The 72,089-nt window shown below is 33.0% G+C and overlaps 1 protein-coding gene and 1 pseudogene across 2 annotated transcripts; both read left to right on the top strand.

Annotated features, from left to right (window-relative positions):
* The first annotated feature begins 4,009 nt into the window (after window positions 1–4,009).
* On the top strand, window positions 4,010–11,263 carry LOC146994081 (uncharacterized). Of its 2 annotated transcripts, none has more exons than XM_085826814.1 (2): window positions 4,010–5,823; window positions 10,922–11,263. In XM_085826814.1, the coding sequence occupies exon 1, from the start codon at window positions 4,134–4,136 to the stop codon at window positions 5,361–5,363; it is 1,230 nt and encodes a 409-aa protein (XP_085682940.1). In that variant the 5' UTR covers window positions 4,010–4,133; the 3' UTR covers window positions 5,364–5,823; window positions 10,922–11,263. The 2 variants fall into 2 exon arrangements, with proteins under 2 accessions (XP_085682940.1, XP_085682939.1); XM_085826813.1 differs by lacking the exon at window positions 4,010–5,823 and adding an exon at window positions 6,445–8,426.
* Window positions 11,264–34,082: 22,819 nt separating this feature from the next.
* LOC146994080 (uncharacterized) lies at window positions 34,083–44,089 on the top strand (annotated as a pseudogene).
* The last annotated feature ends 28,000 nt before the right edge of the window (window positions 44,090–72,089 follow it).

The raw sequence follows: 72,089 nt of genomic DNA, 5'->3' as shown, positions 1-72,089 counted from the left end.
TAAATGTTTTGTTTTCTGAACTCGGATTATGCAAACGTTATTTAGTTTCAACATAAAAGTTTGGCGTCCGTTTGACAGGACGTTTGTGTGATTTCGAGTAGTTTTGATTTAGGCGTTTTGTTAAAATGGAGTTGTTAAAGGCAAAACGTAAAAGTGAACGTACTTCGTTTACGTTAACTACGAAGATTGTGGAAGAAGAATTGCCTACTTGTACGGATCCTGAGAGATTGCAAGTGTTGTTGGGGCAACTAATTGACAAATTTGAACGCTTGGACAGTACTCAAAGCAGTGTTTTAGAACAAACCAAGGAAGCGGATTTCGAGAATGAATTTAATACGGCTGAAGGATACAGAGATTCCTTTATAGCTTTAAAGGTGAAACTTCAGAATAAAATTGGACAATTGAATTCGATGAATGTTACTACAGATATTGCTTCACTTTCGATTTCGGATCCTAAAGAAAATAAAAACAGGAAGTTCAAACTTCCTAAGCTTGAGCTGAAAAAATTTTCTGGAGATGCAAGAGAATTTTTAGGCTTTTGGAGCCAATTCTCCAAAATTCATGAAGATGCGGATATTGTGCCGGAAGATAAATTTTTGTACTTAGTGCAAAGTGCAGTACCTGGCTCAAAGGCAGCTCAACTTTTGAACAGTTTTCCTGTTACCGCCGCGAATTATCCTAAAGCTATCGAGCAGCTGAAAGAAAGATTTGGTAGAGAAGACCTTCTGGTGCAGATCTATGTAAGAGATTTGCTTGGGCTTGTTACAAAGAATGCTACAACAGGCAGAACGGCGTCGGACTTAGGAGTACTTTATGATAGTATAGAAGGTAAATTACGAGCGCTGGAAAGCTTAGGACGCACCAAGGAAAAGTTTGCTGATTTCTTAGGACCTTTAGTGGAGTCGTGCCTACCTGAGAATATTCTACGTGCCTGGGAGCGGAGTCGAACTTCTGAACAGGGACAGGAAAAGAGTTCTGAAAGAACGCTTGAAAAACTAATGTGTTTTTTAAGGCATGAAGTAGAATCGGAAGAAATGATTAGATTAGCACAATCAGGATTTACTCATTCTGTTAAGCGTCTTAATAAAAATGTTATTTCAGGTAATTCAGATTTAGCAACAGCTGCCGCGCTGGTAAGTACAAATGAAACCAGTAAAGGTAAGCATATTGTTTGTATATTTTGTGGTAAGCCTCATAGGAGTGCTAAGTGTTTTAAAGCTGAAAATATGAGCTTAAATGAAAAGAGGCAACTTGTACAAAAGAAAGGTGTTTGTTTTTCATGTTTAAGAATTGGCCATTTAAAAAACCAATGTAAAGCCAATATTAAATGCCCCATTTGCAGTTGTGATCATATAAAATTTATGTGTCCTCAGAATGTTAGTTCTGTAAAACAAAATGACTCTAAGTTGGATGTTTCCCTTTCTAATAACAGTAAGAGCGAGAAAGTTTATTTGCAAACTTTATGTGTTCTAATTAAAGTTAAAGATCGAGAGAGAAAAATTAGGATTCTCTTGGATTCGGGATCCCAACGATCATACGTTGGGGAGAAAATTATGAAGCGAATGAAGGCTGATCCTATTCGACAGGAGAAAGTAATTCATGGTTTGTTTGGGGGGAGGGAAACTGCGCCTGTAACCCATTCTGTTTTTGCTATTGACATAAGCAGTTTAGATAACACTTTTAGGTGTTTTGAAGCTTTTTCTGAAAAAAAGATATGTGGATTTGTTCCAACAATCAAGAATTCTCAGATTATAGAGGAATTGAAAAGCAGGAAAATTGAGGTCAGTGACACATTTTGCGAGGAAAGTGAAATTGATTTATTGATAGGTGCAGATGTCATTGGTAAACTGTTAACTGAGGAATACCTAGAATTACCCTCTGGTTTAACTGCAGTCAAAACAAAACTGGGTTGGACGGTTATGGGTAAAGAAAATGATACTGTCAGGGATAATGCCCTAATAAGTCTTTCCTTACATGTAAATAATGCTTCTTTGAAATCTTTATGGGAGCTTGAAGTTTTGGGTATTTCCGACCCGACAGAAAATAGTAAAACGAAAAATCTTCATTGTGACTATGAGATTGATTTTCAGAATAAATTATCTATTCGACCCGATGGTAGATATGAATTAGAATTACCCTGGAAATGCGAATCTACCAATTTATCAGATAATAAAAGCATTGCTTTGACACGTCATCAAAAAATGATAAAGAGGGCAAAAGAAAATAATTCTTTGAAGGAATATCAAGAAGTGTTTAAAGAGTGGGAAAATTTAAATATTATAGAAAAGGTTCCGGAAAAGGAATTAAACAATAAATGCCACTTTTTACCACACAGACCGGTTATTAAGATGAATAGTGAAAGCACTAAGGTAAGACCCGTTTTTGATGCTTCATCTTGTGAAAAGGGAAAACCATCTTTGAATCAGTGTTTATTGAAAGGACCTAATTTAATAGAATTAGCCCCTGATATTTTAGACAGAATGAGATTTTTTCCTATTGGTCTGAGTGCAGGCATAGAGAAAGCATTCTTGCAGTTAGGAATTTCTCCGAAGGATAGAGATTACTTGCGATTTTTCTATCCAAGTGATGAGGGAGAAATAGTGTATAGGCACTGCAGAGTAGTTTTTGGGGTTTCCTGCAGCCCTTATCTACTAGGTGCGTCTATTAAATATCTCTTAAATAATTGTCCATCTGACTTTTTAGATGTGGTTGACAAATTAAAAAATTCGTTCTATGTAGATAATTGTATTACGGGTGTTTACAATATTGAGGAACAAGAGGATTTAATTCAAAAGGCCAAAAGTCTTATGTCGAGAGGCAGATTTAATTTAAGGGGATGGGAGAGCAATGTTGCTTCCAAATATATTACAAAACATTCTGGGGACACACCTCTTTTAGGAATATTGTGGAATTTAGACAATGATACTTTAAGGTGTAATATGAATGTAAATATGATAACTTGTGATACTAAGGTAACTAAGAGACTGATTCTGTCTATTATACAATCAATTTTTGATCCAATTGGAATACTTGCACCAATAACTTTGCTTCCAAAACTTTTGTTACAAGAAACATGGAAGTTGAAATTTTCTTGGGACGAGGTATTGCCTCATGATTTTGTATGTAAATTTTTTGTGTGATTATCTGATATACTTTTGTTGAAAAATGTGGCAATACCCCGATTCATTGGAACCTTTGCAACAGTTGAATTGCATGTATTTGTCGATGCCTGCAAATATGCTTATGCAGGATGTATTTTCGCGAGAAGTGTTGATTCATGCAGTGTAAAAATTACTCTCTTAAGAGCAAAATCTAGAGTAGCTCCTATTAAGAATTTGACGATTCCTAGATTGGAATTAATGTCCTGTTGCATTGGATCCCGATTATTATATTCTGTTTGTAAAGCTCTTAATGATTTTGATATAAATGTAACTTTATGGTGTGATTCCACAGTCGCATTATGGTGGATCAGAAATCCTGGTAATTGGTCAAACTTTGTAAGCAATCGTGTTAAAGAAATTGCTAAGTTGACAAAACCTGAATCATGGAGGCATGTGCCTGGTAATATGAACCCAGCAGATGTGTTATCTCGAGGTTGCTCTGCTAAACAAATGATTAACTCGGAGTGGTTTAAGGGACCTCTCTGGCTAAGAGAAAGCCCTGAATTTTGGCCTACGAATATTGTTTGTCAGCCGAGCGAAGCTGACTTGGAAAAGAGGAAGGTAAAACTTATTAATGTTAACTTTTCAGAGGATACCATTCCTTGGTATGCAGAAAGAGTTTCTGATTATGAGAAAATTATTCGTGTATACGGTTGGGTGTTACGTTTTATTTCTAACAGTAGGAAGAAGTCAAATTTGTGTAAAGAATCTAAACTAACTGTTGCTGAAATCATAAATTCCTAAAAAGTTTTGATTCGGTTGGTTCAAAGCTCAAATTTCCCTGACATTGGAGCTCTTAATCCACTTGATGTATTCATTGATAATGAAAAAATTATCAGAGTTAAAACTAGAATATTGGAACGCAAAGACAATTCTGAATTTTTAAAACCAATTTTGTTACCGAGTAAATGTATCTTTACTACATTGTTAATTGAGTCAGTTCATAAGAAACATTATCATGCTGGAACTCAAATGCTTCAATCTATTTTAAGAGAAAGGTTCTGGATACTAAAACAACGTAAAAATGTGCGTAATGTGTTAAAAGGGTGTGTAATATGTCAACGATATAAAGCGAAACCGATGTCTTGCGAAGTGACTCCTCTTCCTGAAGATCGCGTAGGAGATTATAGGGCTTTTGAAATTTTGGGAGTAGATTTAGCTGGCCCATTGTTTTTGAAAAACGGTAAGAAGGTTTGGATGGCACTCTTCACATGCGCTGTGTACAGAGCAATCCATCTAGAACTGGTGACTTCGTTATCAACAGAATCTTTTCTTTTGGCTTTAAGACGATTCATAGCCAGACGTGGCAGACCACGAACCATTTATTCTGACAATGGGACTAACTTCCGAGGAACGTATAACGAAATGTCTAAACTTAACTGGGACATAATAGAGAATGAGGCAAAAATAAAGAGAATAGTATGGAAATTCAATCCACCAACAGCCTCCTGGTGGGGAGGTTGGTGGGAACGGCTAGTTCGCATGGTTAAAGAACTTTTAAGACGTTCTTTGGGAAAATCGGTTTTATCTTATGAAGAACTGGAAACCTTAATTTGCGACTGTGAGTCGGTAATTAATTATCGACCTTTAACATATATTTCGGAGAAATCTGAAGATGCTATCCGTTTAACTCCGTCAATGTTTTTAATTGAAAATTGTACTTCGAATGTAGCAGATATAGATAAAATTGACTCTCAGCATTTTTTTAGAAGAATTAAATACCGCACAAAACTTCTTAAAGATTTAAGGAACCGCTTCCGAAAAGAATATTTGGGGCAATTAATAATGAAACAACCACAAAATAAAGTAACCCGGTTGCCTAAAATTGGGGAGATAGTCTTAATAGGCGATGATTTCAAAAAACGCTTGTATTGGCCTTTTGGTAAAATTATAGAGAAAATTCCTGGTCAGGATGGCAAAGTTCGAACAGTTAAACTAAAAACTCAGAATGGGATTTTCATAAGGCCCGTTCAGCTTATTTATCCACTAGAGATACAACTAGATGAAAATTATTTAGTTGAAGAGCCTAACGTTAATGACGATAAGAAAAACGATCAGACTAACGTACAGCATATAAAACAGAAATTTACGTCGTCAGGACGGCTTGTTAAAAAGCCTAATGTACTAGACCATTTTAATAGGATAACATATGTTTTTGAGTCGTTTGCCACTGACTCAAAAAGGGGGGAGGATGTTGCATAATCGAGAAAATATTGTTAAGAATTTTATTATTACTATTTTTATTATTATTGTCTATTTTTCAAAAGTGTGTTTTTGTTTTATTACTGTGTGAAGTTGTAACTATATGTCTTTTCTTGTGTGGCAACAACGCTTCTGTAATTCTTCAATTTGAACTTTTGGATGTGTGCCAAGTTTGATGGCGTAATGCTCTGGTGAGAGCGTCGATTGATTGTGTAGATGAAACATGTTGTTTCAGAACGTTATTTCTTTAAAATATGTAAAATAAATGTTTTGTTTTCTGAACTCGGATTATGCAAACGTTATTTAGTTTCAACAACCAAGTTATGATCTAAGATTTTTCAATACTTGAATCATCCTTTTAAACATTTTTATAAAATGATTTTTTTTAATTTCAGGCATTGGCACAGTGAATGGCAGCTGAAAAATTTTGACTCTTGTTTCTGGAAGTGAAATGTTAGATGTAAGTAATGATGTTTGAGACCCTTATCACACGGCATTTGTTTCACATGAACAACTTGTTTCGGACAGTTTTTCTGCCTGGTTTACTATTGAAAGAAAGACATGCAATGTTTTCCTTCCTTTCTAAAAAAATTGCAAATTGTTCGTTTTCAATCAGTCAGCTATCAGCTTGTTTGTAATGGGGAACCAGTTTCCCATGTTAACCCCAAAGTGATCTATGATAATTGGCTGTTGTGACAAAGCAGAAAAATTGTGCCAAACAGTTATTCTTCCGAAACAAACTGATGTGTGATAGCATCCTTACTGTTAATAATACTGTGAAGCACTTAATTGTATGCTTTGCTAATGAATATGTACTAGGCAATTGTGGTTATTATGAAAGAGGTGAAATTTCAAATACAATTGTTTCAGTTACAATTATTACAGATATTATTTAATTTTGTAATAATGCTAATTAAAAATATGCATTAAGAAAATGCAAAAATTAGTGTATAAGCATACTAAGTAGTTCAGAGTAAGACTTGTACTTAATTTATAGTAGGCACTCATTGACACATATGATGACTCGTATAACGAAATCGTGACTTCTCGATATGGCTCGTACTAAGCAGACTCCCCGTAGTGAAGCGGTTCCACCCGACAAAGCTATGGATCCTGTTTCGGACAGCTCGAATACGACGGCCACTGATATGGACCAGGACGATGATCACGTTCTCACGGAACATGAAATTGCTATCCTACGACAGGAACTCAAGGGACAGGAAGTGCGACTAGAGGAGATTAAAGAAAACTACAAGCTCTTAGCGGCCAACAGACCAGTTACTGACCGTGATTACCACACAGATATTATGAAAAAGAATTTGGAAAACAAGATGAAGCTGATCGAAAAGCTGAGGGGTAAGTTAAACTTTGCTCTTTCTCATGCAAGCACTACACAGCCAATCACACAACAGAAACGCAAACCACATGATAACTCAAACAGTGATGACGATACGGAAGGATTCCAAAAACCACAAAAAACTGCTAAGGTACCCGTAAATGTTACACCCAACATTATACCCACCCACAACAGCTACACAGCACTCTCGCAACCAGACACTCATTCCACTCAACCCACACAACAAATTAATAGCTCACAATCACCAGATACAAGACTTCCCAACTACAGCACACCTACACCGATTATGGTCAAGCCGACAGATGGCGCCACACACAACCAGTACATCAAGAAACTCACTACACTTACTCAAGCTACATTCTACGCCAAAATAAGTGGTGAATATCTAAAATTACTACCTTCAACAACAGATGACCACAGACAACTCACCATAGACCTACAAAAACATAACATCGAACATTATATCATTACACCCAAGCACAAACGCCCAATTAAAGTAGTTATCCGAGGCCTACCCATTACCACTGACACACATGAAATCTCCACTGAACTCACAAACCTCGGATACACAGTACACAAAGTAGTTCAACTCACCAGATTCAAGACCAAACAACCTATGCCACTATTTCAGATACAACTCATGCAAACACCCAACATTGACAAAATCTACAGTGAAACACACCTAGGTATGTTCATCATTACAATCGAAAAATATATCAACAAAAACATTACACCACAATGCCACAATTGCCAACGTTTTAATCACTCATCAGACAATTGTTTCTTCCTACCTAGGTGTGTTAAATGCGCACAACAACATAAATCAACAGACTGCCCTACACAAGGCAAAATAGATAACCCCACATGCGCAAATTGCCACAAAAATCATCCAGCTTCATACCGCGGTTGCGAGAAATTCCCTAAAAACAGAAACACAAATAATTCACCAAATTACACTTTTACTCCAAGCAACAGCACCCCAAATATACCAACATCCACACAAGGCAGAACATACGCACAGGTTACTTCCAACAACACACAAGACACTAGAAATCAGATTACCAACACTACACCTAACGCGAACATTTTCACCGACATTTTCTCTACACTAAAAGAACTCAATAATATTTTCGGCCACAATAACATATTTAAATTCTTTTCTACTCTCAAAAATAACTTAGACCAATTAAAAGCAGCAGATACACCCATGGAGAAACTATTAATTCTATTTACCATATGTGAGGAAGCTAACATCTTTAACTAAATTTAAAAAAAAAAAAAAAAAACTCTTAAATTATATCTTTGATCTGTGAACATAATACACTTGCTTGCATGAGACCCCTCAGCTCTATTTCCAAATTCCAACTTTTTCTCCCATTGGACATTACCACCCACATGACCTAAAGATTTTCAAGACTTCTCTCCGCCCATCGACGCCGCCTTCTATACCTCAGCGCAACGACTTTCACCCTAGGAGTTAGCCTCCGAATACTTCTCCCCAAGTGCAGGTATCATCAAATCATCTTTCAACTGGACTTTATGTCATTCACATCGCTTATGGACATGCTATCATCACTCTGCCGAACAACACTTATGCCCACAATGTTCGAAAAGTGACGCAACTTCGATCGGAATAGGACTCTTCAGTCCAGGCGCCCGTTGAAAGGAACCTGCCGGTTCATGGATGATACACTGATATAAGTTTGGTAAGCCTTTATACTGTTTACATGTCTTCTATATTCAGATTTGAATCATCATCTGCCAACAAATTCAGTTAATCAGGCATTGTTGACCTTATTAGTTTCTTGCAGATGTGTGAACTTTGGAAACATTTTTAGATTTAGTGTAGTTTTTGTTTGCTTTTCAGGTTTTCACATAATATCAACTAGACACATTACCTCTTCATTTTAAAGGTCAGAGAGATAAAATAAAAAAAATTAATTAGTTAATATCAAACCTAAAATGTTCTTTTATTACACAACTATTATTTAAGCCATCCAAATGGGCGCAATATTTTTATAATACTTTTAATTTTCCAGTATATGTTATTGAAGCCATTCAAATCCCACTTGGGCATTTTCAAGCATATTAGTTGTTGAATATTATGTCTGACTGTAAACACAGGCAAAGTATGTATAATTATTATGTAATTTAACCTATCTTTCCTTCAAATATTTCTTTAAAATTACACGAGACAGGCATACATTTGACCTTTGATTAACAGACTTAGTGTAGTCGCCATGACGGATAAGAAAACAGATGAATAATAGACCACCCATAATCACCAACATATAATGCAAGGATTTGAGAATAAAGATTGCTTATTAGCATAATAGTGCACTCAATATTAGATATAAAAATTATAGAACTGAAAGATTTGTCATGTATCATCTTTGCTTATTATTATATATATTGAAAATAAACAGTTTGCTTCTGCAACAGAATAAATATCGAGTGTCTTGAAATGTTTTGTATACCTGGAGCTTTACAGTTCAGTACATTATACAAAGAGCAGTATATATAATGATTATCAGGTCTGCACAGAAATTTTTAATGGAAAATTCTTGTGTATAGATTTAGTTCATATTTTGTATCTTGTGTACAGATTTAGTTGATATTTTGCAAGACATGGCAATATTTCAGACTTTTAATTCTAATTATTGTGACAAAACAATCATTAGAAAATTATACACGTATGAAAATTATTAATATTACATGATGTAGCTTATATTAATAATTTTCATGCGTGTATATGTAATATTTTGGCAGGCACAGGAATGACCAAAGCTTGACAATATAACTACATCATAGGCCAGGCATTGTTATGGCTGGATAGAAGGTTGCAAAATGACGACAAAGAAGGATTTAGCTTTTTTTAGATCCCACATCTTTATTCAATTCTCCCAGCAGATCATTTTGCCTTTAGATGAAATTCTCAAAATTATATATTCAATATTGATTTAAACTAAGTAAGATTAAATTTAGACTTTACGTCATATCTGCTTTAACAAAGGAAAGAACAAGATGGGAACAAGCTGCAAGGTCTCGTAGCAGCGGTAGAAGAAAGCAGTCTGACGAAAAATGGCACGTATTCAGCATGTGTACTAGCGGTTATATAACATGCCAGAATGTTCTCGAAAGTACTGGTCTAGGATAAGATCCTGAAACTGCAGTAAGTTAATTATAGGTTGCATGCTCGCGCAGAGCAGAGCCGCTGTATTTTCTATATTTTACATGTATATAATACATATTCTTTGTGTCTTGGTGAATACATTCTACCTCGCTGGCAGGTAACAGAAACTGACGATCAAAAGATTGATGAATATTTAATAATTTTGATGAGATTATCTAGGAAAGTAAAATAGTTTAAAACGTATTAAACATGGTTTTCCAGAATGTTTCCTAGCATAGTTTTTAATCTCAGACTAAATGATACACATTATCTGGAAGTTCATATTCTTGTGTCATAAAGTATGCTTTATTGTAATTAGTCTTAGATTGTAAAGTTAAATTTATAAAAATATGATGAGTTAAAAATGTATTGCAGATATTAAACTAGATTTTTATATGCAATTTTGAAATTTTAGAGATCTTGCTTCATGTAATTATTTTTAATGTTTTTATTAAATTCTTAATTAATGCTATTATGCATGCATTAGAAAGTGAAATGAAATAATACTTAGGGATATCATTTGGCTGCATTCTGTTGTTTCTCAGTTAAACTATTCTGCATTCAAAAAATTACTCAAGGATTCTCACGACTACCAGCTGAAACAGTTCCAAAGTATTTCTGCAAAATATACGTAATTACTTAAGAATTGTATCTTTTTGATAATATTATTTAGCCTTTACAAGTTACTGCCAAATATTTTGGCAGTAATTTGTACTTGTTACAAAATAATTTGAATTATTTACAAAATAATTCAAATTATTTTGTAAATCAGAAATCTTCGAGGGGATTAGTGTGTCTTGCATAGTTACCCTGGTGCCACACTATAACACTGAAATTGATAGATGTATAATTGAATGTTTAATCAAAAATGTCTAATTCCTCTTTTATGATATTTCAATAATTGATACTACTGAAACAAGAAATATTGGTACATTAACATTTTCTTAATATTCATTGTGTATTTGTTATGATGCATGTATTAATGTCATTACAAGTTAGCATTTGATAATGTTTGTTTCAACAATTTAGGGTTTGATGAAGTGCCACAGAGATTATCACTTAAAGAAATCATGCAGGCCAACCACCAACACAAGATATTAAAAGAGCAATGAAAATGAAGATTTAACTATAAAGAAAAATCTGACTAATGTTATTACTCATAACACTTAATTGTTTCATATTATTGTAAATTTATGCAAGTTTTCCTGTATTCTGTTTATTTTGCAACTTATGTTATTGTAAATTCATGTATGTTTTCATTCTTGCTCTGTCATGCATTTCATACTAATCATTTGTTGTGCATATTAATTATGTGTATATTACATCATTGAATTACTGTATTTGAATTTTAATAAACCTTTTTACCATTCAGTAGTACTTTTCCATAAAACCCTGAACATTCTAAACATCCCATATCACTAATCCTCAATTCTAAATAATACTTGAGTTTACTTAATTCATGTATTAACGAATTTGAAAAATAATACAATAGTGACATATTTTGAGGTAAAATAAATAATGCTCAATTGGACATTTTAAAATGTTTTTCCTTTTAATAGAGGAACATTTTTTAAGGATTTAATTATTAGTATTTGAATATTGTATTAATATATGATTAATTAGTATATGAATATATTCTGTGTAATGAATAAGTAAGGCAGTGAACAAATTTTGAACAATAATTTCATATGAAGAAATATGATCTGCCTGGGTTAAAAAATTAATCTTTAAATCCTATTTATGAGATTATATAACTGAAATCTGTAGCCCAACAGCAGTTAAAGCAACCCACCTCCAAAAAAGAAGACATTTTAAATAGTTTCTTCCAAAACATGAAATGTTTAAACGTTACACGACACTAAATTTCTAGTGAATTTAAAATACTCATTTCATTCAATTCAGCTACTGGCCATTATATGAAATTTTCCTATATTATTAAAATGTTTCTCATGATTTTGCAAGGTGAAGACCACAAATGTTCTGCCCTCATAACTAATGATGATATAAGCATGAAGTAGACTTCAGTGTAAGGAATATGGAACTATATATTTTGCTCTTTGTTTATTAATTAGCTCACTTTTAAAAAATTCATATCATATAGTAAGTAGTATTCATAATTTTTCTCATTTTCTTAATATTTCATTGAAGTATTTAAATGTTAATTTAATTAGCAATACCTAATAATGTCAAATGCATATATTATTATACAGAATGGGATTCTGACCATAACACTCGGGCAAAGTGATATACATGTTAATTTTTCAACAAGTTTCTGCGTTATGCTTTTTACTCTCTACACAATGTTTAATTTTTAATTATTATTTTTTATTATTTGTAGGACCTTAGGTCCTACAATTAATAAAAAATAATAGTAATACCAGAAAGTGTGACTTTCTTATATTATCCAACAGGAGACCTATGTTCACATCTTATATTTTGAATTTACAGTTTTCTTTTGTAGATGACAGACACGATATATTCAAAAGAAATTAACATGCTGCTGGATATATGCATGTGTTTTTCATATTTACAGCTGTTGCATGTGATGTTATGTAATTGGGTAAAAAATGAAAGAATTAAGTTTATTGACACCAAAACAAATGCATACTTTGATATAAAGGCTGCATAAAAATGAAAATGGCTAAATTAAAATAGTGAATTGAGGTTGTAGAGTTCTCATTTATTTTTATTCACCAGCTATTTTATGATAATTAGCTTTTCTTTCTTCCTTTCCATTTTCCTGCCAGAATGCTAATTTTGAGTGTATTCAAATGAGGTGAATTCATTTCGTTACTTTTGATTTACTCCATAAATGCTGGCTGATTCTGTATGAACAAGCTGTGCACTCTGTTAATTTGTGCGAGTTCTATAAAAGGGTTTTTTTACACCTATTCCAAACCTCTGTTGTAATTTCCAAAACATAACGAGAAGTCGCTTAAGTTTTCCAGAGTTCTCACATAGTATATATTATCAAAGTGGGTGAAACTCGTATAAGGTGTAAGAAAGACCAAAAGGAGATTTATTAAATCAAGAAAAGTAATCGGTGGAAAAGGCATTTAATCTTAATAATGAAAAATCGAATTTTACACCAAATATTCAGACTTTTGTAACTGTTTTATATTTAATTAGCGAGAGTTAAAAATAAAAATTACCTTTATATTCATAACATAGGTTACATTCTGTTAATTTCCCATAAATAAACAAAGAATACATTGACAAAATCATTGTACTAAGCTATTTTGGTAAAATAAAATCTACTATTTTCATTGTACTTCAAATTTAGGTTGTTTTCATGAAATTATTTTATTAAACATTAACTTATACTTGATAATCAATCTTCAAGTTCGAAAATAAGTTAACTGTAATTGCATTTGTTTTATGATCAAATATTTTAATTTGGCATTTGAGCATTTCTAATGGCATTTCTTTTTCTGTTTGACATCTCTGTTCTGTTAAGGTTATAACCAGTTAAATTGTTACTGCGTCTCTGAAAAATCAACAGCATTCTTAAACACCATTTTAAAAATATTTCTGTGTGTAGTATTTTATCAGTAGAATTTTTCTTAAATAAATACAGAAGTTGTTATGAAAACATTTGAAAGTACATGTCTTGAAAGACAAACAGTATTCGTAGTGTTTAGTCAATTATGATATATTAACAGCTATCATAACTTTGCATGTATGTTGTATGCATTATATATATATATATGCATAAAGACCCAATTTTGGCAATAAGTAGAGCTGTTACAAAATAATCATGAAGTCTAATGAAACGTACTCGTCACACATACTGGGGGGGGGAATCAAATTTACGTACGTATTTGCCACTCTTAAAGAATTTTGGGGGGGAATTACAAATGTACCAATTTCTTATTAATATATAATCATTTGTTAATATTAAAGAAAAATTTATTTCTTAACTTAACTAAGCCAGCTAAGTCATAGACCGAAATATGTGTTTCTGCAGATATTCAGAACTTCCGGAACTACGAATACATTCACAGTTACAAAATATGTAAAATATATTTCTTTTAAATGCTTGGAATATTCGGAAAAATATCTAAATTCAAAGTAATGGTAAAATACATTTCACTTGCAGATTCTTTGTTATTTATTTGATTATATCACTATTAATAACAATGTTCACCCCCCCCCAGAATAAAAAATATATTGTTTATGTACTGAAGTCTTGGTTTGTTTCCCTTGACAAGTCAATTAATCTATCATCAATGACAATAGCTACCTTTTAAATACTTTTAATTTTGGCACTTAAAATGTTTGCATTTCAAAATAATATTTCTATGCAGCTTTTAAATAATTTTTAATGCAACAGAAATCTAAATAACTTCAAATGCTGGCTAAAATTCATTCCAATAATTCATTACTTTAAATTTCTGTTCCTTGCAGATGATACAGGAAAAACCTTTTCTAATAATATATTTCTAATTCTATCAGGAATTATTGATAAATAACCCGATGAAAAAATTGATACAGGCATAGATGGAGGAGATGTAAATAATTATTACGAAATAATGTGAAGCAGTGTTTGCATTCAAAATGTAAGATGTTATACTTATGAAATTCTGCACTTCACTTTGGAACTGTACGAATTTTCGCTCAGAAAAAGACTGAAATTCAGGATATATTAGTCACACTTTTAAGGAATAAAAACAATTCAGAATTTACCATACGTTACATTCGTACATACGCAAAGAAACATGGACATACGTAAAAAATATAGCAAGTGTTTGCAAATAACATTGAAGAAATTTTACAATTCCTTAATGCTGTTTATTTAATTCTTTGAAATAAGAAAATAAAAGCGCGAATATACGTTAACAAACTAAGCGGGAAAATCCAGTTTACATTACTGAGAATTATAACATGTAAACAAATTACATCTAAATAACGAATTATTAAGCACAATATATGTTAAGAATTATTAAATGCACTGTTAGACAAATTAAAATGAAACATATATTAGAAAAATAAGCAAGTGCAATCGCTATGAAGGTTAAAATAACTATTAAACAAAGTTCCACAACATTGCAGTTGTAAACATCACTCGACAGCCACGAATCACGAATAAGTTAGCGTAGGGTTGCTTTTAGTCGCCAATATTTCTCCCCGCGCCAAAGGTACACCATCAAGCATGCGCAGTAAGCGAAATTCGCTTAACACTGTTCAACTCAATGTGCGGTCTGCCATTACGCCCCCAGGACCCCATAATATTTACGAAAATTTTCTGCAACCCCATAAGCATTGCGCAAATCCGACACACGCGTGAGTGAAACTGCCAGTTTTTTCACTTGTACTTTAATATACTATTGCAGTTTTAGGTCATTAACTTTAATTTCTAATTTTAAGACAGAACAATGTGAAAATTTTAAATAAGTAACAGACGAAATGACAGCATCACGTGCAAAGGAAGGAAAATGAACATTTATATTATAAAAAGAATGCGTCGAAACGTTTTCGTTTTTTCTTTGTCTGTATTGTCTTATCTTTATCTATTTTCAGATACATTGTGTAAAAATATTTACTAATTGTAAAATTATTATATTTAGTTAAATATCAAAACTGCTAAAATTTTTGCGACACTCTGCTGCAGGTCCCGCGACTCCCAGGTTAAGAAACTCTGTGTTAAAGAATGGTTGAACGCTATTATAAATGAAAGAAAGAAATTGAAGAACGAAAGCGTCAGGAAGAAATCGAAGAGCACTGGCGAAAAGAAGAATATAAGAAACGAAAACGAAAGTATGAAATGGAATCTGAACTGCAAAAATTAAGCAGAACGTAGGTCTGCCAATTCCGCTGCCTATCAAAATGTTTGCAGAACGCAATTTAACCCAAAGATACAGCTTCGCTGTTTGATGCAAAAATTTAATCCCTACCTAAATGACAAATTTATATTCAGTTATGTTTGAGCGTTTGATCAGAAATACCGGAAAATATGTAGACCACTCATGACCACTTATGACATTGCTCAGTTAACGGCCAGAGAAACGGATGAAACTGCAAACGAATATAAAAAAGATCTTATTAAAATGGTACAAGATGGCACCAAAAAAATTTTGCCAAAATTTTCTTCCTCACAGTAAAAGTGTAGGAAATCTGTATGAGTTAAGAAGATTTTTAATGAATGGATAAATGGAGTTAAAGTAGATACTTTTGAGAAGTTGAGCTACCGTATTATAACTGATCAGGTAAAAGTAAATTATCTCAAGAAATAAGTTACAGCTAGCGGGCAAGCCCACCCAATGAGCGAGCTACGGCCAAAGCAAAATTTATACCTTCTATATACGCATGAAAACAGATCGTATAAAAACATTTTACTGCGAATGAAATCAGTTTATTCTTTTCAAGCAACAATCAAGTCGTAAACAATTTTTTGTTGCCAAGCCAGGAAACAAAAACTTTTGACACTTCAAGTATGCGTATGACGTCAGGTTTTAAATTTAATATAGATTAATATTAAAAATTTGTTAGTTTATCCCCATTAGATGATAAACGGTTTTTGTTAAATGACGGGGTAAATAGTTTAGCATTTGAACATTATGGTATAGATCAAATTTTCTAATATTTTAAGTTAATCTTCAGTGTCCTTTTATAATCATTTCATACCATATTTATTTTATGTCATTTACCAAATATTATTTTATATCATTTATCAAATGTCTTTTATGATACTAAACATTTCGTATTTTAATAAATTATTTGATTTAAAAGTTGTCTTTATTGTTTATGTCAAACTTATTGTATATAGCAGTTTTGTAGATATTCAGTCATACGGTAAATACAAGTAAGAAAACAGTTATCTTCCAAAGAGGTAATACTGTGATGGAAACATTTTATTATACAGTAATTTCTGTTTAAATAAAATCAAACACGTACTTGATATATGTTTTTAAGAACTCAATATAAATAACTAAGTTCACAAGTGATCACATGCCTAATAAATGCTTAAATCATCAAATTTAAAAATCTGATTTGCACACCACACGACTTCCTTGTACGGAATATTAAATTATACACACTTTTTCTTGCATTTCATTTAAACTTATTAGATTGAATTAAATCTACTTCGCCGACAGCGCATAAACCACAATAGAATAAATGCATTCTTTAAAATTCACTCTATTTGTTTAACATAGTGACACTCTGGTGCTAGGTTCACTTAACAGTATTAAATTTCGTTCATATTATAACTCAGAATGCACAAAATTTATATCATTTAAAGAATTATATAATCGTTGCCACATGTTCTTTTCAAATACTATAATAAAGCTAGAACGATGTATAAAAGAAATTAAGCAAACAAAACAAAAAAGAAACAGCTTTTCACAGACGATTGAATATTTCTCATTCAATTAATTCAGGTCTCACATCGCGAGAAGGCAAAAATACATAAAAACTCAAAATATCTCTATTAAAAATTACGAAGTAAACCTTCTCGAAAAATTTCCAGCAGGTATTAAGCATGATTTAATTCGCAATAATATATGAAGGCGTTATCTTTGTCGTCGCGAAGCTAAGTTTCTCTAGATTGGCAAGAAATCCACTATTCTGCTGCTTCAAATGTAAACAAGCAATGGCCGCCATCAAAAACATTATTAGGCTTAGCGGCACTTAAACAACTTTGAAATTGTTGATAAAAATATTGCATAGAGATTTACTAAAGGCATAAAAACCTTAACCGGAAGATAAGAACAACATAGTTCAATCCTTTTTAAAGCAAAAAATGTACAATTTACAAACATATAAGAGTAAAGAAACTGAGATCACTGAGCCGGGTAACAGAGTGGGTATATATATAAATATATTTATATACGTTTGGTGCCGCCGATTGCAACCAAAATACGAAGTGCACATATACATGTTATAGCAGTCCTATATACAAAATTTCAACGTTCTGAGGCTACTCGTTTTTGAGTTATGCGAGATACGTTCGTACAGACGCCACGAAAAATTCTCTTCAGAATTCATTTTAAAGCAGTTTTATAATTTTTTTGGAGAAAAAGAGTATTTTATTCTGTCTTTACGTACAGATATCATGCAAAAACATCGTTAAATTGCATTCGATAGTGGTCCAAATGGATATTTTCGTTGAAATATGCTGCCTGAAACTTTTCGCTATTACAATACTTCCTTTTTACTTTGTACAAGGAAGTAAAAATAGTACTCAATGTTATTTGAATTTTAATAAACTTATTATTTGGCTTAAAATTTATTTTTATTATCTGTATGAAACCCATTATATGTAGCAGTATTGTAGATATTCAACCTTCGGGTAAACACAAGTAAGAAAATAATTATTTTCCAAAGAGGTTATACTGTTAAGGAAACATTTTATTATATACTAATATCTTTACTTTATTTATTATATAATAAAGAAAATAACTGTATCAGTCACTTAAAACACCTACTTGATATATTGTTTTAAGAAAGTTGTGTAAGTTTACAAATTATCAGATAACTAATAAATGTCTAAATTACCAAATTAAAAAAAAGAATCTAAGCACTCACCTTTTATTCTGTAACAGCAACTACTCTACCCAGATCTACCTCCCGATAAGGTTCCCTATCAACCATTTTCAAAAACAAAAAAGAAACATCTCAGATAAGCCTCACTCCCAAGGCTGACCATTGCTTCTCGGGAGTTCCCTTTCAGGTCCCCTTCCTGAGCTCCCGGTCCAGAACTCTCATTTACCTCTACTGACAGACATGTCTTGATCTTCCACACATCGTTTATGTCAGACTAGGTAAAAGATTTCACACGGATCACGGACCATTACTTTGCTACTAGCTTCAACTACCGTGAGTGTACTAGTGGATTTACTTTGTTGGCCTAAGGCCAGTCACGGTAATTTTTTGAATTAGGGGGCAATAGCACTTTACATACCGAGGCGGCGCTATTATTTTGGCAAATTATAACGGAAAGGATGCTTAAAAATAAAGCTAAAAAAGACTAAAAAAAATATAAAAAATGTGGTTAGTATGAGTGAGTATAATAGCAGTCTTGTAGATTGCTAGACTGAAGAGTATGAAGCTAGGATCGTAAATTCACAAAGGTCTTATCAGTGAGTGAATTGAGCACTGTGGTCTTAAATCTTGAAATTCAGTCTCTAATTCATATATACACTATGTATACAGTCTTTTAGATATGCAGAATGTTGAAACTTGCGATTTCTTTGTCACGTGACGTCAACCAGCTAATGGGGAAAGTTATTTTCCGAAACTGAGATTAAATTAATCTTCAAGGCAAAATTTTGTAGAAATGTAACTGCAGGTACTTGAGTCATTTAAATGAATTCATTTAATGATGAAATTTCGCTTTCATAATTTACGTAAATGCAGAAATAATCTTGAAAATTTATTTTTAGGGTTTTAGGATTTTTAAGTCACATGTTGGAAGCTGTAGAATGAGAAATGTAAGTAAGGCAACTTGGTGTGATTTGGCTAATAGCGAACGTAGAATTCAAACTTCGTAGTAAAATAATCTTAGTAAAATTAAACTTCATTGTAAAATTTTTACAAATACACTAAAACATTGAAATGATGATTAAATAAATGAAGTAAACAATACGTGATAAGTAAAGTCCTTAACCTGCTTTGCCAGGTAACTCGAAGTCCATTTCCTGCTTTGTCAGGAGAAATAAAAGTAGAAGAACAATAAAAGATAAACTATCTTGAAGGCTTTCAGATTTTAAACTACGTCCAAAGGAGAGTGTTTTTTTACCATTTTGTGTGTTACCTTTATTTATTAAAAATCATGTTCTTCGCACTTAAACCATAAAATTCAGTTCAACAGCAATATCGCAAAATAATTTTAAAATGAGCATATCTTTAGAATTTCCGATACACAGTCTCGCGCGCTGAAGATAATTTTATTTATTTATTTATTTATTTTCCCGCACAGTGCTGCCATTGCTCGTACTGATATCGTTTAGTTTGTTAATAAGAAAAAATTCGATGAAGTGTTGCAAAATATGAAATCAATAATAAAACAAATTTCGAATTCAAATTAGGACTTCCACATACCCATATTCTGTGAAAGGTTACGTTATTCAAAATTTGATGGCTCTAGGTACCGTCGTTTTATCTCGATGCGAGAAGCATACATACATTTATGCAGATTCTTCATTATTTAATTTGTTTAACTATAATAGAGGGTGATAATATTTGGTGGCAACAATTTTTATAGTGAAGCAACGCAGAACGTGAATCGACGCAAAATGCCAAAACGAAATTAATAGACTTTCTGGACAAATTGCCCCTTTGGAACACATTTTAGCTGTCATTCTAAAAGATAATAATAAAGCTACAATTAGGAAGGTAAATAAAAAGCAAAGAAACAAAATAATATCTTCTGTTTAATGACGTCACTCAATTTGCTTACGTCACGAATCAAGCTCAGAAAAGGGGAAAGAAAATAAAATACAACCAAAACTATTCAATAGCGTGGGGTTCAATAAATGTTATAGAGCCATTTATTCTTGCCCTCACCTGCATCAGGGGGAGGAGCTGGAACCCCCAGTGGGAGGGGAGCGTGACAAATCAGATAGGGTGACAGGTATTGAGACCGGCGCCCCAGGGGGTCGAAGGGTCGACAGGAGTTTACTAAAAACATCAAGCTTCAATTCTTCGGAAACTTTACGCCAAGCTTACTTTGTTTAGCCTCAGTCATAGAGGGCGATCGGAGCGTAAAAAGTGAGAAAGGGGGTACTTGCCACCCCCTCCCTCCCTAGAAGTCAACTCTGAGTCCGAAGTGTGAATTAGAGGGATTTTTAGAGTCAGCTATAAGCTTAGGGTACTTTTAAAAATTCTAATCAGGCTTATGAAGAGTTACCGAATTGAAGGGGAAAAAAAAATCTGAATATTTTATTTTATAATGCTATAGGAGTAAGGCATACTGCACGTATCCTCATTGATGAATGTCATTTTGTTTTAAAGAAAATGTTCTTTTTTTTATTACCTGTTTCTTTTATATATTACGGAATTTTTTTTTTTTTTTTTTTTTTTCCAGCCCAGAAGGGCTATTAATTTCGTTTTGGCATTCTGCGTTGATTCACTATAAACGGCGAATCACTTTTCAAATGGTTGCCACCAAATATTAGAGCCCTGTGTTATATTTAAAGAAATTAAATAATCAAGAATGTACCTAAATGTATGTACATTTCTCGCATTGTGATAGAACAACGATACCTAGAGCCATCTAAATTTGAATAACGTAATCCTCCTGTGAATATGGAAATCTGAAAGCCCAAATTTGAAATTTGGAATTTGTTTTATTATCGATTTCATATTTTGTAAAACTTTAATGAAATTTATGATTTCACGCAAACATGTTTTTGTGTGACATGTGTACGTTAAGATAAAATTATTTATCGTTTAATTTAATAATAATAACAAATTAAATAAGTCTGTTTATTGAATTAATTTGCAATTTTATATCGCGAATAATAAAAAACTTGTGGAGCCTAATTGAACAAATCTGATAATTTAATTATATTGTCAGATAATATATAAACCATTATTACATCTTTGTACAGAGGCTGTTCGCACATTTTTTAGACGATTTTGGTAAGCGGTAATAAAAACCGTTTGCCGCAAAAGAAGTAATTGCAATTGTACTATGTTTTTAAAAGTCAAAATTATCGTCTGTGGCTTGAAAGTTTTGTTTTTATTCAAAATGGCGAATTTAACAAAGCAGTGGCTCGAAGGCTACATTTACGCTCTTTCCGAAGAGAAATAGGCATACTCCGCTATCCAAAAACGATGTGAGAGTCATGGTTTTGTGATATCTAAAGCGTCGATAGGTAATATCATCAACAATAAAGGGGAAATACGTCAAATTGGAGCCTCAAATTCCAAATAAGTACCCAAGGAAAAAACGGACATCTTCGACTATTGCAAAGATACGTTGTTTAATGTTAAAAGAAAATCCCTTTAATCAAAGGACAGTCACAAAATCATTAAAATGCTCGGTGTTCACTGTAAACAAAATGATAAACGTTGATTTAAATCTTAAGAAAGCGAAAAAACGCAATGTGCATCGTCTTCTTCCAAAGCATATCGCTCAACGCAGGACACGCTGCAGAATTCTATATGAGAAACACTTATCCAAAGAAAAATGGAAAACAATTGTTACAATAGATGAAGCATGGGTGTATTTAAATGATTGTAACAAAAAAAGAGATATTTTTTATCATAAAAGGGGAGAAAAAAATTTAAGTACATGGTTCAAAGAATCGAAAGAAAGTTTTTCTAAGGGATTCATGATAGTTGCTGGTTTTTCTTATAATGGCAAGTTGGAGTGCAAAAAAATGTCAAGATTAACTCCAAATACTATCAGGAACATATTTTATCGCCAATTTTTCTGAATGAAATACCATCGCTTTACCCACAGTGCCATCAATCTGTGAGATTCCATCAGGACAAAGTCACACATAAAAATCCACTGTAAATTTCCTAAAAGAAATGAAACAAAAAACTGGTATCAAGGCCATACCTTTCACTGATATCCCTCCTAAATCTCCCGATATGTCGCCTATGGATTTTTGTGCTTTCGGATTTAAACTGCATTATCCAAACGTTGTCCCAAAACCCTAACAGGACTCTGGAAAGCTGTTCGGGAGGAATGGGATAGAATATCTCTTCTGCCACTTCAAAAGCCATTATTATCCTGGAAATTGCGGTGTCGAAAGATAGTTCAGAATAAGAGATGTCGAATAGAATATTTAAAACACAAGAATTTTATGTAATTTAGTTTTGTGAATACAATATACGTCGTCTAAAAAATGTGTGAACAGCCTCTGTACGAAATAAAGGAAGTATTGTTATCGGGCAAAAATTTCAGGTATGTTATTTCAACGAAAATAACTATTTTTACAGTTCTCCAATCCATTTGAACCATGTTTTTGCGTGACATATGTACGTATGGACAAAAAAAGGACTCTTTTCCGCAAACTAATTCCAGAATGGATTTAAAATGGATTTAGAAGTGTTTTTTTTAGTGACGTCTGTGCCTAAGTACGTATGTATCTCGTTTAACTCAAAAATCAGTCGCATCAGTACAGTACAAAGTCCGTAAACCGGACGTCCATTATCCGAAATGATCTATAATCCGGACCTCAAAGCCACAAACTTTTTTGGTATGCTTTACGCATGCGCGTAATATGCTTACGTATGCGCGTAGTGAGTTTACGCATGCGCGTTTAATTTATAATGGACGCTATAAGCTAGGCTAAAATTATCTTTACATTTAAGGCATTTCAGTTTACACCAAGGCATTTCAGTTAATGTTGCAGATTGCGCTGTTCCTTAATCTTCTAATTGGATCCGGCTTATTATTTTTTGCAGACCGTTAGAGCAATTTTATAAAAATTAAGCTTGAACTTTCGATTATGTCAAAAAGAGTTTCCAATTCTGGATCTGCCAAAGGATCCACAAAGCGAAAGCATGTTTCGATGTCCATCAAACAAAAAGTGGATTTGCTGCAAAAATTGGATAAAGGCATATCCGTCTCAAAATTATGCGAGGAGTATGGCATTGGATAACACAAGAAAAAGGAACTTTTTGAATTTTTTCTGGAAGCATCTTAAACAACTTATATTAAAAGAAATATTTAATAAAGTAAACAAATAAATATTAAGCTTTTTTTTTTTTGCAAATTTTTATACCAAATTTTTTGCAAATTTGCAAATTTTGATAAGATCATAATTGCTCTTTATTTCATAAATTGCGGTTTCATATTTTTAATTGTATAATTTCTGCATGCCATCTTACCAGATTTAAATTGATGATCTGTAATCCGTAAAAAACCTAATCCGGAATCGCCGAAGTCCCGACGAGTCCGGATTGTGGACTTTGTACTGTATATGGGACTGCTATAACATGTAGCTGTGCACTTTCCTTTTTGGCTGCTTTTTTGCGAAGTTTTTCCCTATTGAGCAATGCACCAACATAGTCCACTTTAAAAACGGTGGCCGAAGTATAGGCCAGATCTGCAGGGCCTCAAAAAATCGGCTTAGAGAAATTCTGCCTCCCCTCACCCTTCAAGGTTCGTGATAGTCATTGTCCGACAACCTTTCTTCAGTGGAATTTAGACATAACCGATTCGAAATCAATTAATGTAATCGAAGCTTGGAAGAAATTTTCAATCACGCACTGTATCGACATCATATCGTTGTCGCTGAAAGAACTGAAGACATCAAAGTTACATGCGTGTTGGAAGAAGATATGGCCCTCTTTAGTTGAAACAGAAAACGAGCGTGAATCGTCAGAAAATTAAATTGGTGCATATTAGAACTTGGCGAAGATTTTCTGGATATGGCTATCGAGGTCGTTGAAGATTTATTCGTGGAAGAAGAAATTGACGAATCAGATTTGATGGAAATGTCATCCGAAGCTGTAAATCAAATCGATTCTGAGGACAGTAGCACTGATGAATATTCAGCGGTTAGTAATTTAACAGTAAAAAAATTAAAAGAAGACAGCTGAAAACTTGGAGTCATTTTTCTTGAAAGCAAACCCTTCCGCTGAAAGAAGCCGAAAATTCAAAAGGGAGCTGCAAAACTGTCTAGCTCCATATCGAAAAATTTGCAATGACTCGGTATGAACTAGTAAGCAAATAAAATTACAGGTTTTTTTAAAGAGGGAAGAAGGTGCAAGAACTTTAAATGAAGAAAAAAATTCTGAAAATGAACGCGATCTGATTCCATCGAAAACACGTTCTCGTTTGATTATACTAAGCAATGACGACGAAGAAATTAATTAAAGTTGCGTTAAAATAAAATAATATTTTTTGTTTTGTGTTGCACATACATTTATGTTTTTAATAAAAATTAAAATTATTTATGTAGAATTTAAAAAAAATACTTGTTTTTAATAAGTTTTCGGAACGTAATCCTTCTTTTTGTACTGGCTCTTGGCTGTCTGTACCTACGTACGTATGTATCTCGCTTAACTCAAAAATCATCCGCCTTAGAATGTTGAAATCAGTACAGTACAAAGTCCGCAATCCGGACGTTCATTATCCGTAATGATCTATAATCCGGAATATAAGAAATTGACGAAGCAGATTTGATGGAAATGTCATCCGAAGCCGTAAATCAAATCGATTCTGAGGATAGTAACAGTGATGAATAAGTAAAAAATGCACAATTTACCAATATATAAGAATAAAAAATTGAGCTCACCCGATTAACAGAGTGGGTATATATATATTATTACTGATTTGGTATTTAAATAGTTAATGTTAGTAGAATTATAAATAAAATTGTTTTATTCCTCGTGCAGTGTACTGTAGAAATACATTGTAGAAAATGGCGTGTACAACACGCCATTTTCTATAATGTTATAGGAGGTTTTCCCTGTATATATATTCTTACGTGCGTAAGGGTTCGTTATGAATTGAATACATGTTCGATGAAAAATGAATAAAATTTATTATTATCACGATAAAATAAAACAAAATGCTTAAATTTCCTCACGTATTCGTACAATATTACAATATCTCACAGTAGTTATCTTTTAACAACTGAAACGTTCAACAGAAAATTCAAAACAGCTAGAGCTAATCCGCGAATTCGCTATAGTCGACAAGAGCAGTTTTCTAAACAAACTCTTAAAACAACAACTAAACTGAATTGAGATGTTTTCCTCCTTTTCACAAGCTTTTAAAATCACGCGCGATATTGTTCTAGCAATTTCTCGAAATCCAAAACAGATATTTATTTATTAAATGCTAAATGCACGTGCACTTGTATTTTTAATTTTCCGGCTTAGCTTTCTTTAAATATTCGTTACGCGCGCTGCACTACACGGGAATAAAACAATTTTATTTATAATTCTACTAACATTAACTGTTTAAATACGAAATCCGTAACAATATATATATATATATACCCACTCTGTTAATCCGGTGAGCTCAATTTTTATTCTTATATATTGGTAAATTGTGCATTTTTTACTTTAAAAGGGATTAAATTATGCTGTTCTTATGTTCTGGTTAAGGTTTTTATGCCTTTAGTTAGTTTCTATGCAATAGCTGTAAAATTATCAACAATTTAAATGTTAAGCAACTTCTAGTGTTTAAAAAACGAATAAGTTGTTAGTTAAACAACAAATGCTTCTAAGCCTAACATAGTCGCCATTTGTTTACATTTGAAACTCTTAGTAGAATAGTGAATTACGTCAGTTTTTGCACCAACTTCAATGTCTTTTTGCCGAGTGTGAGCAAAAGTAAATTTTCAGTAAACTTTCAGTAACCAAAAGTAAACTTTCAGTTTTGTGCAAATCTGTCTTCTTACCCTCCGCTCAAGTTGCTAGTTTTTGAGTAGAAACTCTAATTTTAATTGTAAAAATTTTTTTTAACTGTTTTTAACTGTATTTTGTGTTTTATGTTTTTCTGTATTTTACAATTTTTAATGATGATGTTTTGAGTTTTTATATATTTTTGCCTTGCCGCCGAGTAAGAACTGAATGGATTAAATGAGAAATATATCTCTAATGAAATTGGACGAAATAACTTTAAATTAAGTGCAGCAAGAAATGTGTATAATTTAATTGATCGTAAACGAAGTTATGTGTTGTCGACACCAGATTTTTCTCTTTTAATTTATCATGAGTATCCTTTTATTTTATCATGAGTATCCTTTTATTTTATCATGAGTATCCTTTTATTTTATCATGAGTATCCTTTTATTTTATCATGAGTATCCTTTTATTTTATCATGAGTGTCCTTTTATTATTTGCAATATAAAACTGTAGATGAATTCTATGAATAGAATTACTTATTAATCTATTATTTCCATTAAACTTAAATGATAAATTATTTTTCTCTTTTTACTGTGTTTACTATCGTACCCATATTAAATAAAAGTGTATTACATAAAAACCTTTATTTTAATTGTACTTAAATGAATTAATATGAAGTTAAACCTTTTAAACTGAAATCAAACTCAAAACAAATCTAGGATTTATTTTCGATACTAGCATATGTTTGCGTACTTCGAATAGATGTTTGGCTATTCAAAAACTTCCTACCTTAACGACTTTTATTCGGTAACTTCTATTCCTATATATGGAAATATTCACACAAATCTCCATACTTATCAATGTCTATTATATATTTAATGGGGAAAAAATCACACACGATATGTTATACAATCATTCTTTCATTGCAGTATACATTAGAAAGGACAGAGTACCATTTATTTTCAAATAACCGTTAGAATTGTCGAAAATTTTCACACAATTCGCACAAAGTGAGCTATCACAATAGAAAAATCTGTTATTTCGCGACAAAGGGACTAGAGGGCGCTCTCATCAAGCCAAAGAGTCACATATGGACAGCACATGGAAGAACGTGCCTAAATTGTGACACGGCAAATGCACCTGATGCAGTTCACGATCGCGTGATAAGGAACATATGCCAATTCAATAGAAAAATAAACTTTTGTTAAGTTAACGCAATTTTTCTTTCTTTTTTTCAGTGAAGCTACTATTGACCGTAGGATTTCGTTCCGGTTGTTTGAATTCTTTGCACTTTTTTCAGCTTAATGAACACTAAATGCAATTATCCGTTCGAAAATGTTTCAGTGTAAAGTGCAGCATTTTGAAAGATAACCAAATGTCTCTGCAGCCGCATCAGACATTCGATAGGAAATACAGGGTGTTTATAAAGTCCCAGACCCATTTTGATGTTTAATAACTCATAAAATAATGAAGATATAAACAAACTTATGGCATTTATTGATGGAATAACTTATATATTTTCCTTTTCAGGTATGAACTATCCTTTACCCTTCTCTCGTAGAATATCAAGTCTATTAATTCAGGAGGCTGTTGACTAATGCATGACCGAGTCATTGAGCCTTTCTTCATCCTACAGAGAAAGACGGTTTCATTCAGTCGTATAACTTAAACCATGTTCGGAACAACTCTCCGTACTTTCCTTACAATCCCCTAGAAGCCAGCCTTCCCACCACATGTCTTTTGCATCGTTCATAGTTCTTTGAATGACCATTTTACAGGAAGATGGATTGGGCGAGGAGGTCCAATTCCTTGGTCACCCAGATCACCTGATATAACGCAGCTGGACTTTTTCCTTTGGGGATTTGTAAAGGACAACGTTTACAGGAGGAGAGTGTCGAACATGGATGACTTAAACGCCAGAATTACAACCGCAATAGCCTCTGTGGATGCCGACATGCTTGCCGGTACCTGGCGTGAAATTGAATATCGACTTGATATTCTTCGTGCGACGAAGGGGTCACACGTGGAAGTTCATTGACAAGGGTCATGAAACTTTTTGAGTCTATCTAACCATTTATGTTTATAATTTTAATCTATCTTTATTATTTTATGAGTTATTAAACATCAAAATGAGTCCGGGACTTTATAAACACCCTGTATTTTTTAATGTGAAAAAATGTATATAAAACCATTGATAAACAGTATTCCGAAGCTTTTTTAAAAAATAATGAGGTTCATAGTAAAAAATCAGTAACTATTCATATTCAAAAATTCAATGCTAGAAAAAGAAAATGGCTTCATGCTTAATAAAAAATCTGAAAATGTTTTACTTGTTTGTTAACTTACACTTAAACAGGGTTTGTTAAACTTAAAAGGGTTTGCTAAGGTTTCTTGCGCTGTCGCTGAGTTCGCAGTCTACCAGCCTGCTGTGACACTCATTCCCATCAACCCAATTCCCCCCCTTTTTTTTGTCTTTTTAGCTTTATTATTAAGCATTATTTTCTTCGTACTATCGGCATATACAATACACCAGCAAAATTACAAAAATTTTAAAAGCAGCATAGCAGCATATGCTTAGAGTTCCCGATGTACTGTTAAGTAATAGCATATATTTTTCAATTTTTTTTAGTCTTTTGTTCATCGGTTCATCATCATTATCAGTTTGTTCATCAGTTCATCATCATTATCAGTTTGTTCATCAGTTCATCATATCAACGTTCAGTTTTCTTACTAAGATGACTTTACAAAACTTTTTTGTCTTTTCATTATTAGCATTTCGTGTGTTCGTTTTAAATTATTTTAAATTTAAAACTGAAGACAATTTTTAATCTCTATTGAAATGCTCGTAATGATTCATTGCTAAGCACAGAATCTTAAATAACACTTGTCACACCTAGCAATGCCTCATTCTGCCTCTAGTCCATCATCAGAAAACTCCATCAACCTGCTGTGGAGGAAGCTCCACGTATATAAAATCATTGCCATCATCTTCAAAGGCAGAATTACAGAGGTTCTGGGAATCCCATATTATCTTTAAATACTTTCAAAGCTTTTCTCAAGCCTTTTCTTGTACAATGCAATCATAAAATGCTTGTTGAAATTCTACTCAGTATCAACTGTAACCTCCAAATGCGGCTTTATGAATTTGTGTCCCTCATCTATACAAATTACACTGACCAAAAAAAAGCATTATCTAATTTTTTAAATTACATTATCTTTCGGCTATGCCGAACTGGATGACGAAAGGGGCAATTCTCAGAACCCGCACATTTCCAGGAAACCCATGTAGCTAGGTTACCATTTTCACTTACTACAAAGACAACGTCAAACAATAATCGATTATCACTCAGATTGGGACCACGTGATCCTTCAGAAGCAGAACTTTCATCTGATTGGTTCATTTCTACCCGGGACAGAGTTTCAGCTGAGACATTTTTGGCGAGGTTTGAAGAAATATCACATAGCCGCTACATTGTTTCTGTAGCTAGTTGGGATTCTTTTTTTTTCTAAGAATCCTCCCATTTAAACCAGTGCTACCAAAACTTTGTTTATCAGGAAAGTCCCGTCTAGCAGGGACTGTTGCTAGAAGTAAATAACCGCTTTAATCAACACTCACTAATAATATAGTAAAATCACAATGACCAAAATTAGCCTCAATCCACTATGTCTAATCCGTTTTCAAAACACATGTTTCGCTTTTGTGATAAGAGGAGAGTGGAATGTGGAAATGAACATGAGCTCAGCATAAGAGCGTATAGGTAGCGATCACTTTAGGTTTTCTACAAATGACATTCAGTGGATGAGTTGAATGTTGCCATTTTTTCCCTCCGAGATAGCTAGATTGTGTTACTAGGTGGCTTAAAGTACAGTCAAAAGTCTTTAATCCGGAATGATCTATAATCCGGACCTCAAAGCTACAAACTTTCTGCATGTGCTAAAACGCATGCGCATATGCGTTAAATGTATAGTGGACGGTATAAGCTAAGCTAAAATTATCTATTTCAATTAATGTTGCAGATCGCGTTGTGTCTTATTCTTCTAATTGGATTCGGCTTATTATTTTTTGCAGACTGTTAGAGCAATTTTATAAAAAGTAAGCTTGAACTTTCGATTATGTCAAAAAGAGTTTCCGATTCTGGAGATATCAAAGGATTTACAAAGCGAAAGCATGTTTTGATGTCCATCAAACAAAAAGTGGAATTCCTGCAAAAAATGGTTAAAGGCATGAAGAAAGTGACAGAGAGGTGATTTGTTTCTCTAACCATTCCGAAATCTGTTTATCAATTTCACGCTGCTCTGCGGGTGAGGGGTACGTCGCGGTGCGCAACGAACGGGAAGTTGATCTGTCAGCACTATCCTCATCTTCAGGGCAGATGTTTTTATTTTATTCGGATTATAATTCCTCACTAAATGTAGTATTTCATCTCAATGTACTCCGTCTTTGATATGATTTAAATCAAATTCATCATTATAAATATCACGAATACACATGAAATAGTTTTCTGGTTGCAATTTTCTAATTTCGACTATGCGTAATGTATGCGTGTAAAGAATGTGCATACATTATGCGCACTTTATGCATGCGTGCATTAAAAGAAATGTTTAATAAAGTAAACAAATAAATATTAAGCTTTTTTTGTAAATTTTGATACCCTTTAGATCATAATTGCTCTTTATTTCATATTTTTAATTTTATAATATCTGCATGCCATCTTAAAAGATTTAAACTGATGAGCTATAATACGGAAAAACCGATAATCCAGAATCGCCGGAGAGTCCAAGTTAAAGACTTTTGACTGTTTATGATAACCAAATGAGCACCACAGCATTTAATGGGTTAATATATGACATAATTGGACAGATTGGAATTTGCTAGCAAGTTTGCCCTTGAAACAGAAAAGAAAATTAAAAATCCTGCTCCAGAGGACATTCCAGCTGGCAACTTTATGAAATTTATATGCTACTGTTATGAAATAATTTGATCCAGTTTTGTGAAATTAACAAAATATATGGCATTAAGGAACTATACAATCATCTGATGCATATTTTAACTCTGAATGTCGAAACAGAATAGGGATTTTTTTTTTTTTCACTGTGGTTGATTCTTACCTTTAGTCATAAAGATGATGTGATCTCTTATTACGATGCATGTTGCTTTATCCAAGACCTGCCAATGATGGATTACTATATTCCCCCCCCCCCCACTTTACAGTGCTGAAATTTATTAAGAATATTTCCCTCATTTTTCACTTTTTTCAATACATTATTAGAACGGGCTTTCCTATAGTTTAAAATGTATTTGTTGATGTGGTAATCATTGTCTTATTTACAAAGACAAAAATCCCATAAATACATACAAAGGTTAATTTGAGCCTTTCTTGTAATTTTTTACCTTAATGCCAACTTAACACAAGAACTGTTGAAACACAGTGAAGCAAACACAAACTGACATTCATTCTATGATTTCAGCTGCATACACAACTTCTCGCCTACGACTCTGCAGTTGTGCAATTGTAAGATGTTACTTCAAGTAAAAAGTTGGTCGATGTGTACATGGATACCGAGGATGTGTAATTCTTAAAACTGCGCCAAGCAGTGGGTGATTCTTCACTTTCTTCGTTGTTTTTCTTGAAGTCCTGTTTTAGATATTTTTGCATGTTTACAGAATTAATTCAAATTTGTAACCGGCGATATGATGAGTTAGCGATTTTCTAAAACACACGAAAACAATCGATTTGGCGACTTGGCAATTTTTTTAAAACTCACCAATCTGGACCGCAATATCTAGTTTTACCATACTGCTGTTGTGAAAAGACATGTTAGAAGATGAGTACAAGTTTAACAATTTAAAAATACTGTAATCCGAAAAATAAATCATATGGACCATGGCAGACAAAATAAGAAAGGCACTGCAAAAGCATATGGCTAGACATGGCCAGAATCTCATAAAAAATAGCACACATTAGCTTCCTGGGGTTTAATCCTAGTATCCGGTGCACACGGGATTTGGCTACTTTTGGCGACTTTGTGATGAGCAGTAAAAACCGGACATTGCGATGAGTAGTTAACGGGTCATTCAAAGAAAATATATAGTTAAACATAGTATATACTATGTATATAATATATATGCTATGTATATACACACATAGTATATAGTGTATAGTATATATATATATATATATATAGACGTTCTTTGGATCATTTTTGGTGTTGGCGATAATTTTCAAAGTCGCGCCAAGGCTGCACCGCATACTAGGATTTTACCGCTTCCTGGCAAAACATACTTTGGCTCAACTTTGATGTTAATGTTTCTGGTTAAGTAGAAGCAACATTAAAACTGGTTTGCAGTAAATGCTGTCAAATGAACACATAACTGAAATATTTGCTGATATTAAGAAAAATACTAATTTGTTCAGCTAGACATTTAGCACCAATGCTCATCCAATAACAACAAAATTATAAATTTGTTCACAGAATGTAATAAGAAATTTGTGTAAATAAGTACGTAAGCAACAACAAAAAAAAAATAAAATAAATAAATAAAGGCACATTAATATCACTGCCACACCATCCAATTACGTTTGAATAAGAAAATAGAGTTATGTGCACAGCATTGAAAGAATACCTTTGAAGTACACCATATTCATTTCTTACCCTGAATCGAGCAGAACCATGTAATTATTTAATCTGCAACTACATTCTGAAATTTAATAATACACACAAATTACATACATTTAATACACATTTTGTACTGAAATTAAATAATTACAAATATAGTTTTTACTAACCTATACATGCAGAAATTAAGGGAAAAAGATCGCCAGATCGCATTCACCAGTTTGCTTTAAAAAAATGAATTAACATAAATAATTACAATCGAAATCCTATTCATTTAAGCAAATAATGGATTATAAATTTTAATTTTACCCTACAATCAAGAATGAGAATAGCCGCATCACACCCACACCACGCTGCATACAGGCAAGAAAACATTAACTGGGCTTAATAACAAAACAACCACATCACAGCAAAAGTCAGCGTTTCTTGCTGCAATTTTTAACTTCGTTAGAAATAACAGAATAATACTAGAATTGCTTACAATAAATGCACATAGAATGTTAGGCTTTTGGTATTAATATTACACGCTCTAGCTCGGCTGAAGTTAATATGTTAATGTTTCTGGCTAATCATGTTCAACTAGATGCATTATTAAAGCTGATTTCCAATAACGTCTGGAAAGTTGAGCGCAGATAACCAAAAAAATTTGCTCACCCAGATGTTTAACATTTCTATTAATACGATATCAAAGAGAACATGAAAAAATAAGTATATTTGTTCAAAAGAACACAGAAATACAAGAATATATTACATTTCGCAGTATTTAATAAGAAAAATGGGTGAATAAGTACATAAACGACACGAATTTTTTTTCTTCCTTTTAACTGCACACAATTCATAAATAATTTTGTATTCAAAGTTAATTAAATATTTACAAAATCAAAAATAATTCTTACCTATACATTCACCAGAAAAGGAATTATGCCTATAATTGCGGTCTGTGCAAAAAAAAAAAAAAAAAAAAAAAAATAATAATAATAATAATAATAATAATAATAATAATGATTAAAATTAATTAAAAAGACAATTAAATTAAAAAAAAGACTATTTATTTAAGTGGAGAAAGCATTAGAATTTTAATTTATTTGAATTTCAACTTAAAATTGGGAACAATAGATATCACTCGTACACTCACCACCACACCATCCGACCACGTTTCGAGAACAAAATGGCGCTCGATGCGCATGGCACATTGGAGGCATGTTCATGCGCAGATGGTGTCTGCGCAACCAGTCGTACGTTTAGCATTTTTACCATCTTTGAGCTAGCCGTCCGACGTCGTACGGGTAGACACTTCCGCTGCCTATCGCTAGTAAAAGGAAAGTCTGGGCCATCTGAAAATGCGGCGACCTTGTAAACATCGCAAAGTGTAGCAGAATTCTAGCGCCATCTTGCGGTCAGTAGGAATATCACGCAGGCAACCGAAAACACAAAAGAATATTTTCACACTGGCAGGCCTTGAATATAAGTTGGCCTTGTGTCACGTGAACATTAACCTTCTTTGGTACAAGTCGAAGAAAACTCGTCAATTGATAATAGAACGAATATTTACGTTAACGAAGCGAACAAGGAATTTTTATTTTATCTGTGTGACACACTGGCATATAAAGTAATAAATGAGCTGTATGTGTTGCAAATTAAAATGAAGTTTTGTTTCTCCCTAGTCATACACTTAGCAATGTGGAATCTGGATTTCGCAGTGCCGTGAAATGTGCTCGTTATTCAGCATTTATAACTGTTAAGCACTAACTAAGAAATGTAGAAGAATCAAAACCTCATGTCATAATAATAAGGCATATATGATGAATTGCTTAAATTAACACCCAATTACGTAAATATTCTTGAATAGAAATCGTATTTCTGTGTAATGTAACAAATTCATTTTTACTGAAGTTTTCCTGGAAATCAATACAAGCTTATACAATACGTTAGATAAGTCTCATGAACAATATGTAATAATATTTAATCAAGATAATTACGCGTGTATTTACGGAAGCAACTGAAAATAATTGTGCAATATCCAGAAATAGTTTGGGGTGAAATTCAATTAATTACTCTATTTTGCATGTATTCAAAGCACAAACATCATCCTGATTTATGTAACAAGCATATAGTTCTTAGTATTAAGAAGAACCTTCCTATCTAGATGTATGCAACCCATCTTTTGCAAGAAGCAATATGTAATAGCATATGGATACCAATAGAAAGGACAGATTTCATGTGTATGAGGAATTTAATCAGTCATTCAAATAAAACGATAGCTTAAATAAGCACATGCTTATTCACACAGGAGAGAAGCATCAAGGTGTGAAGTATCTTTTCATTTAAATCAATCAAAAATCATTTAAAGGAAAAGTTCATTTAAATATGCATATGTTTATTCACCTAGGAAACTAAATTAATGTGCAATATATCTAAGAAATCGTTTAATTGAAAACTCATTCAAACATGCATATGTATATTCAAACAGGAGAAAAACCTTGCATGTGTGAAGAATGTTAAAAAACACTTATTGAAAATAGTAGTTTAAAGAAGCATATGCTTATTCACACTGGTGAGAAACCTTATACTTGTGAAGTATGTAAGAAGTCATTTAATCGCAAACCTCATTTAAACATGCATATGTAAAGTCACGCTTTAGAGAAACCTTATATGTGTCAAGTATGTGAGAAGATGTTTAACGAAAAGAATACTTTAAAGAAGCATATACTTATTCACACTAGTGAGAAGCTTTATATATGTGAAGTATGTCAGAAGTCATTTACTCGAAAAGCTCCTTTAAACATACATATGCGCATTCACACAGGAGAGAAACCTTATATGTGTCAAGAATGTAAGATGATGTTTAGTCAAAAGTGTAGTTTAAACAATCATGTACTTATTCACACAGGTGAAAAACCTTATATGTGTGAAGTATGTAATAAGTCCTTTAATAAAAAAGCTTATTTAAACATACATATGCGTATTCACACAGGAGAGAAGCCTTATATGTGTGAAGTATGTAATAAGTCATATAATCAAAAAGCTTATTTAAACATGCATATGCGTATTCACACAGGAGAGAAGCCTTATATGTGTGAAGTATGTAAGAAGACGTTTAATCATAAGGGCACTTTTAACATGCATATGCGTATTCACACAGGTGAGAAACCTTACATATGTGAAGTATGTAATAAGTCATTTAATGAAAAAGCTTTTTTAAACATACATATGCATATTCACACAGGAGAGAAGCCTTATATGTGTGAAGAATGTAAGAAGACGTTTAATCGTAAGGGCACTTTAAACCTGCATATGCGTATTCACACAGGTGAGAAACCTTATATGTGTGAAGTATGTAAGAAGACGTTTAGTGAAAAGGGTACTTTAAAGAAGCATATGCTTATTCACACAGGTGAGAAACCTTACATATGTGAAGTATGTAAGAAGACCTTTAATCATAAGGACACTTTTAACAGGCATATGCGTATTCACACAGGTGAGAAACCTTACATATGTGAAGTATGTAAGAAGACGTTTAGTCAGAAGGGCACTTTAAAAAGGCATATGCTTATTCATACAGGTGAGAAACCTTACATATGTGAGGTATGTAAGAAGTCATTTAATGAAAAGGCTTATTTAAACATGCATATGCGTATTCACACAGGTGAGAAGCCTTATATATGTGAAGTATGTAATAAGTCATTTAATCAAAAGGCTTATTTAAACGTGCATATGCGTATTCACACAGGTGAGAAGCCTTATATGTGTGAAGTATGTAATAAGTCATTTAATGAAAAAGCTTTTTTAAACATACATATGCGTATTCACACAGGAGAGAAGCCTTATATGTGTGAAGTATGTAAGAAGACGTTTAGTGAAAAGGGTACTTTAAAGAAGCATATGCTTATTCACACAGGTGAGAAACCTTACATATGTGAAGTATGTAAGAAGACCTTTAATCATAAGAGCAGTTTAATCAGGCATATACTTATTCACACAGGTGAGAAACCTTACATATGTGAAGTATGTAAGAAGACCTTTAATCATAAGAGCACTTTAAACAGGCATATGCTTATTCACACAGGAGAGAAGCCTTATATCTGTGATGTATGTAATAAGTCATTTAGTGAAAAGGGTAATTTAAAGAAGCACATGCATAGATACACTGGTGAGAAACCTTACATGTGTGAAGTATGTAATAAGTCATTTAACCAACAGGCTTATTTAAAGAAGCACATGCATAGACACTGGTGAGAAACCTTATATGTGTGAAGTATGTAATAAGTCATTTAACCAACAGGCTTATTTAAACATGCATATGCATATTCACACAGGAGAGAAGCCATATATGTGTGAAGTATGTAAGAAGACGTTTAGTGAAAAGGGTTCTTTAAAGAAGTATATGTGTATTCATACTGGTGAGAAACCTTATACGTGTGAAGTATGTCAGAAATCATTTAATCAAAAAGATCATTTGAACAAGCCTTTTTAAACATGCATATGCATATTCACAGAAGTAATAAACTTTATATGTGTGAAATATGTAAGAAGATGATTAGTGAAAAAGGTACTTAAAGAAGCATATGCGTAGTCACACTGGTGAGAAACCTTATAAATGTGGAGTTTGTAAGAAATCATTTAATGAAAAAACTTTTTTAAACATACATATGCATATTCACACAGGAGAGACAACTTATTCCTGTAAATTATGTCAGAACACGTTAAGTGAAAAGTGTAAATTGAACAAGCATATGCATATTCACACAGGTGAGTGTATGTAAAAAGTCTAAGTAAAAAGGATACTTTAAAGAAGCCTATGCTTATTCACACTGGTGAGAAACCTTATATGTGTGGAGTATGTAAAAAGTCATATAATCAAAAAAATTTCTTTAAACATACATATGGGTATTCACACAGGAGACAAACCTTATATGTGTGAAGTATGTATGAAGACATTTAGTGAAAAGGGTACTTTAAAGAAGCATATGCTTATTCAGACAGGTGAGTAAAATTACATATGTGAAGTATGTAAGAAAACGTTTAATCATAAGGGCACTTTAAACAGGCATATGCTTATTCACACAGGAGAGAAGCCTTATATGTGTGAAGTATGTAATAAGTCATTTAATGAAAAAGCTTTTTTAAACATACATACGTGTATTCACACAGGAGAGAAGCCTTATATGTGTGAAGTATTTAAGAAGACGTTTAGTGAAAAGGTACTTTAAAGAAGCATATGCTTATTCACACTCGTGAGAAACCTTACATATGTGAAGTATATGCGCATAAAAGCTTTACGGCCGCGAATATGCATGTGCGCATTCACAAAATACGTTTACGCATGCGCATTTAATCTATAACGGACGGTAAAAGCTAAGTTAAAATTATCTAATTCAGTTAATGTTGCAGATTGCGTTGTTCCTTAATCTTCGAATTGGATCTGGCTTATTATTTTTTGCAGACTGTTAGAGCAATTTTAAAAAGCTAAGCTTGAACTTTCGATTATGTCAAATAGAATTTCCGATATATATTTACTAATATGTCAAGGATCTGCAAAGCGAAAGTATGTTTTGAAGTCCAATAAACAAAAAAGGAAGTGCTGCAAAAAATGTCCTAACCATTCCGAAATGTGTTTATCAATTTCACGTTGCTCTGGGGAGGGGGGAAATGCCGCCGCACGCAATGAATTTGAAGTTGATCTGTCAGCACTATCCTTATCTTCAGATCAGATGTTTTCATTTTATTTGGCTTATAATTCCTTACTAAATGTAGTATTTCATCTCGATGTATTCCGTCTTTCATATGATTTAAATCAAATTCCTCTCGACACAGCAATTATAGAACATGAAAAGTGGAACTTTGGAACTGAAACAGAAATTATGTCTGTTTATATAATTAACGTGAAAGTATTATCACATGAAACGAAGCAACTTAAACAACTTGCATTGAAAGATATGTTTAATAAAGTAAACAAATAAATATTAAGCTATTGTTTTTGTAAATTTTGATACCCTTTAGATCATAATTGTTCTTTATTTCATAAATTATGGTTTCATATTTTTAATTTTATAATTTCTGCATGCAATCTTACCAGATTTAAACTGATGATCTATAATCCGGAATTGCGGAAGTCCAGACGAGTCCGGATTAACGACTTTTGACTGTATATACGAGAAACCTTATATACGTGAAATATGTAAGAAATCATTAAATCAAAAAGATCATTTGAACAAGCATATGCATATTCACACAGGTGAAAAACCGTGTATGTGTGAGGTACGTAAGAAATCGTTTAATCAGAAAACTAATATAAGGAAGGACGTGCTTATTCACACAGGAGAGGATGCTTATATGTGTGAAGTATGTAAGACAATGTTTATTGAAAATGGCAATTTAAACAGGCATATGCTTATTTATACTGGAGAGAAAAATTGTGTGTGTGTTACGTAAATATTCATTCATTTTCATAAAGAGGCTTTAAATGTGGATATCTTAAGAGACTAATCTTAGGAGTTATGTATGTAACAAGTCATTCAAGGTGATAAATGTTGAAGAAACGTATGTGTTATGTTCACAGAGGAGAGGCCTAGTGTGTTTGAATATATATTGGAAACAACTTTTACTTAACCTTTACAGTAAGCTAGGAATATATAGCTAGGAAACCTCAATATCTGATGTCAAGTCTGTATCTTTCTCATAAGTCGACAGAATTTAAATACAAAATTCTTAGAATTTAGAGGCAAATCTGATAGCATACAGCCCTCTGGTGATCCTGAGGGGGAAACATAAATTTTCATTTGATGAAAATAAACTGTAAACCATTTTTTTTCACAATATGAAATATTTAAAATGTATTTTTTACATAAGTGTTGAGTATTTATATCTACTCCATAATGAAGTGTGGATAAGAACTTCAAAAACTGATATTCTAAAAGGTAGCAAAATGTAACATCTGATATGTAAGCTGTAAGTGTTAAACTTAACTGTTTCTGAATCGCATGTAGTTACGAATTATTGTGCCATTACATATAGAAATGGCATTCTTTGTGCTTGTCATGAAAAATGTGTTATGTATTTCCAATTGTCATGAACAAGTGTAAATACAAAAACTAAATTTTCTTTTTTTCTCTTTTAAAAGAATTTTAATTTTGAGTATCGTCAATGAAAAGTTCTAGCATTAGATTATACCAGTGGTCTTTAAATTAAGTTCTGTGGAAGTTCCTTAGTATTTGTCTAGACTATGAATTTTCAGTGAAGTGAGTATTCATGCCTTGGGGGGAACAAGAAAATATTAAATGGTTTCAATGATGATTGAGGGATTGCCTGAAGTGCCAGTATTCGAATATGCAATTGATCTGTATAATCAGGATCCCATTGATTACAAAACATTTATTAATAAATTAGTAAGTAATTGTTTATTAATATAAAGTTATACCGTTTAGTTAGAAAATATAACTATATGTGTAATACGTTCGAAGCACAGTCGAGATAGCTGAGTGGTAGGGAGAGGAAGAAGTTGATAGTAAACTAAGTTCAGCCAATTATAATCTTTATTTTCAGATTGCCAGGCATACTAGAATAATTCCTCATAATACCTTTTATTCATACAATTACGATAATTTCTTATGCACATTGGTTTTTTAAAAAGAATGATGCTGGGATTTTAAACAAGAGATGCAAGAAGATATTAGCAATGTAGAAAGAAGCTAGCAGAATAATAATGATGTAATTAGCTCACCAGAGGTTTTTATACCAGAATAGGTGCAATTAAAGAAAAAAGCTGCGATTTCTTAATTTTAGTTTTGGTTACCTTTTTCCAGCTGTGTTATGTAATGTCGAAAGATCTTTAATTTGGGATAAGGTTCGGAGAACAGCCTTGGTTGCGCCAACTTGGCTCCTTTAAGGATATGGGCGAAATTTCATTATGCCAACGGAAGAAAAATATCATGTGGGGAATAGGTGCTAGGGAGAAAAGGAAAATACATGGGGAAAAACGGGAGTAAGATGTGTTTATATTTGCTTGGTATCTGCTAATTTTGTTCTGTTATGTTGCTAAATTAGCATTAAAAGTCGAGTAATGTGCATCTATTGCGAAAACGCAGGGCAATTACTTTTCGATCTGATTTTATATATGTTAATATATCACATTCCTGCTCATATGATCTACATATGTATCAGATAACTAGCTACTTTTGACACTTATTTCTGGATGTGTATTATTTTACAACTTTTTCTGCTTTGAAAACCCAAGTATTGAATCATTATGTGTAGGCTTGTGAAAATATTATTTCAGATATTCTCGTATAACTATACTATAATCTCATATTATTCAGTTCTCATATAACTACGATAGAAATATGCTTCTATTATTTACTTTAAAAATGCAGTATTTGATAGCCTTCCACATAGTAGCTATTCTAGAATTAGTTCTGTAATATTATACAGTCAAAAGTCGTTAATCCGGACTCGTCGGAACTTCGGCGATTCCGGATTATAGATCATCAGTTTAAATATTGTAAGATGGCATGCAGAAATTCTAAAATTAAAAATATGAAACCGTAATTTATGAAATAAAGAACAATTATGATCTAAAGGGTATCAAAATTTGCAAAAAGAAAAAGCTTAATATTTATTTGTTTACTTTATTAAACATTTCTTTCAATGTAAGTTGTTTAAGTTTTGCTTCGTTTCATGTGATAATACTTTCTCTTTAATTCTATTAAACAGACATAATTTCTTGTTCAGTTACAAAGTTCCGCTGTTCAAGTCCTATAATTGCTGTGTCGAGAATACTGACTAATTTGTCAATCGAAATTTTTTCGTTTTCAATAACCTCTGTCTCTTTCTTCGCTATCGGAAGCGAATTATAATGACAAGGAACTTGTTTTAAATCATATCAAAGACGGAGCACATCGAGATGAAATACTACATTTGATAAGGAATTATAAGCCAAATAAAATAAAAACATCTGCGCTGAAGATAAGGATAGTGCTGACAGATCAACTTCCAATTCATTAAGCGCCCGCCGAGCAGCGTGAAATTGATAAACAGATTTCGGATTTCAAAACATACTTTCGCTTTAGATCCTTTCATATTAAGAAATATATATCGTAAATTCTATTTGATATAATCGAAAGTTTAAGCTTACTTTTATAAAATTGCTCTTACAGTCTGCAAAAAATAATAAGCTGGATTTAATTCGAAAATTAAGGAACAACGCAATCATCAACATTAACTGAAATAGATAATTAGATAATTTTAGCTTATACATCCATTATACATAAAGAGCGCACGCAAAAACGTATTCTGCACTTGTGCACACTCATATGCGCAGTCGTAAAAGGTCTTACGTGCACGCGTAAAGGCCTATGCGCATGTGTCAACGCGGCGCATGCACAGAAAGTTTTTAGTTTTGAGGTCCGGATTATAGATCATTCCGAATTATGGGTGTCCAAATTAACGACTTTTGACTGTATAATGTTAATTGTATTATGCATTATTTTGTCTAAATACTAATTTTCATAAAGAATATATAATCAATGTAGAGAATGTGAGTTCAATATATTTTAAAGACAGAGATAATAAACAAAAAATAAAAGAGAGACTACACATGCAACCAGATAAAAGTGACTATATTCTAAAGAAAGTTAATAAACTCAAAATGATGTGAAAGTATAGCCCATGCCATAAAATTCACTTAAGTATTATTTCTGAGTGGTAAAGCAGAACATATATATCTGAGTGCATTTTTTATATATAAAATAAAATATGTTATTAGTTAATGATGAAAAAGTAAGAAAACAATTTTTATGGATAGAAATTTATGTAGCTGAGTATTGAAAATCTGATACTTCATAGACACTGAAATAGCAATTTATATATTGTATGAAAGTAAAAAAAAAAAAAAAAAAAGTGTTGTTTTTTGAAAACTTCAAAAATCTGAATAATTCTCAGAACATATTCTTAAAACAAATTAAGAATATACTGTTTATTAGAAGTTATTTTTTTATAATTATATGCCATATACAGTCAAAAGTCGTTAATTCGGACACCCATAATCCGGACCTCAAAGCTACAAACTTTCTGCGCATGCTTCGCGTTCACGCATGCGCACAGGCGTTTACGAGAGCGCGTAAGACCCTTACAGCTGCGAATATGTTTGTGCGCATGTGCATTTAATTTTTACGGAGTTAAACGCTAAGCTAAAGTTATCTAATTCAGTTAATGTTGCAGATTGCATTGTTCCTTAATCTTCAAATTGGATCCGGCTTATTATTTTTTGCAGACTGTTAGAGCAATTTTATAAAAGTAAGCTTGAACTTTCGATTATGTCAAATAGAATTTCCGATATATATTTACTACAAAGCGAAAGTATGTTTTGAAATCCGAAATCTGTTTATCAATTTCACGCTGCTCTGCGGCAGAGGTGGGGGCAGAAACGTCATTATTAGATTATGATAGATTAGAAAGATTATATCAAATAGAATTTCCAATATATATTTACTAATATGTAATTTGTATCTACAAAGTGAAAGTATGTTTTGAAATCCGAAATCTGTTTATGAATTTCATGCGCGGAATGGAAGTTGATCTGTCAACACTATCCTTATCTTCAGAGCAGATGTTTTTATTTTATTTGGATTATAATTCGGTACTAAGTTTAGTATTTCGTCTCGATGTACTCCATCTTTGATATGATTTAAATCAAGTTCCTCGTCATTATAATTCGCTTCCGATAGTGAAGAAAGTGACCCAGAGGTTATTGAAAACGAAAACATTTCGATTGACAAATTAGTCGGTATTCTCAACACAGAAATTATAGGACTTGAACAGCGGAACTTTGTAACTAAACAAGAAATTATGTTTGTTTAATAGAATTAAAGAGAAAGTATTATCACATGAAACGAAGCAACTTACATTGAAGGAAATGTTTTAATAAAGTAAACAAATAAATATTAAGCTTTTGCTTTTTATAAATTTTGATACCCTTTAGATCATAATTGTTCTTTATTTCATAAATTACGGTTTCATATTTTTAATTTTGTAATTTTTGCATGCCATCTTACCAGATTTAAACTGATGATCTATAATCCGGAAAAATCGATAATCCGGAATCGCCGAAGTCCCGACGAGTCCGGATTAACGACTTTTGACTGTACTTTATGTACAGATCAAGCATGACCAAACTGAGAATTGGAATTCACAATTTACTCACGTTGTAATTTACTCATATAATAAGCAACTCACGTTGTTTTGCTTTTGAAACATAATTGTCATTTGAAACAGAATTTGTGTGTCTTTTTAATAATTACTAATTAAATTTTTTGAAATCGCAATGTGTGTATAATAATTTCAAACTATGCCTTATTTGCTAATCTCTGATAAGTAAAAACGAAAATCAAACAGTACCATATCTGTAACTACCATGTTGATATTACTCTTGAACTGTGTAGTGGTCATCAGTGTAGCAGAAAAGATAAATGTTTTTATCCTGGTAGCACCTGCATTCATAATGTACCTGAAATCGTACTGAATGCCATATAAATATCTGTACTGTGATTTGCATCAGGAAATACAAAACATATCTAATGATCCAAATTTCCAACGAATTAGTTGTTATGTGATGCAGTAGTGAGGTTTGATCCCTATATTGATCCTGAAGTGGGCTGAAGGCCCATGCAATAGCAAAAAACTAACTATACTTTTCTATAACCCCAATAGTTTGACAGCTTACAGTCTCATTCCCCTCATTTTTTTCCATGCTTTTTACCATTACCATGAGGAGATTGTATAGCTAAAGAGTCAAGTAAAAATCCATAGTTGTGTATTTTCAAATTACTGCTATATTTTTACGTTATTGTAATCAGCAGTACGTCGCTTCTCTTATTTTCAGTTTACTGCTATTAAAATCTGTTTTTAATTATAACCGAAAAAGAAAAATTGAAAATCTGAAGGAAAAGCTTTATTTATTAGCTATAAAAAGTAAAGTCTAGAAAAGTTTACAATTTGTACATCCAAGGAATATGCTTCCTCGGATACTGAGCAAAAGCAGTAACAGTTATTTTGGTACTGTTCTATTATCAAGGGAGCGGATTCAGAAATGTATGAACAAGTGTTGGTATGTATGCGCTTATATGTGTATTTGTATGCACACATATATTTGTACTTATGCATACAGTCAACACATACATGCATACATAAACGCATACATACATTTCTGAACTCGATCCCGATATTTCTTTGTTCGTGTAAGAAGCATTATTGTTGAAATAAGAAACCCTTGGTAATTTACTTAAAATATTTCTTTTTTATTGAAAAGCTTTGCTAATTTTGAAACATGATAAACACCTAATTGTGTTTCTTAAATATTTCTGAATTGTAACATGCAGTTCTTACTGACATGATGTCTGATGACAGAATTAGCTAATACAGGAGTATAACTGCCTATGCAAATATTCTTAAATCTTTGTGAAACTTGCCCAGTCTTTATGAACCAACATGTGCAAAAGATCATTAAAACCAAGAGGTGGTTTCTTGAGTTGGTTGCATAGTATGATTTTTACTGTTTTCAACTCTTCTTAATTTTGAGTATCTACTCAACATTTTGTGAACTTATAAGTTCTGCACAAAAAAACATTTTTGAATTTATTTTTTCTTTTTAGTCAAACTAAAGTTGTAACCTGGAAAATGATAATATAGTGCACAGGTTTTGAGAACATAAATGTTACAGTAGCATGACTAATCTGAGAATACAAAGGAAGTACAGTACTTCATGGCCTTCCCTTTCGCAAAAAACACAAAAATACTTCCTACGTACACATTTTAGATGAATATTTATGATGGTAATGTGTTTTTGAATGAAGATTAAAAGGATATTACTTTGATTCATCAATTATAAAAGTACAGTCAAAAGTCGTTAATCCGGACTCGTCGGGACTTCGGCGATTCCGGATTATCAATTTTTCTGTATTATAGATCATCAGTTTAAATCGCGTAAGATGGCATGCAGAAATTGTAAAATTAAAAATATGAAACCGTAATTTATGGAATAAAGAACAATTATGATGTAAAGGGTATCAAAATTTACAAAAAAAAAAAAGCTTAATATTTATTTGTTTACTTTATTAAACATTTCTTTCAATGTAAGTTGTTTAAGTTGCTTCGTTTTATGTGATAATACTTTCTCTTTAATTCTATAAACAGACATAATTTTTTGTTCAGTTACAAAGTTCCGCTGTTCAAGTCCCGTTAATTGCTGTGCCGAGAGTACCGACTAACTTGTCAGTCGAAATTTTTTCGTTTTCACTAACCTCTCTGTCCATAACATTCTTCATGTCTTTATCCATTTTTTGCAGCAATTCCACTTTTTGTTTGATGGGCATCGAAACATACTTTCGTTTTGTACGTTCCTTTGGGAGCTCCAGAATCGGAAATTCTATTTGACATAATCGAAAGTTCAAGTTTACTTTTATAGTATTGCTCTTACAATCTGCAAAAAATAATAAGCCGGATCCAATTCGAAAATTAAGGAACAACGCAATCATCAACATTAACTGAAATAGAAAATTAGATAATTTTAGCTTATACCGTCCGTTATACATAAAACGCGCACACGCAAATGCGCAGTCGTAAAAGATCTTACGCGCACGCGTTAACGCCAATGCGCATGTGTCAACGCGGCGCATGCGCAGAAAGTTTTTATCTTTGAGGTCCGGAATATAGATCATTCCGAATTATGGGTGTCCGAATTAACGACTTTTGACTGTATCTGAAAGGCATGGCTTTAATTATAATAAATACTATAACATAGATGTATTAAAAATAATAAAACAACCTATTCTGCCCCATGCATCTCTTTCACCATTCCTAGAAAATCCTTCCCCCCCTCTCCAACTCTTGAAAAATGCATATACATTTATTTAAATTCAGACTATGTTTCAACTTGTTTTATAAATTAAACAATAAAAGTGAAGAAAATGTTGATAAGTGCCAAAACTTAAACAAAAGTAGATTTTGATATTCATAAACTAAAACTAAATACTTAACATATAAATAAAAGGCTGACCATGTTCTTCCCCCTGAAGCCCCCTTGGTTGAAAATCCCTGTTGTAGAAGATATATCAAGATAGGAGAGGAAAGACATTTTTTTAAAAAAGTAACATATTTTTCAAATCAAGTTGAATGTTTACCTCACAAAAGCATTCAAAGGATGGCTGCTATGAAATATTATTAGAAACTCAATATAGCAGAGAGTGGTTACTTGCATGCATGAGAATAAATAATACACAACATACCTGTTGGGAGTTTGGAACACAAGTGAAGTTTTATTGGAGTGCACAGTTATAGAAGAATATAAAAACAGTGGCGCCATCTATGGGCCAAAAACATATTTAAAGCTAACCTTTTTTACACTCCCACTTTAGCTTTAAATATCATCCTAATTAAATACAATGAGAAATTACATCAGCACACATACATATAATAAAACATTAAATTACATTGGTCTTCATTTTAAACCCATCATTTTTGCAGACATTTCATGTTTTGCACTGTTTACAATTTTTGTCAAAAAGTCTGCAATCATATCATTAGTAGTCTTATATTGTATGTCAATGTGCTGAAGTTTCACAGCTTCTCGCACGAAATGATGTTGTATATCAATATGCTTTGATGTACCATGATACACACTATTTTTGCTGAGATTAATAGCACTGTTATTATCGCAGTATAATAATACTGGCTTTGCAGTAATAATCCCAATTTTTTTAACAATTTTGTTGAGCCATATGGCTTCTTTAGTAGCTGCAGAAAGAGCCATATATTCGGCTGCTGTTGTACTAGTTGCAATGGTTTGTTGACGCTTACTACACCATGACACTGCACCACCTCCGATGAGGAAAACATATCCAGTGGTTGATCGTCGATCCCCAGCATCACCTCCATAGTTTGAGTCGCTGTAACCAAGGACATCAGCACTATGGTCCTTTGAAAAAGACAATGTAGCATCTGTAGTGGCTCGAAGATACCGCATGATGCGCTTGACAGCATTCCAGTGAACCCTTGCCGGATTATTGGAGAACTGGCTAAGGAAATTCACAGCATAAGTTATATCTGGCCGTGTTGCTTGAGCTGCATAAAGAAGACTCCCAATGGCAGCCTGATAAGGAACAGGTAGCTTTTGTTCCTTACTAGTTGGTATCTGCAGTTTAGATAACACTTGATTTTGGTCTAATGGTGTTTTTACACCATGAGATTCATGCATATTATATTTGCAAAGCATACTCTCTACATACTAAGTTTGACTAAGGCTAATGGACCCTTTAGTTCTATCTCGTTCAATTTTAATTCCTAAGCAATAATTTGCTGGTCTTAAGTCTTTCATTTCAAATTTTTCTTTAAGTTGTTGTTTTACCCAATTTTTAAGTTCTATGTTATTACTAAAAATGAGTAAGTCATCAACATAAATAGTAACAATAACAAGATCTTTATTTTCATTTATTTTAATATAGACATAACTATCAAAAGAACTTTGCCTCAGTCCCATTTCTATTAAACCCTTTTCTAACAATTGGTACCATAGTCTACCACTCTGCTTTAAACCATCTAATGCTTTGTTTAATTTTAGGACCTTTCCCTTTAAGTTTTGCTTGTAAAATTCACTGAAACCGTCTGGAATTTTCATATAAATGTCTTCATTTAGAGTTCCCTGTACAAAAGCCATTACAGCATCCATTTGGTCAATTTCCCAATCATATATAGCTGCATAAGCTAATAAAACTCTTAATGTTACGTATCGGACAACTGGTGCAAATGTTTCAGTATAATCTATTCCCTCAATCTGAGAATAGCCCTTAGCAACTAAACGTGTTTTATATCTTTCAATCTTGCCTACTGAATTACATTTAATTTTGAAAACCCATTTACAATCTACAATGTTCTTATCATAAGGTTTATCTGTTATTTCCCATGTTTTGTTTTTAATATGGCCTAATATAGTCTCCCATATAGAATCCTTCCAATGGTTTGCATCATTGCCCCTTAATGCTTCATCAATGGTTTTCGGTTCAGAATACACACCATTTGTTGCTGCTGCCATAGCTTTAACAAAGCACATTCGATCTAAATTTGGCATTGGCATTTCTGGCATCCCATGTGTGTCAAAGTCCTGATAACTATTTGGGAATCTAAGTTTTCTGTTTCTAGTCAACATAGGTAGCTCATCAACTACACTACTGTTATCATGGCTATCATTTTGAGCAGTATTATGTTCATCATGATTAGATTTAATACTAGCATTAACTAATTCATGATCAGACTGAGTATTATCATTAACCATCCCTTCCAATTCACCGTTCTGATCATCAGCTATTGCATTCTCAGTATCTGAAAATGTCGTAATCACGCTCCCACTGAATGAGGATTCATCATAGAATTTTGGCATATTACTTGCCTTTTTGTAGTACATTTCATTTTCCAAAAATTGTACATCTCGTGCATTTATTATTTCATAAGTTTTGGGATCTATTAATCGATAGCCTTTTCTGTCCTGACAGTACCCAACAAGCATTAATTCCTTTGCTTTTATATCCCACTTTTTGCATTTTTGTTTTGGAATGTGAGCAAATGCACGACATCCAAATACTCTCAAGTATTCTAAATTTGGCTTATCCCCATACCATTTTTCATAAGGGGTCATACCTGCAACTGCAATAGTTGGAGATATATTTTTACAGTGATTTGCAGTGTGCACTGCTTCAGCCCAATAATTTTGATCAAGGTGAGCATCCACCAACATTGATCGTGCTCGCTCTACAAGAGTTCTGTTACTACGTTCAGCTACACCCATTTGCTCTGGTGTAAATGGAATAGATTTTTGATGCTGAATTCCATTTGATGCTAAATAGTTATCCATCTCATTGTTTACATACTCAGTACCATTATCTGAGTGTAAGATTTTGATTGATTTGCCAGTTTGCCTTTCCACAAATGCTTGAAATATTTTGAATTTTTCAAAAACTTCAGATTTATTTTTCAAAAAATAAACAAAAGTCATTCGCGACAAATCATCAATAAAACTAATAAAGTAGCGAGAACCACCAATTGATGTAACATTCATAGGCCCACACAGGTCACTATGTGCTATGCCTAATAACTCTTTTGCATGCTTAGCTTTTCCCTTGGGAAATGGTTGTCTATGCATTTTGCCTTTAATGCATGACACACAATTTAACAATTTTCCGTTAAATGTAAAACCTTCGACCATATCTTTTAATCTGGTCATTCCTCCTTCACTTAAATGGCCCGCTCTTTTGTGTAATAATTCATTTGAAATATTTTTATCAGTAATTAAAGCCCACTCATTACATAAATCAAGAGAATACAAATTATCTCCCATACCTGTTCCAGTAGCAACTAAATGTTTACCATCATACACAAAACATCTTTCACTTGTAAAAGTACTAACCATTCCAAATACTTTATTTAAATACTTAATGGACAGCAAATTGGCTGTTAACTTTGGAATGTGTAAAACATTACTAAAAGTTACAGACTCCCTTTTTTTATTTCTAGATAAGAGGAAAGTTATTTTACCCTTTCTTATTTTTTTAGATAAGAGGAAAGTTATTTTACCTCTACTTCTATTACTGAACTTCCTGTTTTTATTTGATGAATACTAGCATCCTGATAATCATCTAATAATTCTTTATGTGGAGTCATGTGGTAAGAAGCACAAGAATCCATGTACCAAATATTGGGATGTGGATTAGAATTAGCTACACTAATTTCCACTACATAAACTTCTTCCCCCTTTTTATGTTTTAATCCAACATTAGACTTTTTGTTAAACTTGTTTTCATTATATCTATCCTTTTTGAGAGGTGACTTCTGACAATCAGAGCTTTTGTGGCCAAACAAATCGCATTTAAAACATTTTACTTTAAAGTACCTTTTGCTTCCGATATTTTTATTAACAAATGCGTATTCCTTACTTTCATTGACTAGGGGTTTTGAATCTTCAGCTAACAAGCGATTTTTAACATTGTCAACTGTTATTGCCTCACCACAATTTTTCAAAGCCATTATAAGAGGTTCAAACCTATCAGGTAAATTAGCTAAAAGTATTCCTGCAATTAATTCTTCATCAGTTTTAACACCAGTAGATTTTAACTGCTGATAAGATGAAATGACCCTATGTAAATAGTCAGACATATCCTTACAATCAGTATAACGGGTATTCACTAATGTTTTAATTATTGAAACCTTTCTTGTGATTCCCTTATCCTCATATGTTTCAGCTAATACTTTCCAAGCTTCCTTTCCACTTGTTAAATCCCTTATATCATTGAAAATAATTTCACTTACCCCTTCAACTATATATGACAAAGCTTTGGTATCCTTTACTGGATCTTCTGTTGTACCCTCTACATAAGCCCATAAATCTAATTTAATAAGATGCATTTTCATGGAAAATTTCCAATCCATGTAATTTTCCCTTCCACTCAATTGTTTATGACTAAATGAACCTTCTCCCCCTGGCATTTTTCCTTTTTTAACTTTAATCAACAAGAGACAAAAAAAAATTATAATTTGAGATAAATTCAAATAAACTTTCTATTGAATTAATTTTATTCTCAAAGAAATATTTGCCCAAAATAATTAACAGTCAAAAATATTTGTACTAGTTAAGCTTTTGCAACCATGTGCTATGGCTAACCCTAACATAATCATGTGGTCAATTCTGATTAAAGTAATTCTAAAAATTTACAAATAGAATTAAATAAACAAACTAACTTAACTAGACACTAGATTATTTATCCTCATTTCTTAATCTGGCCTGGGCCCATAACCTATTAGAAACTCAATATAGCAGAGAGTGGTTACTTGCATGCATGAGAATAAATAATACACAACATACCTGTTGGGAGTTTGGAACACAAGTGTAAGTTTTATACAAGCGCCTAGACATTGGGTTCTCATCTATCCCAGAGCTCCCCACTCTCGGTTGCTCGCCAGACGTCACTTCCATTTGAGAAGATGTAAATAAGTTGGGAGGGGGGGTTGAACCAAAGCTAACGTGGTTGTCGTCTTTCTCAGAGCGGTATTATTCCATGCAGCTCTTAAATATCGTGTGCACTCAAAATATACATTTTTAAATGGTTAATGAAGCAGTGTTTTTTACTTCTGTTGTTATAATGTTACCTATAATATTAAGCAGATAAGTTTTTATGAGTAACATTATAATGAAATAATATATTTCGAATGATATTTTTTTTTTAATATTTACCTTTCGGAAGATGTTAGGTGTTACATCCAATAAATGATTTCAGTTAAATAAAGATTATTATCATTTTATTGGCTCTGTGAGATGACTGAGAAGTTTTATGCACTCCCAAAGTCACCAAAATTAACAAACTGGTGTGGTGTAATCTAAATTCAAATGACTTCAAACTGCATAAAAATAACATAATGTATAATTTTTCTGTTTTATTTATAATGATGTTCTAAGGAATTTAAATGCTATTTAAAATCTGTGGTATTGTTAAGTATGTTATGAATAAGGACAGGCAGTTGTGTCAAACTAAAATGCTGAAAGCGGTAGGTAAATAGATAAAGAAAAATGTCTTTAAAATATAGTTTGGGAAAAATGAATATGTTAACTTTGTTAAGTTGTGAATTCATTAACGCACTTCATGTACTATAACTAGCACTGATAAAGATAAAGTTTTCTTAATATCGATAAACAAAGTACATAAAAACATATTCCTACATATCATTAAAATATTAGTATTTCTCATGAATTCCAGAGAAAATATGCTAATGAATAATAAATACCATGGTCAAGAATTACCTAAACAAACAGCAAAAAAAAAAAAAAAAAAAAGATTCCCTACCTTGATACATAAGAAAGGAATATCACCATGTAACACATTGTTCACTTGTGTCAATATCACAGGCATTTTCTTCAGATTCTCCATTGACAAGTTGTATCTGTTAAAATGCCCCTGAGGCAGGAAAACAATCATCTGCTGATGGGACAGGTGCATATTTAAAACATAGAGATTCACAGGATTCGTAACGATATCAAACATGTTTTCACAATGCTTGAACCTACACCTTTTTCAACGTAAATATTGAGACACATTTTTCATCACATCAAATTCATACAAAGAGGCTACTAAATTTAGATTCTGTTTCTCCAGGGAAGCTTGTATTTGAGAGAAATATGAAGCTATAAATGTGAGACTCTTATTTAGAGATGCCTTTTTAAATAACACCTAAGCATTTTAATTGAAGAACATAAAAAATATTGACAGGATCTGAGGTTTTGACAAAATACTAGTCATTAGGGCCAACTTTACTGTATTTTCTGCCCACGAAAGCATACAGAAAGTAAAAATCTGTTAATCATCCTTCACTGAAACCAGAAATAACTGAATAAAGATAGAACATTTCACAAAGAAATCTATAAAAAAACTTCAGTATTTGGCATTCTGTGCAATCACCCTACCTCCACCTCTTAAAAACGCTACTACTTGCCAAAATAGCAAGCTCACGCTACCATATTCCTCACTTTTTCAAAACTGGATTTAAAGGCAACAATATATCAACTGCAATCTCTCTAAAGACTTTTGCTCTAGCAGGTAATTCTAAAAACATCCTTTTTACATTAGAAATAAGTTTGCAATTGTCTGTGAACAATTCATGAAACTTTTCGGCAAGGTGTACAGGGTGTGCATTTTAGATACAGTATTTTGAGAAACGACCCTGTAAATGCCTCACCTTTTTTATACATCTCATCATTCAGGAAAAGAATGGCATAGTCATGTTTACTTCTATTAAGACGAAATAAATTCTATTGATGAAACTTGAGATATACCGAAGCTGTTAGTTTCTTTCTACATCTGCTATCAGGAGGAATATATCTGTTATTTTAGGATGTAAGGTTTTAGTTGCAATGTTAAATATGAATTTTACCACAGCATTCATTCATGAAAATGAATTGCTGTCCAAAATCACACTTTGGATATCCTAAACTGCACCAATGTAAGCAGTATGTCAATATGTTCTTCTTAAAATAGATTTATAGGGAATTTATCACTTTCAAAATATCTTTTTGCAGATGGACTTTTAACTTTCCAAAATGTCATTCAATTCAAATCATTCATGAACTACTTATGACATGACATGCAGCTGTAAACACTAGTAAATGTTTTGTTGTTTCATTGGCATTACACTTCCTCTTAATTGTATGTTTGTGCTATGCTACAAAATAAAATTTTTGAGCACTAAGTGGTTTTTCTGGTGCTTATGTATCAATAAAAGTGTCCATTCCAAATTCTTTTGAAAAATTGTTCATTTTCCCTATCATTGAAAGCTCTTTCTTAAGCTTGGCAGTATAGCACATAAGGCAAAGCAAAGAAACAAATGAAACTGAGAGAAGAAATTTTGACAGAACCTAGTCATCACTCTGGTATTCATGCTGCTAAGTTCGTCAACAATAACCTTCCTGAAAAGGAGCATTTCATTCATTTATTTTTTTAGGTAATTTCTAATTATCACACCCCACCACCACCAAAAATTATAAATTTGTTGCCAACTTTGGAGAGAGATGTTTATTTGAGTACTTTTGTGTCTATTTTAATAATGCATCCAGTGCCACCTATTTCTTTTTTTCTACAATACACACATACTCCTTTTTTTTTTTTTTTTTTTTTTGTGCTACTGTTTGATTTCTTGGACACAGCATTGAAATCAAAATTTTAAAATAAGAAGGTAAAAAAAAAAGAGGTCCATAAAGCCTTTAACCCTTTGATGGGCAGCGGGACGGCTTTTTTTATCAGTTTTTATCTCCAAGATGATAGCTGCAAAATTCTGTTTAAAATACATACAATAATACCTTTCAGTTTCCTAAATATATAACAGATGGTGGCACTAGTAATTCATAGAAATCATGTAGGAAAAAATTCTTTGCAGGTCTAATTTTGAAGCATTTTTTGTTTTAATTTCTTATGCAATTTAAATCATTTGGACAACTTTTGGTATTAGAATGAATATTTTTTTCTTGCAGATAAAAAGTATTATTTGAATTCATATATATATATTAATTAAAAATGGTTGAAATGAAAAGGTGGGACAAATTTGTCCCATCATGCATGTAGGAAATACTGCTACTAGGGGACAGGACTATCGAAAATGTTTTCCGAACATTTGTTCCATTGTGATTTTGTACTTTCGGTTTAATATTCTGAAATTTTTTTGGTAGGTTTATGGTTATTTCTAAGGTATCACAAACTATAATAATCATGAGATATGTTGATTAATTTGACCACTTAAAAATGTCTATATCAGACTGAGAGAAAAAGTGTCAAATGGTGGCACAGAATTTTTTTTCATTTCCTTGATGTTTGTGTAGTTAATTCATTCATATTGTGTAAACAGTTACCCGCAGAGTGAGAACATTTAAAATCTCTAAAAATGTTTAAAATGTATATAGCTGGAAATTTACTGAATATGAGTTAAATAAAATATAAGAAAAAAAGAGAAAAAAATACCAGAGTCCTGTACATGTAAAGTAATAGTAAAATTAATATAAGTTAATTTTACTAAGACATAGGTCATCAAATGAATTTTCAATATAATGTAATTTTTAAGCAATGAAAATTTTAAGAAGAATGTTGCCCCTGAATATTTGTCTTGTTATTTATCATAACTGTGAGAGGAAAATTTTGTACAGATGTCCAAATTAAATTTTTCATTATTTTTCTTCTTTTTGTTTGTTTAAAGGTTCTTTGCTGTACAATTTTTTTATTAGCTGGTATGTTTACAGTTGGAGGTTCAAAGTGTGGTATACTCGTATTTATTGCAGATTTATAAATTTTCTCCATTTTAGTTACTTCATTAGGTGTTGTTATTGAGTTTAGTAAGCTTGTAAATTTATTCAGCAGTGCTATTTTTCTTTCTGCTAATGTCAAAGTTTGTGTACTTTGCATTAATTAATTTACTATTACTATATCATTTGTGTCATCTATTATCAATGAAGGATCATTACAGAAATCATGAACTGTATCTGCTGGACTGTTTTTCTGCATCTGGCATAAATAATGAATATGCTTACACATATTCCACTTAATTGAAGTATCTATACATGTGCACATATATGTGTGTATGCATACATTACATTCAGTACACTTCAATTCACAGTTACCCTCACTGATCACTTTTTGTATGGTATACAAATCTAAATTGTTTTCTGATGAAATAATCCAGCCACTTTCATTTTGTATAATTTGTGATGACAGTGTTAAGCTGGTTTTATATCTGTTTCTCAAGTCTCAAATTTTACTTGTCAATTTTTCTTTATTTGATGTAATGATTCTATCAAACATTTTATCCCTAATAAATTTCGGTACTATTCGGTTTCGAGGGCCGTAAAAAATTGCCAAACTATTGTTGATGCCAGTGCTGCCAAAAGCAATTGCGGCAACCCTAACGTAAGAAAGGAAGTTTAATAGTAAATAACTATTTAAATATTGATGTTTTAATTTAGATGAAAGGTTAATTTCATATAATATTTCGCTACCGAGTTATCGCTAAAGCATAATGTCATCTCGTTGGTTGTTCAAACATAATTTTCTATGATGAATGATGCCTTTTCTTTCAAAACATTTTCGGTAAAATGCAGAATCGCCCGTTTATTTCTTTGCCGCTTTTTACAAGGGTAAAAACAATTGGAATTTTGTCAATTTTCTTTTACTTTTTAAGTGACAATATGTCGGATGTGTACATAGGGTCAAGGGTGTGCGCAGTGCCATTTTTGTGCAATTCTGGGAATTTTTTTAAAGTGAAAATAAGTCGATGTGTACATGGATACTGAGTATGTGCAATTCTTAAAACGCGTCAAGCAGTGGATGAATCTGCACTTTACCCAAAATTCTATCGCAGACTTTTCATCATAGGCAATTCCCAAATTGTTAAATCCATAGGATATTAAAAAAGGAATTAAAAATTAAACTATTATTTCAATGGCGTCTTAAGAAGTACAGAACTATATAAACTTACGCAATCTGAAATCAGCGCGTACGCGAGATTTGGCACGCTGTTAAATGGGCGTGTTTGCTAGATTTGGCGCTTTCGCGCATACATTTTCATTGCAATTTTTTTACGGCCCTCGAAACCAAATAGTACCTAAATTTCATAATTGCATGCACAGACTTATCAAATCTTTTAACATTTTTTCCATGTAAATAAATATATGTACTTTAATGTTCGATGCATTCTTTCAATATGTATATTTGTATTTAATCCACAATGAACTCTGTGACAATAAGCCCAAGTAGTTGCATCTTTTAAATAATGTGTCAAAAAATAATTAGCAAAATCAAGTGTATCGGGATCAGTTTTCAAGTAATTTAACACAGCTTCTGCTGCAGTATTAAAACTCTGTATACACATTCTTGTAAAGAAGTGCGGAGAACTTGATATTCTTGGGCTTGCTTTTCTCTACCACTGATTTTTTTAAAATTCTTTCGCCATGCACGGTCAACATGCCATGCACAAAAGAGGCGTTTTTCACGTGTTGCCCATCTCTGAAACCTATACATTAAAAAAAGAATCAGCCATATCTGACATGAAAACTTTTGGTTGTAATGTGCCAATGCTTTGCTTGATTATTGAGAAGCATATAGACAAAACTGGTTGGTCACTTCGATTCGAAATTAAAAATGCACAAGGAAATCCTTCTCTTAAATTGTTGACAGTTAATAAACCTATAAGCTCAAAGCCATATGCATTCATGCCATGAGTGCCATCTATACACAGTTAGTCAATAAAGTCTGCGTACATCAAGAAAAGTAATATCAAATCCAAATTTATGGTGCCAAAAGGGTAGTTTCTTAGTTTTTTTTTTAATATTTAGTTTCAATAAGGAACTTTGAAATTATTTAACTGTAATATTTTCATATCTAATAATTTATGCACACTAAATTTTAAAAGATAAGTGGTCAGAAATCAAAGCCAATAAAGTTTGCGTACAACACGAAGGAGGCGAGGTATTTCTTATCTAACTTTTAAACTTCAAACTTGAGAATGCAAAGAAGGTTACACTTTCAAGGTCATTGACTTCCGAAGCAAATTTCACGTTGATTGGAAGTTGTTATTTCTATTTTCTTTGACGAAAATGACAACCAATAAAGAAATTCCTTTAGTTACGAGACAACTAATTATCAAATTGAGAGATGAAGATAAAACTCTTCGTTATATTGGTAAAACCATTGGAAAACCATTTTCTAGTGGGCAAAGAGTTATTCAAAACTATCTTGACACTGATAGTCTTGCTGTAAAACCAAGATGTGGGAGACCGAAGAAGCTAACGCAGAGGGAAAAAAGAAAAATTCTTTTACGAATTAAACAAAATCCTAAACTTTCTGCTGCAAGCATTGCAAAAGACATTTTTTTAACTAGCAACAAGGAAATTTCTCCTGAAACTGTACGAAAAGTGCTGCCAAAGGCTGATTATCATGGACGCAAACCTAGGTCTAAGCCATACATTTCCGAGACAAATAGAAAGAAATCATGGACGCAAACCTAGGTCTAAGCCATACATTTCCGAGACAAATAGAAAGAAAAGAATTGCTTTTGCCAAAACATATTTAAACTCTTCGCAGGACTTTTAGAACAATGTAATTTGGTCAGATGAAAGTAAATTTACAATATTTAAAGTTAATGGCCACCCTATTGTATGGAGAAAACCAGGAACAGAACTGAATCTGAGAAATTTAAATCCAACTGTCAAACATGAAGCTGGCGGTGTAATGGTATGGGGGTGTATGTCGTCGAGAGGAGATGGAAATTTTCACATTATTGATAAAGTCATGGATAAGTATGTTTATCTCGATATTCTGAAGAAAAATCTGCGAGACAGTGCCCGAAATTTAAACCTTTCTAATACCTTTATTTTCCAACAAGACAACGACCCGAAACATAGAGCTAAAATTGTGAAGGAATATCTCCTCTATCACACTCCAAGACAATTGCGTACACCTCCACAGTCACCAGACCTCAATCCAATCGAACATTTGTGGGCAAATTGCGAAATGAGCTAATTAGTAAATTGCAGAAAGAATGGACGAAATTTATGTCGGATGACACTTAAAAACTAGTTCAGTCAATGCCCAGACGTCTGCAGGCTGTTTTGAAGAATAAAGGATATCCTACAAAGTATTGAAGTAATGTAAAAAACTTATATTTTACTTTTTTTTTTGAAAGTGTACGCAGACTTATTGGATGGAATTTCTGAGTTTTTTGAAAAAATTTAAAAAGTATTACATTGATATTACTTACTTTTTATTTAAGCTTACAATTTTAGCTAATAGAAGAAAAATATGCAATGATTAAAAATCATTTTTCTATGCTTTAAGTGCTTTTTTTAATTTAAAAGTTAGTCTGTACACAGACTTTTGTAGCTACAGTCAAAAGTCGTTAATCCGGACTCGTCGTGACTTCGGCGATTCCGGATTATCGATTTTTCCGGATTATAGATCATCAGTTTAAATCTGGTAAGATGGCATGCAAAAATTAAAAAATTAAAAATATGAAACCGTAATTTATGAAATAAAGAACAATTATGATCTAAAGGGTATCAAAATTTACAAAAAGAAAAAGCTTAATATTTATTTGTTACTTTATTAATTATTTCTTTCAATGTAAGTTGTTTAAGTTGCTTCGTTTCATGTGATAATACTTTATCTTTAATTCTATTAAACAAACATAATTTCTTGTTTAGTTACAAAGTTCCGCTGTTCCAAGTCCTATAATTGCTGTGTCGAGAATACCGACTAATTTGTCAGTCGAAATGTTTTCGTTTTCAATAACCTCTGGGTCACTTTCTTCACTATCGGAAGCGAATTATAATGACGAGGAACTTGATTTAAATCATATCAAAGACGGAGTACATCGAGATGAAATACTAAACTTAGTACGGAATTATAATCCAAATAAAATAAACACATCTGCTCTGAAGATAAGGATAGTGTTGACAGATCAACTTCCAATCCGCGGCGTGAAATTGATAAACAGATTTCGGATTTCAAAACATACTTTCGCTTTGTAGATACAAATTACATATTAGTAAATATATATTGGAAATTCTATTTGACATAATCTTTCTAATCTATCATAATCTAATAATGACGTTTCTGCCCCCCCTCTGCCGCAGAGCAGCGTGAAATTGATAAACAGATTTCGGATTTCAAAACATACTTTCGCTTTGTAGTAAATATATATCGGAAATTCTATTTGACATAATCGAAAGTTCAAGCTTACTTTTATAAAATTGCTCTAACAGTCTGCAAAAAATAATAAGCCGGATCCAATTCGAAGATTAAGAAACAACGCAATCTGCAACATTAACTGAATTAGATAACTTCAGCTTAGCGTATAACTCCGTTACACATTAAACGCGCATGCGCACAAACATATTCGCAGCCGTAAGGGTCTTACGCGCTCTCGTAAACGCCTGTGCGCATGCGTGAACGCGACGCATGCGCGGAAAGTTTGTAGCTTTGAGGTCCGGATTATAGATCATTCCGGATTATGGGTGTCCGAATTAACGACTTTTGATTGTAACTGTATGCAGTCTGAACTAAATTTTTTTTAGCATTTCACTTTGTGATTATTGTCATCATATTTGTCATTATGATGAGAATAAAATCTTAATCGTTAAGGAATGTATGTGTTGGGGATATTACACCTTGTGCCTTATAATATAACACGCATGAAATCTGTGAACTAAGCATTTCATTCACCCACATGTCAACCCTCACATAGTCATTTACTATGCTTTAGCCGACCAGCGGTCGAGCAGTAAAGTCGCTGAACACTGGTAGTTCGGTCCAAGGTTCGAATCCCGCGAATGAGCTGGCTGCATGGGCATTTTTGTGGTTTTCCCCATGTGTAACGTGTATACGAGCCAGTTCCCTTAGAAAGTCCTCCACAAAGGCATCCCTTCCCTTAGGCAGATAGTCCTCGTGTGCTTTGCCATAATTAAATACACCATTACTATGCTTTACTGCACTGGAAGCTAACTTAAAACTTCGTTCAATGTTTTGCAGATCTTTTATCGTTATAAGATGCAATCGTTCGAGGCCAGAATCAGATATGGAATCATGAATTTTGTCCAAAATTGCATCAAATGGTACTTTAGCAGCTATTTTTGATGCAATAAAGGTTCTATCCTTACTTGAAAGGAAAAGATGACCCATATCATTTTCATGGCCTACATGTGTTTTCTGGAAATATGCACAGTATTCCTCTCGTTTTGAATTTGACCAATTTTATTTTCAAAGGACAATAAGCATTAATTTTTTTACTGCCCAGTAGCTTTATGTGTCGCTTTCCAGAACTCTGTGAATGAAAATGCCCTGAACGGTGACATGTAAAATATGTAACTGTACCAGTGGCATTTGGTTTTCAGATACATGTATTATAAATTTCGACTTTATTTTCTAAATCATCTTTCCATTCAAGAAAACGTTCATAGGATTCAAATTTTAATTCTGATGTTTCAAGTTTTACATCATGAACTTGTAAAAAGTGTTCATTTATCAACTCATTTTCAAAATCCCCTTTACACAAAGGACATTTATACTGTCTCTTAGTTGAAATGTGATCACCATTACAACTAGAGTCACATATTTTGAGTTTGGATGTTTCACATACTTTTAAATTTAGAGACTGCAATATGTGTTCATCCGTTGGATGGCATTTTATTACATGCCTTTTCAAATTAAATTTGGAAAAAAAGAATTTCCCACGTCCGCATGGAAACTTGTTTGATGTAATCATATCCGTAGAAATATCCGAATTAGTTTGATTTTTTTCATCAGATTGAACATTTGGCTCTGAAGAGGGCCCTTTATTAAAGTGATCATTTGGTCCTGAAAAGGACCGTTTTGTTTTAAAATGATCAGAGATGTTTGATCAAATTAGCTTGTAAACACTCGACTACGAAAATTGCAATACGAGGATTTCCGTTCACTAGCTATTCTATCATTTGAGATACCTCCCCACAACCGGAAATGACATACTGCGAGCGAAGAGAGTGTAGAACTCTGGGATAGATGAGAACCCACTATCTAGGCGCTTGTAAGTTACAAGTTATAGAAGGAGTGCACAGTTATAGAAGCATATAAAAACAGTGGCGCCATCTATGGGCCAAGAACATATTTAAAACTAATCTTTTTTACAAATATATACCTGGCTAAAGGGTTTTTTCTAAGGATTATTAATATGTATGTATGTTAATTTTTTCGCCTCTGGGAAGTGAATGTTTCATCAAGTAAAATATATTTTGAAAAAGATTTTAGCTAATGGAGATCAATTTCATAAAATATATAAGTTTCAATTAAGCATTAGCAGTTGTTACCTGTTATATACAGTGATGAAATTAATTACATTACTGAATATTCAGTAATGATTATTAACTTGTTTAATTATGAGTATACATTCAGTGTATGTGACACCATAAATACTGGATCAAAGTATCACTCATAACAATCATGGTAATACAGTAAATTTTAACTTCTCTTGAAATCAGTAATCTATATTGGTAACATGTAATACATTGTAGCATTTAATGGTGTTAAAATTAACTAGCTTTATTTTCTAAGTCTAATGATGTTGGTACAGTTATAAAGGACTCGATTTAAAATATTGGAGGCCATCTGATGTTTTGAATGTGGCAGATGTCACTATTGCATGTTAATGATATTATTCTTGTAAATAATGTACAGTACATTCACATATAAAGTATTTTGTGAAATAGCCGTATATTATTTAACAATTTTAATTTGTTGTTATTTAAAGAAAAAATATGTCACCTTTTTGAATGTTTTGTTTTTATGGTTTCAGTTTATTGTCTACTGTATTACATATAAACTTACACATTTTTAAGACAGTTTTTTTTTTTTTTTTTTTTTTTTTTTAAATCAGAAAGAAACAGAAAATGTGAAGTACTTTAAAATACATACTGAATTTGTGCTAAACTTTTATCAAGTTACAGATATGTGACAGTTTAATGCAATTAAATTGTTTATCAATTCAACAATGAAGTCTATGAATAAAATATAGAAATAAAAAACTTTTTTTCCAACTGTGAAAGAAATAATTTTGTCTGATGAATATTTCTTTGGTATTTATATATTAAAACCATCTTAAAAATTAATTTTGAATTGTTTAAGAAATCATGTTATTTTACTTTTCATAATTTATTATATAAAAGTTTAAATCAATAAGATGGCAGTTCTTTTTATATTTTATATCTATATAATTAAATAATCTGGAATTAAAATTTTAAAAAATGCTTAAGTAAGTAAAATATTTTAACAGAAATGGTCAGTTGAAAAAGGGACATTGATAAAGTTTTGATTAGTCTTTATTCAAAAATATCACTGCCCTGCAAGAGTACGAGATAAAAATACTAATTCTGATAAAAAGCTGAAATACAAATTTTGACATTTCATACCTACTTCTTGTAGTTTTTCTAAGTAGCCCACCAGCGACCAAGTGAATAAGAAAGCTGAATATTGTTAGTTTGACTCGTGTTCAAATTCCAATGAGCAGGCTGACTGCATGAGTGTTTGGATGGCTTTCCATATGAAACATAAATACAAACCAGTTTCCTCTAGAAAGTCCTCCACGAAGATATATGTCTCCTTGAGCAGATATTCTCATGTGTTTTACTTTAATAAATTAATCTGACCTAACCCTGATTATCAGTATACCCCTATAGAGACTGAAATCTCAAGCATACCTGAATTCTGTAGATGTTTGCGTCTTCCATACTATACACAAACATCCACCAGTGGCGAAATCCCTAAATATGGATGCTTCAAATCCTTGTAAATGGGCTGGCTGCATAAGAGTTTTTGTGGTTTTGGACATGTTTAACGTAATACAAGCCAGCTCACCTTAAGAAAGTTCTCCACAAAAGTACCCTCCCTTCTCCAGATAACCCGCATGTGCTGTGCAATATAAATAATCTAACCTAATTTAGTAAAAAAAATATCTATTAACAACATATTTGCCATATAACGTTGGCTCAAGTCTATGGTATTAATAAGGAGTTATCACCTATTTTTCTGCCTCTTTTAACTATTGCCTGTATGTGTGAGTGTCATGCCTTCAGACATAACATGAACATTTTGATTTTGTATCCTATCACATGCAGAATAACAAAGTTCTATATTATCAAAATACATTGAAAATCCTGTGTCATTACCAAACTAAATTTAGTGACAGTTTTCACACAAATTGAAAAATTTTTTATTACGAGATAGATTCTTTAAACAATTTCTGAAAACAATACATTGTCACTTGTGAAATGTGTTACATAGTTTACTGCCATATGATTTTTTTTTTTCAGGAATTTTTTATAATCTTTGCATTATTTTCTTATATAACAGCATTAGTGCTATGTATTAAAAATTTTTTATTGCTTGCATATTGAAATCTTGCTTTCATGTTTGAAATCATACACACTGGAAAGGAATGAAACTTAGGAAACACACTGAGATGGCATAAAATCCATAAATGTGATTAACAACTGTATCTGTAATACATACAGCCTACCATGGAATCTGGTGGGTAAGATTGCTGAACATTGATAGTTAGATAAACTCCAAATTATGGTGAACAAATTCCATGGATGCTTCCGTGGTTTTCCCTATATATAACATGAACAGAGGCAGTTCTTCGTAGAAAGATATCCATGAAAGCATCTTTTTTCCTTCACAGCCCAGCAGGTAAGACAGCTGAACACTGATAGTTCAGTCCAAGTTCAATTCCCTGGGAACAGATTGGCTGCATGCATGTTTTCATAGATTCTTCCTTGCATAACATGAGTACAAGACAGTTTCCGTCAGAAAGCCCTCCTTAACAGCATTATTCTATCAAGGAATATACTACACTAGCATACTTTTCCATAAGTTAATAAATCCATCTCTTTAGGCAGAGAGTTTGTGTCTGAAATCTAAACTATAGCTATTAAAGTCTTTTTCCGCATATATATTTAAAAAATACCTCAGAAAATAGAATATTAATTTTGTAATGTTTTTTGTATATTGTTAAGTGTAGAGATTGATAGATAAAAACTATGTAAATCAAGATTCTAATTTAAATTTGTTTTGCCCTTGACTCATTATTTTAATTTAGGTATTTTCAGTTTCTGTACTAAAAATAGTAACTGCTTATAATAAACCTCTCTGGACTGCATCATTCCTCTATTAATCTTTATCAAGTGACTTCCTACATACACATTTCTAGTAATGTCTGTCTAGTCTGTCTACATAATACTGGTGATGTTTTGTAATTCGAAACTTAACCAGCCAATATTATTTTAGAGCGCTATTTATCAATCAGTCAAACAATGTCGAAACTAATTCACTTTGAATTAAGATTTTGTACTGACCACAAAAAAAAAAAAAAAAAAAAAAAAAAAAACTATATAAATCATTTTGGATCCCCCACTATACATTTATTTATGTTGCTCTTAAGTTTTAGTTTTGAAAACTTCCTGTACTAACAGCATTTCTAAGAATTTTCGGGAATACAGGAGAGGTTGTAAATAAATTTAGGTATATCTCACTATGTTTCCATTAATAATCATTTTAATATTATTTGATTACTATTAAGTTTAAAAACACTCTCTAATTTTATGGAAATAAATCTTTTCACATATTCTATCATGTCAAAGTTTCATTCATAACATCCCAACTGGAAAAGGCAGTTGTAGGTTAAATTAATTGGTAAGCACCCGTCCATTCCCGAAATTACATTGTGTACTGCTGAGTCTTGTTAACTAGTAAGCTGCATCTCAGTTTTTAATGGAAGATGGCCCTGCGGCTTTTCGAGGGTCTCCCAACTTTTAATTCCTCTACTATCAGCTTCTCGAGAGAATTTCGGCTGGCCTTGTATTTTGAGTGCTCGCTTGCTTCACGCATGAAGAAAGCATGGATGACTGTAAATTTATAATAGCTTCACATTATAAGCTGAGAAACATCCATGCACATGGTGGCTTATAATGTGAAGATATTATAAATTTAAGATGTTCTCAATGAGGGAGAGGCCTGGAGAATGTGCTGATCAGGGCCACACTCGGAAACATTCTGTCTAAAAGAACTTCAGGGCAGCACAGCCAGCATAAGTTCGTGCATCATCTTGTTGAAAGATGGCGTCAAGCAAGTTTTGAGGACAGGGCACGGGCATTAAGACATCCCAAATGTAACGACCTTTTCCCAAATTACCGGTTATGGGAACAAGAGGTGACCGGGATGAAGGTGGAGGGGCATTTCATGCCAACACACCAGGTGCTGAGCTCGTATGACTTTCACGAATGCAAGCTGTCAACGTTCATTCTCTATGCCTCCCTACAGGGATGCATTCGTTCTCATGCTGTACGCAGAATAGGTTTCGTTTGAATCACGATATGGTGCACTCCTGTGCCCATTGTCGTCGATGACGCCCATTGTAGGTGCACTTGTTTCTGTTCTAGCGTAATGGGAAGCAGCAACAGTGGTCACTCTCCGTGGTGCTGCAGACGTCGTATTTATTAATGTAACGAGAGGAAGATATGATTAAATTAACAAGTGGAATGTGGTTAATAACATGCGCAATTCAGTACATAAAGCTAACACCTCCGGCAGCAGCAACATTTATAATCCGGCTGAGCATCTAATCGAACTAAGCTCGATAGGCAAACACAGGTACTTCATTCCATGCAGCTTCAATTCTATTTTCTGGCCAGTGACGGCATGGCAATCTCCCGGCAACCCATGATAAGATGAGTGAGAGATCTAGAGAATGTGCTGATCAGGACAACACTCGAACATATTCTGTCTCAAGGAACTTCAGGACAGCACAGGCAACATAAGGTCGTGTATCATCTTGTTGAAAGATGGCGTCACGCAAGCCTTGAATACAGGGCACAGCCACGGGCACTAACACATCAAATCTAAAGACGTTTGCCCACATTACCAGTTATGGGAACAAGACGCAACCAGGATGAAGGCGAAATGGCACCTCATACCAGCACGACAAGTTCTGGGCTCATATGATTTTCACGAATGTGAGTTGGCAACGTCATTCTTCTCTGTGCCTCCGCACACGAATGCGTTCGTATCTGTACGCAGAATGGGTTTCGTCTGAATCACGACATGGTGCACTCCTGTGTCCAATGTCGTCGGTTGCACCTGTTTCTGTTGTAGCGTCATTGGAAGCAACAACAGTAGTCACTGTGCTGATTGTCCGTAGTGCTGCAGACATCATCTCACTGCCCGCAATGTTCTCTCGGGTTTTAACGCCCCAAGGCCGCTGAGATTTTGCACGGCGTTCAATATGAACCCATTGATCTCATATTCGCCTTACAGTCATGGGATCCCAACCAACACGGGCAGCAATGTCACGGAAGAATGAATCGTAATCCAAAGAATCCACGATCTTGCCGTGGTCGAATTCCAATGAATACTAGTAAGAGTTTCTTCTTTTTATAGGGGACGTAATATAATCTTAATCTGAGCAACTAACACTTAAATACGATTTCTAAATGAAAAAGCTGTTGTTCATTTTTTCCCCCGTTTATAAGCAATGCAGATGGTATTACTCATACACGCTTTGCGCTCATGAGCTGGAATGCTAATTGTTCTTATATCCAGGATGCAGTACTTGGGGTTCATGCAAATTTGACATTTGTTTCATGTCGCCTTCATGATGTTGCAATTTTAATAGGCAGTAGCGTAATGTTATCAGCTGACAAATAAGTACTGTTGCAAATAAATTGAAATCTATCGTACGTACATACAGGTATACAAACAGCCTATAATAAAGAAATCTACTCATTGAAAAGTTATCCAAATAGAAATTGCGTATGGCTATACCTTACGACGAAATATGGAAATGATTAACATTTAGTGTTGAATGATTGACAAGCTATGGAGCTCCAGCTGAGCATACAGATGAAATGGAAAGCTGTATCAACACCTCTACACTCCACTGCTCTGCCAACTAAGCTATGGACGGATGGTACATAAAACGGAAGATATTCCACTGATAATGCATAACTTCCATGCGAATATGGGTCCGTCGATCTAGGTGGACTGTACCAACGTCTCGTAGACGCGTTCGTCAAAAGTATGAGCAGATGTCACTATTAAGCAGAGTCGTAGCTAGGGTTTTCAGCGCCCAGGGACAACTGAAGATTTCGCGCCTGTACTGCTTGCCAAGGATGGAAAACATTTAATTCTAAAATTTCGTAATATCAATTTGGCGCCCTTTGGATGCTGCGCCCGGGGACAGATGTTCCATCCTTGCCCCCTCTAGCTACGCCCCTGCTATTAAGGAATGAGGGTGGCCGCAGGATAGCTAGATATTTGGATCCGAACGAGGCGACCATTCTATGATGTTGACAGGAATGTGTGAACCATGGTTGTAGAGAGCGTCAAGAATGTAACGGTCGAGCAAAAGCGACGGCAGAACGCAAGGACAAAGTGATCGTCCGAACACGCTCACAACCTCAGCCTCTGATGCTTTAATCCGACGTGTAGCCTTCCGGCTACACGTCGGATTAATGACTAGTGATAATGAGACTCTGGGAACGGGGGCTGAAATCACAGAAGGCATTGCGCCCGCTACCCATCGTCTTTGCATACCGTTAAGCATGTTTGCAGCGGTGCCGGAGGTATTCGACCTGCCATCTAACAGACTGGAATATAATTGCTTTCAGCGATGAGTCCTGCTTCGCAGTGAGTTCCGACGACTAGCGAAGACATGTCTGGAGACGTTAAGAACAGCAATGCATACTGATCTGAATACTGTCAACGAGACAACCAGGAGCTATGGTATGGAGTGCCATTTCATTTGACAGCCGGCCTCGTTTGGTGTGGCACCCTTATAGCACGGCAGCACTTCGATGTGATTCTAGCCCTTTATTTTTGCCCTTCCTTCACGGATCTCTGGGCTTACATTTCAGCAGGATAATGCTCGGACGCACACGGCATGCCTTTCTACTAATTGTTTTCGTGCGTCTCCAACACTTCCCTCGCCGGCGCGATCGCCAGATCTCTCCCCAACTGAGCACGTTTGGGCTCTGAGGAGCCATGTCCGACTCTCCCTGGATGGCGCCGATCTAACTTGCCAGTTTGAAAGTATATGCCAAGGAATCCTCCAGGAGCACATCCGCCAACTCTACGAGTCAATGCCTAACCGGATTAGAGCTTGCGTTAGGGCTAAAGGTGGGCCATTGCATTATTTATTTTGCTTTTTTAGCTGTATTTCCTAAATAAAAAATTAAATTCCTATCATACTAGTTTCGTTTTCAATCCATCTACAGATTTTCGTCTCATTCAGATAACGCCTTTTTGGTGTGTCGTTTTATATTTTACAGAAATGCAACTGAAATTGTAGGTTAAATTAATTGAATATGGCGATGTTTACAAGGGGTATCTGCTTAAGAGGAACGATGCTTTCATGGAGGACTTATTAAGATAATATGGCTCATATTTACGTTACGCATGGGGAAACCACGAAAACCAATAATGGCCTTTATTTGTGTGTCTTTCTAATAAAATCTTACATAGACTGCTATATATCTTATAGCTAGAATAGAGCATTTTCACAGGCTGATTTCATAAATTGGTTTTTCCTACATTAAATAATTCCTTCACTACCTAAATACTTAACTTTCCTCTTATTATTCATTAAATACCAGGGATACAAGTGGAATTTCTCCCATATTAAGACAGATCTTTTCTTCAGTGTCCGTCAGCTGTTTATGAAAAATACTTTTTAGCTATATAAATTCTATCTTCTTTTTGTAATAAAGATTATTTACAATATTTTTCTTATTTGGTATAACACTTCAGTTTTCCATTGATAGGACAATCAAATTAACCTCTTTTGCAGTTCTTGATAAAGATGCCTATAAATCTGAAAGTAAGGCATTAAATTGTTTTGAATTTTACATACTGTGCATGTAATTTTAGAAGAAGTTATATAATTTCATCTTTAAATCTGTGGAAGATTTAAGGATGCTTTCAATTGAACTGCTGCGATGGTTTTGGTGCTGAAAAGCATCTTGTTCCAGGCAGATAGCACTTGAAATGCATATGCTTATAATTAATAAAACATTAAATCACATAGTCAAAATTCAGTGTAAAACTTCTCATCCTTTTGTAGAATGTTTTTCAATACTGACATGTAAAGTTGAAAGCCTTGTGAACTTTCTTCTTCTTGTTTCTTTATTTATACAAGGTAATCTATACTGTACAATCTATCTATAACGCATTTTATTTTAGAATTTCATTCCCTTCTCTATATAACATTGTAATTTGTAATTCACTACTCTTGGTATTATAAAAATTTCTAAAACTATTAATCTCAATGTTTTTGAAAGAAATAGTTTTTTCCCCTCCTTGAATTTTGCATTTACGGTAAAAGAATTTTAAATGCGATTTTAATGCAAGACATACAAAAGTGTCATTAATTATGAAAAAGCAGAATTTATTTTACTCAGTGTAAATGACAGCACATGTCTTATAACTCACAGGTAACCAGTGGCTGAGTGGTAAAAAATCACTGAATACGGGCATTTCGTATTCGATTTCAGAAGAATTGGGTTGGCTGCATGGGTGTTTTCATGGTTTCCCCTACCTGTACCATGTATATGAGCTAGTTTCCCCGAGAAAGTCCTCCACGAAGGTATCCTTTCCTTAGAAAGAGAACTCTAATTTGCTTTGCAATAATCAACTAAACCAAACCAATTATGACTCACAGTTCAAAATGCCTCTAATCTATTAAAAATATACCAAGTTTATGAAATGAATTTAGTTACATAATGTTGTAAGGATCTTAAGTTTTACTAACGTTTATTTTATTTTAAATCTTTACTATCACTTCTTATTTTCTACTTCCGGCCAGAATTAAAAGCTTTAACTTATTTATGCAAATTTGTCTTGCGAACGCCAAGTACTTAAGTTGTGGCTTTTCGCCAAGCAAGAGAGAGAGGAAGGAGTGATTAGGAGCGGGCCGCTTGCCATTGCAGTTTTACTCGGTTGCTGGTTGCCTTCAAGGCCAGAGGTTTAATCCTCTTGATAATTTTAAACGTATCGTAGTGTTAACAGTTCTCTGTACTACATACGGCCTTTCTGTTAATATACGGCCAATCTTCAAGTAGCCACTTGTTTATTAATCCAAAGTTAAGTCTAGTTAGAGTTTAGTTAATATTTTTATATTCTTACGTTCAGACCACAAGTGGTTGGTCTCTGTATTCCGAAGTCCGGAAATCATTGTAAAGAGAGAAAAATAAAGGGTTTCGTATACCCTTCCTGTGTATTTTGTCTACTTCCCACATTTATTGAACATAGCTTTAGTAAGCTCCCTGTTCCGAGTCAGGTCATTTAATGTTCCCCAAGCAAGTAAGGAGGAACACTGAACCTGATAATGTGAATGTGCCTAATTTCTTATTAACAGTTTCAGATATATACATACCTTAAAATTTATGATATATTGAGATTAATAACAGCCTGAGATATCTCAATAATTACTTTTGTAAAAATTAAGTAAGTTTAATTAATAAACTGATCACTAAAATTTTGAAATTATGTAATAAATACAATTTTTTAAAATAATAAATGATAAGTAATAATTAAGCAAGTAATAAATGAAGGTCCCATTTTGGCAAACGTGCTCTGAAATGAAAATATATTTGAAAGCATAAGATTGTGTATGCAAAATAAAGTGCAACTCATTAGACAATGGTCTTGTATTTATCTTTTTCTATCATCGGCTGCTCTAGGAAAGTTTTGCTTCAGCAGAATTCAAATGCCTACATGCCAGAAAGAATATGACATTCATGTCTTCTCTGAGATTTGATACATGAAATTGAACTAGGTTGAGGTGACAAATTCTGTTTGGCTATTAGGTTTATCTGGGTTACTTGTAGAAGGCTGACTGCTATCTTGGAGTTTAGATGAAGCAAGATGACAACCTTTTTTTACTAGTTACATATTTAGTAGCATTTTTTTGGAAGTTTTCTTTTGGAAATTTTAGAAAGCCTTTAGGAATACCTTCAGATTTTCTTCATTACTACCAGAAAAAGTATCTGGTTTCCTTTTAAGATGCAAGATTTCATTACTTTGTGTACTAATTTATCTATTGTCAGGAAATGTAGCCTGCTATAGAAATAAAAACCCATTCTTTTCATTGCATAACATTAAGAGTTCTACCCCTTTTTTTCTTTTGTTAAATATTTTTGGCAGTTTTCAAAGGTGAATTTAAGCAAAGATCAAT

Source organism: Stegodyphus dumicola, chromosome 11 (assembly GCF_044657685.1).
Source record: "Stegodyphus dumicola isolate Sdum_Otavi_A_Nest chromosome 11, ASM4465768v1".
NCBI classification, from domain to species: Eukaryota; Metazoa; Arthropoda; class Arachnida; order Araneae; family Eresidae; genus Stegodyphus; species Stegodyphus dumicola.
The sequence above is the reverse complement of the archived record's forward strand: the minus strand, read 5'-3'. Positions and strand labels throughout refer to the sequence as shown.

Coding starts and splice junctions, on each gene's coding strand:
- LOC146994081 (XM_085826813.1), top strand. CDS start 6,470: ATGGATCCTGTTTCGGACAGCTCGAATACGACGGCCACTGATATGGAC.